The sequence below is a fragment of the Triticum urartu genome, chromosome 3, assembly GCF_003073215.2.
Source record: "Triticum urartu cultivar G1812 chromosome 3, Tu2.1, whole genome shotgun sequence".
Taxonomy (NCBI): Eukaryota; Viridiplantae; Streptophyta; class Magnoliopsida; order Poales; family Poaceae; genus Triticum; species Triticum urartu.
Window position 1 is genome coordinate 11,621,715 of NC_053024.1, and position 72,089 is coordinate 11,693,803.

General features: G+C 45.1%; 1 pseudogene; it reads left to right on the forward strand.

Annotated features, from left to right (window-relative positions):
• Positions 1-15,849: 15,849 nt before the first annotated feature.
• LOC125547634 lies at positions 15,850-20,187 on the forward strand (annotated as a pseudogene).
• Positions 20,188-72,089: the final 51,902 nt, after the last annotated feature.

Below are 72,089 nucleotides of genomic sequence, written 5' to 3' on the forward strand. Positions count from 1 at the left end.
CCAAAACAGTAGATAATATAGCATGGAGCAATCAAAAACTATAGATACGTTGGAGACGTATCAAGCATCCCCAAGCTTAATTCCTGCTCATCCTCGAGTAGGTTAATGATAAAACAAAATTTTTGATGCGGAGTGCTACTTGGCATAATTTCAATGTAAATCTTCTTAATTGTGGTATGAATATTCAGATTCAAAAGATTCAAGACAGAAGTTCATTTTGACATAAAAATAATAATACTTCAAGCATACTAACAAAGCAATTATGTCTTCTCAAAATAACATGGCCAAAGAAAGCTATCCCTACAAAAGCATATAGTCTGGCTATGCTCTATCTTCGCAACACAAAGTATTTAAATCATGCACAACCCCGATGACAAGCCAAGCAATTGTTTCATACTTTTGAAATTTTCAAAACTTTTTCGATCTTCACGCAATACATCAGCGTGAGCCATGGATATAGCACTATATGTGGAATAAAATGGTGATTGTGGAGAAGACAAAAAGAGGGGAAGATAGTCTCACATCAACTAGGCGTATCAACGAGCTATGGAGATGCCCATCAATAGATATCAATGTGGGTGAGTAGGGATTGCCATGCAATGGATGCACTAGAGCTATAAGTATATGAAAGCTCAACAAAAGAAACTAAGTGGGTGTGCATCCAACTCGCTTGCTCACGAAGACCTAGGGCATTTTAAGGAAGCCCATCATTGGAATATACAAGCTAAGTTCTATAATGAAAAATTCCCACTAGTATATGAAAGTGACAGAATGAGAGACTCTCTATCATGAAGATCATGGTGCTACTTTGAAGCACAAGTGTGGTAAAAGGATAGTAACATTGTCCCTTCTCTCTTTTTCTCTCATTTTTTGGGCCTTTTTTTATGGCCTCTTTTTTTCGTCCGGAGTCTCATCCCGGCTTTTGGGGGAATCATAGTCTACATCACCCTCTCCTCACTTGGGACAATGCTCTAAAATGATGATCATCACACTTTTTATTTTTCTTACAACTCAACAATTACAACTCAATACTTAGAACAAAATATGACTCTATATGAATGCCTCCGGCGGTGTACCGGGATATGCAATGAATCAAGAGTGACATGTATGAAAGAATTATGAATGGTGGCTTTGCCACAAATACGATGTCAACTACATGATCACGCTAGCAATATGGCAATGATGGAGCGTGTCATAATGAATGGAACGGTGGAAAGTTGCATGGCAATATATCTCGGAATGGCTATGGAAAATGCCATGATAGGTAGGTATGGTGGCTGTTTTGAGGAAGATATTTGGTGGGTGTATGATACCGGCGAAAAGTGCACGGTATTAGAGAGGCTAGAAATGGTGGTAGGAAGGAAAGTGTGTATAATTCATGGAATCAACATTAGTCATAAAGAACTCATATACTTACTGCAAAAATCTAGAAGTTATCGAAGCAAAGTATTATGCGCATGCTCCTAGGGGGATAGATTGGTAGGAAAAGACCATCGCTCGTCCCCGACCGCCACTCATAAGGAAGACAATCAATAAATAAATCATGCTCCGACTTCATCACATAACGGTTCACCATACGTGCATGCTACGGGAATCACAAACTTTAACACAAGCATTTCTCAAATTCACAACTACTCAACTAGCATGACTCTAATATCACCATCCTCATATCTCAAAAGAATTATCAAGCATCAATTTTTTCTTAGTATTCAACGCACTCAAAAGAAAGTTTTACAAATCTTGAATACCCAGAATATTATTGTTAAGAAAATTACCATGCTATTATAACTCTCAAAATAATCTAAGCGAAGCATGAGAGATCAATAGTTTCTATAAAACAAATCCACCACCGTGCTCTAAAATATATAAGTGAAGCACTAGAGCAAAATTATATCACTCAAAAGATATAAGTGAAGCATATAGAGTATTCTATCAAATTCCAAATTATGTATGGCTCTCTCAAAAGGTGTGTACAACAAGGATGATTGTGGTAGACTAACAAGAAAAGACTCAAATCATAAAAGACGCTCCAAGAAAAACACATATCATGTGGTGAATAAAAATATAGCTCCAAGTAAAGTTACCGATAGTAGTAGACGAAAGAGGGGATGCCTTCCAGGGCATCCCTAAGCTTTGTCTTTTAGGTGTCCTTAGATTATCTTGGGGGTGCCATGGGCATCCCCAAGATTAGGCTCTTGCCACTCCTTGTTCCATAATCCATCAAATCTTTACCCAAAACTTGAAAACTTCACAGCACAAAACTTAAAGTAGAAAACTCGTGAGCTCCGTTAGCGAAAAAAAACAAAAGACCACTTCAAGGTACTGTAACAAACTAATTCTTTATTTATATTGGTGTTATACCTACTGTATTCTAACTTCTCTATGGTTTATAAACTATTTTACTAGCCATAGATTCATCAAAATAAGCAAACAACACACGAAAAATAGAATCTGTCAAAAACAGAACAGTCTGTAGTAATTTGTAGCTAGCGCAAGATCTGAAACCCAAAAAATTCTAAAATAAATTGCTGGACGTGAGGAATTTATCTAATCATCTGCAAAAAGAATTAACTAAATATCACTCTCCAAATAAAAATGACAGCAGTTCTCGTGAGCGCTAAAGTTTCTGTTTTTTACAGCAAGTTCAACAAGACTTTCCCCAAGTCTTCCCAACGGTTGTACTTGGCACAAACACTAATTAAACACAAAAAACACAACCAAAACAGAGGCTAAATAATTTATTTATTACTAAACAGGAGCAAAAAGCAAGGAATAAAAATAAAATTGGGTTGCCTCCCAACAAGCGCTATCGTTTAACGCCCCTAGCTAGGCATAACAAACAAGAATAGATCTAGGTATTGCCATCTTTGGTAGGCAATTCTTCAATGAGGCATCTATCTCCCTTAGGAATTTCTTTCTTTCTAGTGATTATCAAACTCTTAGGCACAAGATCGAAAAATTCATTTGTAGCAATTGGTTCCTTAATGATAGCAAAAAGATTGGGATGAATACTTATAGATTTAAGATCCGCAGTTTCCTTACTAGATGATTCACCCTTATTTTTAGGAACATACATAAGCTTCGAAATTTTAGTAGGAGGACTTGGAGTATTCTTTACGGAAGAAAAAGCGGTTCCGAAGTTTGTAATGATACCCTCAAGTTTATCAATTCTAGCAGAATCTAGATTTATTTTCTCATTAACTATGGGTTCCTTTTCCTTAATATTTTTCAAAGTCATTCCTACCTTAGATCCATATTGAGTAATTTGATTGTGGATCTTTTTATCTAGATTTTCAATTAATTAAATTGTAGCAACTTTATTTTCAATAATTTTAAGTCTTTGCATAACATGCTCCAAAGTTAACATAGTTGCATTAGCCAAAAGAGGTGGTGAGGCAAATAAATCTAACATAGCATTATAAGAATCAAAAGTATGGCTACCCAAGAAATTCCCTCCGGTAATGGTATAAAGGATATATCTATACCAAGGACTAGCACCTACATAAAAATTGCGGAGAAGAACTGAAGTAGATTGCTTCCTGGTAGATCTATTTTGAGCATTGCAAATTCTATACCAAGCATCTTTTAGATTTTCTCCCTCCCATTGTTTAAAATTTAGAACTTCATTCTCGGGAGACAACGGAGAAGATATGAGACAAGCCATGACGACAAGCGAGCAAACTAACAAACAAGCAGACAAAAAGGCAAACGGGCAAAAAGAGGCAAATAGAGAAAGAGAGGGAGGATAGAGAGAGAGGGCGAATAAAACGGCAAGGATGAATTGGGGGGAGAGGAAAACGAGAGCCAAATGGCAAATAATATAATGCGGGAGATAGGGATTGTGATGGGTACTTGGTATGTTGACTTTTGCGCAGACTCCCCGGCAACGGTGCCAGAAATTCTTCTTGCTACCTCTTGAGCACTGCGTTGGATTTCCCCGAAGAAGAGAGGATGATGCAGCAAAGTAGCGTAAGTATTTCCCTCGGTTTTTGAGAACCAAGGTATCAATCCAATATGAGGCTACGCACGAGTCCCTCGTACCTACACAAAAACAATAGCTCAACGCAACCAACGCGCTTAGGGGTTGTCAATCCCTTCACGGTCACTTACGAAAGTGAGATCTGATAGAGATGATAAATAATATATTTGGCATAGAGATGCAAAGTGAAAGTAAAAGGCAAAGTAAAAAAGCAAAGCAATAATAAAGGGATGGAGATTGATATGATGAGAAAGAGACCCGTGGGCCATAGGTTTCACTAGTGGCTTCTCTTAAGAGCATATGTATTCTACGGTGGGTGAACAAATTACTATTGAGCAATTGATAGAATTGAGCATAGTTATCAGAATATCTAGGTATGATCATGTATATAGGCATCAAGTCCGAGACAAGTAAACCGACTCCTGCCTGCATCTACTACTATTACTCCACTCATCGACCGCTATCCAGCATGCGTCTAGAGTATTAAGTTAAAAACAGAGTAATGCCTTAAGCAAGATGACATGATGTAGAGGGATAGTTTCATGAAATATGATAAAAACCCCATCTTGTTATCCTCGATGGCAACGATACAATACGTGCCTTGCTGCCCCTTCTGTTACTGGAAAAGGACACCGCAAGATCGAACCCAAAGCTAAGCACTTCTCCCATGGCAAGAACAACCAATCTAGTAGGCCAAACCAAACTGATAATTCAAAGAGACTTGCAAACATAACCAATCATACATAAAAGAATTCAGAGAAGGTTCAAATATTATTCATAGATAGACTGGATCATAAACCCACAATTCATCGGTCTCAACAAACACACCGCAAAAAGAAGATTACATCGAATAGATCTCCACGAGAGAGGGGGAGAACATTGTATTGAGATCCAAAAAGAGAGAAGAAGCCATCTAGCTAATAACTATGGACCCGTAGGTCTGAAGTAAACTACTCACACTTCATAGGAGGGGCTTGGATGATGATGTAGAAGCCCTCCGTGATCGATGCCCCCTCAAGCGGAGCTCCGGAACAGGACCCAAGATGGGATCTCGTGGATACAGAAAGTTGCGGCGGTGGAATTAGGTTTTTGGCACCGTATCTGATCGTTTGGGGGTACGTGGATATATATAGGAGGAAGAAGTACGTCGGTGGAGCAACAGGGGGCCCACGAGGGGGAGGGCGAGCCTGGGGGGGCAGGCTCGCCCCTACCTCGTGGCCTCCTGTTAATTGGCTTGACGTAGGGTCCAAGTCTCTTGAGTTGTATTCGGTGAGAAAATCACGTTCCCGAAGGTTTCATTCCGTTTGGACTCCGTTTGATATTCCTTTTCTTTGAAACCCTAAGGCGCGCCCTCCCCCCTCGTGGCCTCCTGTTAATTGGCTTGACGTAGGGTCCAAGTCTCCTGAGTTGTATTCGGTGAGAAAATCACGTTCCCGAAGGTTTCAGTCCGTTTGGACTCCGTTTGATATTCCTTTTCTTTGAAACCCTAAAACAGACAGAAAATAACAATTCTGGGCTAGGCCTCCGGTTAATAGGTTAGTCCCAAAAATAATATAAAAGTGGATAATAAAGCCCAATAATGTCCAAAACAGTACATAATATAGCATGGAGCAATCAAAAATTATAGATATGTCGGAGACGTATCAGTAGCGCATCAGATTAAAGTCTCCCCCAATAAGTAGCGGCAGCTCACAAGAGTCTATTTTATTTCGAAGTTCATCCAGAAAAATATAGGACATAGAATGGTTAGCCGAACCGTATACCACCATGATTTCTAGTAAAGAATTAAGGGTATGACGAGACACCACCGTGCTAGCCCAAAAAATACCATGGTCAAAAGCGACAAAATCAAACAAGTCTCTCTTTGTGCCAAGGAGGATACCACCCGAATGACCAACAGGAGCCACAAAATTCCAATCGAATTTGTAGGTCCCAGAAATGGCTGAGAGCTCATTTGGGGAGAAGGAAGGTTTGAGAGTCTCGACAAGACGAATGATATCAATATTTTCAGAACGAACCAAGTCTTTTAGTTGGTCCCTGCGCCCCTAGCGCTGAAACCCCTAATATTCCAGAATAGTGCCTTCATCTAAAAGAGAGGTTTTTAATGCGAAAGCTCGACCTGCTAGGAGCCATGTAGGATTTGCACGTTTACCAGCTCCACATTTAGATACAGCCGGGGGAGCCTGACTCCTATCAGATCCCCCTCACCCCCCCCTGCCACAACCAGTGGGGCAGTAGACCCCAGCCCAACATCCTTGGCTTTAGCGATGTCAGCCTGAGCTGTTTTGTTTGCCCAAATAATGCCAAGCAAGGAAGAAGGCGAATCCAAACTAGCATCATAAGAAATACCAACATCTTCTAAAATACGAAGCAAATGATCATCAGAGTGAGACGGAAGCACTAAATGAACTGGAGAATGAACAGCGGGGATAGGAGAGGGGGTGCATGGACGCAAACCTGAAGGAGGCAGATCCCTAGCCACAGCGCGTCGAGCGGCCCGATCTGCAACCCGCTCGCCACTGTTGGAGATGCGACCGCTCTTGCAGGCCGTGGACGCCAGTGAGCGCAACAACGCAGGGCGAGCATGGCAGGGGGACGCCGCAGCTGAAGACGGGCCTGAGGCCGTACCCATATCAGCATCCAGCCTATGCCAGAGCCCAGCCGTAGACTGCCTTGAATCACCAGATGCCCTACTTTTAGTGGAGTACTTCTTGACCGATGACTTCTTCTTCTTTTTGGAGGCCAAGGGGGCGGCCGGGGGCAAGTCTTCAATGTCCGAGAGGGAAGGAGAGGCAGGGCGAGTTGGAAGGTTAGAGCACACCGCCAAGAATGGTGTTCCCTTCGCCCCACCAGAAGCCGCAGCCCCTCCAACCGAGTCCGACAGCGAATCATTGCCCCCCCACCAGCCGGAGCATTCTCCTTCAGCAGGTCTTGGTCTTCTAGAGAGAGCCCATCCCACTCCAACTGGGTGAAGCGCTGATCATTGCCATGCATAGAATCCTTCGGAAAGCCGTCACCATCCTTGCTCTTGTCATCGTTGCCGGAAGCAGGAGGCGGGGGAGGGGGCGGAGGCTGAAGGAAATATGCCCTAGAGGCAATAATAAAGTTATTATTTATTTCCTTATTTCATGATAAATGTTTATTATTCATGCTAGAATTGTATTAACTGGAAACATAATACATGTGTGAATACATAGACAAACAGAGTGTCACTAGTATGCCTCTACTTGACTAGCTCGTTAATCAAAGATGGTTATGTTTCCTAACCATGGACAAAGAGTTGTTATTTGATTAACAGGATCACATCATTAGATGAATGATCTGATTGACATGACCCATTCCATTAGCTTAGCACCCGATCGTTTAGTATGTTGCTATTGCTTTCTTCATGACTTATACATGTTCCTATGACTATGAGATTATGCAACTCCCGTTTGCCGGAGAAACACTTTGTGTGCTACCAAACGTCACAACGTAACTGGGTGATTATAAAGGAGCTCTACAGGTGTCTCCAAACGTACATGTTGGGTTGGCGTATTTCGAGATTAGGATTTGTCACTCCGATTATTGGAGAGGTATCTCTGGGCCCTCTCGGTAATGCACATCACTTAAAGCCTTGCAAGCATTGCAACTAATGAGTTAGTTGTGGGATGATGTATTACGGAACGAGTAAAGAGACTTGCCGGTAACGAGATTGAACTAGGTATTGGGTACCGACGATCGAATCTCAAGCAAGTAACATACCAATGACAAAGGGAACAACGTATGTTGTTATGCGGTCTGACCGATAAAGATCTTCGTAGAATATGTAGGAGCCAATATGGGCATCCAGGTCCCGCTATTGGTTATTAACCGGAGACGTGTCTCGATCATGTCTACATTGTTCTCGAACCGTAGGGTCCGCACGCTTAACGTTACGATGACAGTTATATTATGAGTTTATGAGTTTTGATGTACCTAAGGAGTTCGGAGTCCCGGATGAGATCGGGGACATGACGAGGAGTCTCGAAATGGTCGAGACGTAAAGATCGATATATTGGACGACTATATTCGGACATCGGAAAGGTTCTGAGTGGTTCGGGTATTTTTTGGAGTACCGGGGAGTTACGGGAATACGGGGGAAAAGTATTGGGCCTTATTGGGCCATACGGGAAAGAGAGAGGGGCTGCCTAGGGCAGGCCGCGCGCCCCCCAAGGCCTAGTCCGAATTGGACTAGGGGGAGGGGCTGCGCCCCCTCCTTCCTTCTCTTCTCCTTTCCCCTTCCTTGTTTCCTACTCCTACTACATGGAAGGAATCCTAGTTGGACTAGGAAAAGGGGAATCCTACTCCCGGTGGGAGTAGGACTCCCTAGGGCGCGCCATAGAGAGGGTCGGCCCTCCCCTCCTCCACTCCTTTATATACGGGGGCAGGGGGCACCCCATAGACACAAGTTGATCTTCGTGATCGTTTCTTAGCTGTGTGCGGTGCCCCCTTCCACCATATTCCACCTCGGTCATATTGTAGCGGTGCTTAGGCGAAGCCCTGCGACGGTTGAACATCAAGATCGTCACCACGCCGTCGTGCTGACGGAACTCCTCCCCGATGCTTTGCTGGATCGGAGCCCGGGGTGCGTCATCGAGCTGAACGTGTGCCAAGAACTCGGAGGTGCCGGAGTAACGGTGCTTGGATCGGTTGGACCGGGAAGACGTACGACTACTTCCTCTACGTTGCGTCAACGCTTCCGCTTCGGACTACGAGGGTACGTAGACAACACTCTCCCCTCTTGTTGCTATGCATCACCATGATCTTGCGTGTGCGTAGGAAATTTTTTGAAATTACTACGTTCCCCAACAGAGGCAACACCGAGCCCGAGTCACCCTCCACCTGGACCCTGAGCCGGAAGCCTCCAGTCGAGGGGAAGACGTCGATGGAGCCACGGATACAAAGGGGATCAACACACCACACCCGCAGACGGACCGGCCCGACATTAGCCAACGACTCAAGATCAACCTCAATAGGTTTGCCGATAAGCACCCTGAAAGCCATCAGGAAAGTCGAGGAACGCAAAACGGGAGGAACATCATCAACTAGAACCCATACATCAGACAGGGGACAGATAGCATTGGAGCCATTAGACGCAGCCTTGACCGAGACTACCAGTTGATTAAGAGGCAGCGTAAAGCTAGTACAGGAGGATATCATCCGAAGGCTTTCCTTGGAGGGGAAAGTCGCAGTAAACTCAAAATCCGAAAGCTGACGGATTTGCCAATCCCACCCCCCCACCCCTCATCCCACAGCCGGAGCTCATCGAGAAGGACCTGCGGTGTGATGCGTTTGGACAATAATGATGCCGGAGTTGGAGAACACTGGTATAGGAGCAACAGCAGGGACCTCCCTATCTAAGGCAAAGAAGGAGCACCCAGGGAGGCCAAGACCATAATGGACAAAGATAGGTGCCTTGATACGGTTCTGACAGTCCACAGTGAGGTGACCATCTTCCCTACAAATGAGGCAGCAGGGGGGGTTTTGCCATCGGGACTGGAAATAACCAGGACGGTGACACACGAAGCAGGTGAGAGTAGGGTTGGCGACATGAGACTGAGGAGGAATGCGACCAGATCCACGAGGGGGAGGGGGAGAATGCCATCACCAGCTGCGTCGGATCCAGAACCGACGCCCCGCCCAGCAGCAGCCCCAACGGGACAGCGGACCGGCGCTCCAGACGCACCCCGCGGGACGAAGCGCGACGGACCCAACCAGCCACCGCCAGGGCCCGCAGTGGACCACCTCCCTGGGTCGCAGCACCACGCTGAGGAGGCGGCGGAGCCGGGCCAGACGAACCATCCCGACTACCCGCAGCCGCCAACTCCCATGGATCAGCAGAGATCAGAGTAGATCCAGGCAAAGGCAGCAAAGGATCCACCGGCCCAGAACTCGAGGCAAGCGGGGGCGAGCCGGACGTCGCCGCCGCTGACCCCGCTACCAGAGCGCGCGACGCCTAGAGCTTAGTGCCCAGCGCAGCCTCATACTCCAGATCTGCCGCCGCCTCGCCAGATCCATCACGCCCCCGCTTCTGGCTGGAGACGGCCTCGCTAGAGGACCGGCGCGAACGATCCATCGCGACCACCGCAGCAAACGAACGAGAGAGGGGAGGGGGAGGAGCAGATCTGGAGAAGAAGCGAATGGGGAAGCGGCGACGACGCAGGTCAGAAGAGGAGGCAGGGAAGCCTAGAAATGGGGGAGCCGATCCCTTCTGGATCCATATATATCCGGACCGAGCCAGGCCTAAGCCGACAGGGAGGGCCGAGGGGGGAGGGGGAGTGGGCCTGGGCCATCCACGACCCAGAAACCAGGAGAGAGAGGGGAGGGAAAACAGACACGCAATTCATGGCAGGCACCGACCCAGGCCCACCAGGCCCATCAAGCGGCACAAGGGCCCGCAGCCCAGACACGGAACTATCCACAGACCCCAGCGCCAGATCTAGGTCAGACGCCGCCGCCGCCGCCGTCGGCGGGGCCGGAGCCGACCCCCCCAGAGGACACACAGGTGGGGAAGGGCACCGCAAGGGAGGAAGGAGAGGACGCCGCTGACACCGCCCCCCGTCCCTACCAGGGCCCATGATCCCCTGATCCGGAGACCAGGCCGCAGCATGGCGATGCCCACGGGAAACACGGCGCCAGCCATCCCCCTCCACCACGACGTCGGGGAGCCGCCTGCGCCCTCCAGGCGCAAACTTTCGACGGCGGCCCAGGGCCGAAATGACGAAGAGGCCGCCCACAGGCACCGGACGAGGAGGGGAAGGGGAGGCATCGGAGTCCGACCCCGAATCCTCCGAATCGAGGGCCCAGAACCTGTTGGCCCGAGAAGGGGCGGGAAGGGCGGCGCGAGGCGGGTGCGCCGGGGCAGAAGAGGGGGAGGAGAGCGCCGCCAGGGAGGAGCGAGAAGGAGTCGACAGGGAATAGGGGGGAGGCCGCATGTGGCGACGGTGCCGCCTGAGGAGAGGAGAGGGAGGGGGCGCCTCCAAGGGAAGGCGAGGAGAGGAGAGAGCCATCCGCCTCTGGTAGTTTCCTTTTGCTCTGATGGGCACTTTGCCCGCACAGATGCAAGGCTGCAACAGTAGTTGTGCTTTCTTTCCCGTATGCCCAGCAGCCATGGCAGGAGTTGCCGTTTCGTTTCTTGCCATGGCTACGACAACTTTCATCTACTTTTGGATATACGATCAACTATCTGTCCTAGTACGTGCAGGAAAGCCCAATCCTTTTCCTTCTCGCACCCCCTTGTAAGGCTGAAAGTAGTTGTGCTTTCCTGTTTGCCCAGCAGCCAGTACCGTTCGTGGTAGGAGCTGCCGTTTCGTTTCTTGGATCTGCCCTCTCCCATGGCTACGACTACTTTCATCTACTTTGGGTCTTCGTTGAATATGGTCAACTATCTTCTTGGTTCCCTCTTTTCTTTCTTTTTTTCGCTGGGTTCTTCATCTATTCGCTTTTTTATTTCATTTTTCTTTTGACGTGCCAATGACTCTGTTCGAAAGGAGTACTAAATATTCCTACGCAAATAATCATACTCATACTACTCCTAAGACCATCTACGGCCGGACTTGGCAAATCCGACTCCTCAAATGCCCGCGGACGCGTCCGGGCACATCCGCGGACAGTGACCGGTCATGCCTTAAAAAATGCATTCCATATGCGGATACCTCAAATCCATATTATTACATGCAACTTGAAACCTAATATAAGCGGAGTTTGCCCGGCTCCGCCGTGGCCATGTCCGGCGGCTGGCTGCGCTACTCAGAATGTTGGTTCGGTCGCCGACAAGGTAGAGTAGGGCATGGGACACGAGCCGGCTCACGGGACTCAAGGCGTTGTCGTCTCCCATGCCCTACTCTTCCTCGTCGGAGCCCAAAACCCGAACGGTGCCAGTGGACATCAGATCGATGATAGATCCGTCTTGAGACGAGCCGCAGATGTCCACCAATACGCGGTTGCGGCGCTCGGACTGATGCGCCGTACAGGGCACCGGAGAATGCGACTCCACCTCGCCGACGTCCATCGCCGCGAGGGCTGACGCCGTCTCCCGCTCCCGGTGCCTTGCACGGCGCGCACGTCATGCCATGGCCTCGTCAGACGAGGCCCATGGTGCGTCCCCATGCTCCGCGTGCCACCAGAGGGGTTGCACGTCCGCCAGGGCGTTCGGACTCCAGACGGACCGCAGGGCCTCCGGCGAGGCAGATACGGTTGGCCTAGCGCTAGATCCATGCGCCATTTGGGTGGGCTCAATGGATTCCCGACGGATGGAGTCCGAGTGCTGCCTCGCACGGGCCTCCTCTCGGGAGCGGCGGAGCGCAAGCCGGACAACAATCTCCTCCTCGGGGCTGCGTGGGATGAGCTCGAGGTCGACGGATCTGAAGGTGAAAGACTCGGATCCGCTGCCCGCCATGCCGGAGACGGCCGGCAGGAGTCGGAGATGAGCTTGGGTGGCGGAGGGGAGGGGAGTCAAGTGACTAGGATTTAGTCCGGCTAGCGGATGGTGGGGGGATTTATCTGGGGTCGGGTGGGCTAGCGTGTGCCGGGGCCGACGTGGCGGGCGTGCCCATATCCGCCCCATTTTTAGGCTGGATATGGGTGGGTGCCGGTCAGCCCGGGCGTTTAAGGGGGGCGTCTGGATAAAAAAAAAGTGACCGGACAACTTGTTCAGATGTATGAGGCGGGTTTGAGATGTCCGGCTGCAGATGCCCTAAGGGCTGCTTTGATTCATAGGAAGCTTTATAGAAATGTGATCCACGATTTTCTTTTCCTATGGGTGTTGTTTCATTTGTAGAATGCAATCCTTAGGAATGGTTCCATCCGACCGGCAAGGAGCCTGCCCAATGGGAGGAGTGGCGAAGTTTAGAGCCGTTGGTTCGACGTGGTCCGCGGTGACGGTCGGGTACTTGTCCTGCATGGTGTGCCGGCGAAGCAGGGTGACGGATTTGAGCACCATAGTGGGCGTATGTAGTTTATATTGAAATCTTTAAAAATACTTGTGTTTAGGAACGGAGGAAGTACTTATTTCACTTTCATGCTGCTTGGTAGAGGCATGCGTATAACGTGTGAGGAATAAAGGTGATTAAAATCGACTAACATCAGTATCACTAGTTGATGGGTATTTATACAAGTTTCAATTGCTGTTGAGAGTGATAGTGGTTGCTACAGTACCAAAGAAAACCTAAACTCCTAGTGGCATTTGCAAATGTTAATGTCGGTTTGCTAATTACAGTGAACCTTCATCTTCTAAAACTATCCCCAACAACACCAAACACCACCAACTTTCAAATTATTCCCGTGCCTAACAAGGATTCAGGTTCAAAAAAGAATACGGTGTAACCCATATCACTGCATGAAGGTGGTAAATTACTTGGAATGTACATACAAGTAAACCCAGAAATAAAACCGTTGACAGCAAATCCACTCGATATTAGTGTGTTCGACTAAAATTCCCTGCGGCCATATTGTTTTCCGAATCCACCTAACACAGAAGGAGGGCAGACAATAATGTGTTACACGACACATTTTCTTACATTAACTATAACATATCCCTTACATTGAAGAAAGATGTGTTCTGCTAGGACTCTCAAGAAGGGAAGATGTCACTTTTTTTTTACTCAGCAACAATCCTAGAACAGAAACATATTCCACGTACAATATTCATGACCTCTCATAGAAAAATTATAACACAACTCAATACAAGGGAAGACACTGTATACATGGCTAGCCTTTTCACAGACGGTCTCTGCACGATGGTGTCAAAGATGCTTGATTTCTTTGAATTGTTGAAAGCATTCAGTAGCTGTTTCCTCCTTTTGTTTTCTTGTCGACGTTTCCTTAATGCTTCCCTGAGAGGCATTTTGTACAAGTGTGTATGGTTAGCCAGCCCGTTTCCGCCTACTTTATTTGCCAAGTAAAATAGCCCACCCTGCAAGCGGCGCTCTTTGTATCTTTGGATACTATGTCTGATAGTTTGCATTGAGCTATCGATGGCAAGCCGATGCTCTTCGTAAGCTTCCCAAGTAAGCATGCCGTCCCTCACGTGTTCATTGTAGTCCTGGAGCGCTGATCTAAAAAGGATGCGTTTGTATGATTCACGATACAACGATGTGGTCCTGAGCATAAGGCGCCGATCGACAAATGGGAAGGTACCATACTCGTCGTTGCGGCAAAGTCTAAAACTTTTTCTTGGTATCTTGAATTTTTTCTTTCCATGGCTTTTGCTGCACAATATAAAAAGAGTCTCCTAATACTTTAAAATATAACGAAGGATTCGGAGTACTAAGATCGATTCCTGAAATTTAATTTAATAACCAATGTAAAAGGTTGAAATTCATACCGGGCGTCTCGGTTCCCCAGTAGGCCGCTGCTAGTCTCCTTCAATCCACCCATACGAGCAGATCCTCGACAACGATCGATCTGTTTGCCGCCTGCCGATATACGTACTCAGCTGGGTCCTTGGCGAGCTTTTTATACAACAAAAGCAAGGCTGATTGTGGTTATATATTGAAATGAATGGGCTTGAGCCATTAAAAATTTCTGAAATCTCAAAGTGGCTCATGTATAAAATAGCAAGTAGTGATTCTAAAGTTTAGTACCACCCTGAACGTTGAGGAAGTGAGAGACCTCTTTATATAGTTAGTTCTCTACACCACACTTATTGAGGTGTGAAGGAGACCGCATGCGTGCACGCTCGCCTCTCCATTTTATTTTTTGATGTCTTGGCAGAAAAGTTAATTATTTCGTGTTCGGTAAGTATACGACTAAGAATCCAAGTCGGTTTGAGATCATGATCGCGACACGATACCGCCTCCGGTCCTCTTATATGTACTTCTACCGGGCCTCAGCCAAAGATACATCGAAAACACCTAGGGTTTTGCCTCATCTTGCACCTGGCGTCGTCACCATAGTCTACTCTATCCCGAACACCGGCGTGCGGGAGAGCAGGTGTTCGAAACCGTTCGTTCTTGCAATCCTGCATCAGGTGAGCATGAATTAGGTTTTTTAGGAAGCGTTCTGCGCGACTACTTAAGTTCATCATCATGGGTCATCTTCCGTCCAAGTCGGGTGGTGTTTCTTATCATCGTCGTCGGCAATAGATTTTCACCAACAACGTCGGTCCCGCAGCAACTAATGAACCATACGTCCATCGTGATATGTTCATGTGTCTACCTATAGTTGTCGTTACATGTGCAATGTTGTTGTGCATGTTTTTCTATTCATCTAGTATGCTAGATTATTGCATGCTATTTTCTATTAGAGTCATAAAGTACTTACAGGAATTAATCATGAATTTGTTCATCTAATCAACAAGGACTAAACAACCCTAATCTATAAATTACTAATCGGAAAACAGGCATCGGGATTCTCCTCCTCGCCACCGCTCACCGGAGCGGAAGGCAGAGGGAAGGCGAATCCATGGGGTCGCCGGTAAAGTCTGGAGTGAGAGTTTGCTATGACCGCCTAAGGTCTGGGGACGAAACTATTGAGATGGGTTCTGCATCTCCCGAAAGAGTGTACTTCCTTCTCTCCATCTACATTGCCATGGGACGGCGCTGCACGTCGCATGAGGCGGTGGGAATTTTTGATCGGGGGACGAGGAGACGAACGCTTGCGAGACGCCTATGATCTGTTGGAATTAACATTAATTAAGCAGGCCGTGGTACTTTTGTCCGAGTAGTATTATAGGAATTCTAATCCAATCCGTACGTGGTATAGCATATATACCTAGCACCACCGTGCGTATCCAGCCGGACGAGATCTTCCGGCAAGATCAGTCCACACCACGTTCTGGCCAGAAAGCAATCGGCATAAAGCCGCAAGCTTCTGCTACGTACGAGCTCTCGCCGGAAAAGTCGGTTACGATGGTCGTCCCCGCGGCGGCATCTCCCAATCTTTACTTGCTCGACCTCGTGAAATCCGGCCGCATGCTCATCGACCGTGGCCTCGTTCTCGCGGACGGCGAGGTGGACAACATCTATCTCCCAGTCAACACGTTCAAGCTCTTGCGCATCGATGACAGTGTTGTGTACAAGAATGTCGGTGACATCAAGGTGGTCGACAGGAGCCACCTGTATCCTGGACAGGTGGTCGGGTCGGCATCCGACATGGGCGGCCAGATCGGCGTCGTCACCGGTGTCAACACCGTGCTCAACCTGGCCAAGCTCGATAACAACGGTGTGCCGACCAAGGTCATCAGGGGGGTGTCCCCGTCTAGCCTGCGGCGCGTCAGGAGTCTCAACCTTGGCGACTTTGTCATGTCCGGGCCGTGGCTCGGCCGTGTCGTCGAGGTGTCGATCGACGTTGATGTGTTGTTCGATGACGGAGCCATCTGCAGGATCACCGACGCGGAGTCCACGAACCTGGCCAGAGTGCGTGAAATCGGCACCATGGCGACCTTGCATCGCCACCAGATGAATAGTCAATTCCACCAGGGGCAGCATGCCACCTTGCCAAGCGCTTGTTCACTCTTCAAGGATGCTCGCTGGCTTAATGGCTACTGGCATCCTTACCGACAAGTAGGCACCATTATGAAGGTGGAGACGTCCGGCATCCTCGTCTACTGGGTTGCATCCAGACATTGTGGCACCGACAAGGGGCTAGTGGAGGCATCCGCTCCTCCAGCCTACCAGAACCCAGATGATCTTACGTTCTTCTGCGCCTCGTACAATTGCTGCTGGGGGCTTGCTGACCGTTGTTTTTTTCTAGAAACTAGTTCCACCAAAGAGGATGCAGCTTGTGCTCCTGATCAACACGGTGATGATGATGATGATGAGGGGGTGGAGGAGGACGAGGACGAGGACGAGGAAGAGGAATACAATGCGTGCTCACAAGACAACCAAGAGGTGTGTGAAGCATCAACCTCTGAGGTGGTACCACCAACCAAGCAGAAGGATGAGAGGTTTTATCGGAAGCAGCTAAGGAAGGTCGTATTTGAGGGCCATAGACGGGCGCAACGACCACAAGTCATGATACATGTGGAGGTGGAGTTTCCTATGGTCGTCGCCGACACCTGCACCACCGTCGATGTGTTGTGGTAGGACGGCACACAGCAACATGGCAGACGTTCAGCGACTGTCGTCCCCTTTGGGATCTGGAATGAGCAAGAGTTCTTCCCGGGACAACATGTTGTCGCCACCATTCTCCCTATTAGTGCTGCCGTTGACAGTACTCGTGACCATGATGATGTGATAACTACTAGTGTCAACAATGACATTGCTGCGTCTGGAACTGGACCAACAGAGCGTGTGGGCATCATCAAGAACCTGCAATACAAGGATCAGACGGTTTGTGTATCATGGTTCAAGACGTCAGGGCACCCAGATGAGGCTAGGGAGGTCGAATGCGACCAAACCGTCAGTGCTTACGACTTAAAATTGGACTCTAACCACTCTACTTACTATGGTGATATTGTCATTCGTATCCTACCATCGGGATCAACAGAAGACGGTGAAAGTGCACCCTTGTTATCGGGAAACAAGAAAAATGCCGTTCCTGCCGATCTTTCATGGGTGGGGCGGGTAGTTGAACTTCCTAATGGGCATATCCAAGTCAAGTGGGGTGATGGTAGCATGTCAACGGTACGTGGATAGTTTCTAGTACCTTTCTTAGATCTACATATATGTTACGATCTCGACTCAACTTTGTTGATTTGTTTGGGCGTGCTGCAGGTATCGCCCCATGAGATCGTTGTCGTCAAGGACAAGCACTACATGGAGCTATGGCTTGAAATGGGCGACTGGGTAGAGGACGATGGCATCGATGACGCACCCGAAGAACCGGTTGCTGCCAACACGGTACATATCTATCTTTCTAAACATTGAGTCAAATACACCACGGGTACCTCAACTTGTCCGGTGCGGTCACTTTGGTGCCTAAACTTGTAAAATACACAAAACTGGTGCCGTAACTTGTCCGAGCATTCAAATATGGTGCCTCCGTCCATATCCGGGCATATGCATGCACTGCCCACATGGCGTGCCCACGTGGCATCGGCCCACATGTCAGTGGGTGTGAGAGGAGTGTCATGGTTGTTTAACAGAAAACTCCTTGTACTTTATATAATTTTCACAAAAGCTCTTACTCCCTCCTTTCCGGTTTATAGGGCTTATCTCAAAATTTTAGTTTTTTCCATTTTATAAGGCTCAATTTGGTTGTTCCCCATGACATGTTCAGACTTCAAGGTGCATTAAATCATTACATGCAAGTATTAAGAAAAAACTGACCAATGCATGCACTTTATGCATGCATGCATTGCAATTAATGCATTCGTAAACATAATTTTTTGAGGAAAACAAAAGCATTAATTGGGTGCTTTTACAAAATACAAAAAATATTCCACCACTCATCATCTATTTTGGTTGGTGAGATTTTTGAATTGAGCCTTATAAATCAGAAAATAGGGAGTAACATTTTATTTAAATACGTCAAACTGCATCGATCCCACCTATCACATCTAGGCCTCGCATGTCAGCACATGGGATAAAATAGTAATAAAAAAAGTTCCCGGCAGGATTCGAACTCAGTACAAGGGCGCACAGCCTACACACATGTGCTAATCACTACGCCTATAATAATTGACTGTGCAATATCCTAATACGCTTCTATTTTACCAAGAAACTGTTGTGGGGACTATTTTGGTTTCTCCTGGTAGGCAGCAAAGTACTATTTATTCTATGATAAATGATTATATGGATGGATACACCTCAATTGATGTGGTTATATGTGGTACATCTTATTTTAGGACATTGATCTTCAGAATCTAGATAACGATGTCGAAAGCGTCAGCCCGGCAATGTCAAGGACAAGCCTTTTAGGCTTTTCATTCCGGTCTTTGCTCCAATTCACCAGTGACGTGGTAGCTCGAGGTAAAGGATACCTGATGAACTGGCGGCCCTGGTCGTCGTCACCAAGCTCAGAGTTACCCGCGCCCGCAAACGATGATAGTATTGGTGGTGCTGCAATGGGTACCAACGGTGCGGCTGTAGATTTGACCAGTCACGGTTTTGCCAGGGGGGCGAAGGGTGCAGATGCTACCTGTTGCTGCAATGAATCGTCCTGCTTTCCACATTTCGATGTACTGCAGATGAGCCCTCTGGATCACCACTACCTTGACAGTACGGACCAGGTAATTATATATGTTAGAAAATGATGAAGAACGGAGGTAATTAAGGTTAGAGTAAGGGATGTTTACATGCACAATATGGTTTGTCTAACGGTGGAATCCATCTTATGGCATCCGTTTTTTAATGCAAAACTAAACTCCCTAACTTAAAATAAGTAAACGACCACACAACATGTTACAAGTCATTATTAAACAAATTTTACTAAATGTAGAACTTTAATCTATACTCTTTTCTTTCAAAGGAAATGCAGGGCGCTAGTCGTGGGAAGAGTTGGGCCAAAACAGTGCAAAACGAATGGAAAATTCTGAAGAACGACTTACCAGGTATGTGAATGCACCTGAAAATACACGGTCCATATGCATGGTTATAAATGAATAGCCAACCATTTAATGTGCAGAAACCATCTACGTGCGAGTGTTTGAGGACCGCATGGATCTGCTTCGGGTGGTGATGGTGGGCGCAAACGGGACGCCATATCATCACGGCCTCTTCTTCTTTGATATGCAGCTACCTCCGTCGTACCCGGATGCCCCACCGCAAGTGTACTACCACTCCTTTGGCCTACGCCTCAATCCCAACCTCTACGAGTCTGGTACAGTGTGCCTCAGCCTGCTGAACACATTCGGTGGCGAGGGCACCGAGGTTTGGTCGTCAACAACATCAAGCCTCCTCCAAGTTGTTGTCTCCATCCAAGGCCTCGTCCTTAATGACCAACCATACTACAACGAGGCCGACTATGAGACACTGGTCGGCAAACTGGAGGGCCACCGCAATGCGCTGCCCTACAATGAGAATGCTTACCTACTAACCCTTCGGACCATGCAACACCTTTTACGTCGGCCACCTCGGGGATTTGAGGAATTCGTCAAGGAACACTTCCGCCGTCGGGGAAAATTTGTGCTTAGGACATGCAATGTGTGGCTTCAGGGAAATGTTGTCGACGATGCCCATGCCACTGAAGCGACTAGGAAGCGATCGTGCTCGGCTGGGTTAAGGCTTGCACTCACAAACATGATGCCAAGCCTCATGGCAGCCTTCACCGAGATCGGCGCCGAGGGGTGTGAAGAGTTCCAGTAGCTGCAAATCAAGTTGCCATGTGTTCTCAGCACAACTCACTAGATAGAGGAGTGTTTGATGGTGGGAACTTTGCTGCACATGGGGGGCAGGTTAGTTCAAAAGAGGGGTCCGTGGATATAGGATTTTTGGTGATGGTGGTGGTCTTGTAATCAGTCACATTTTTGTTCTACAACAATTACATACTCCTTTTTTCTTTATTTTCTCAATTAAAAAGGAGTTCAGCAAGAGAGGTATCATTGTGGACTACGTCATTTATCTATCAACATATATAAAGGCTGGGTGTATATTTATCATTGTGATGCATTAATACAATATTTATCTATCAACATATTTTGTGTATATTTATCATCTATATATCGCCAAGCATGGTCATGCTTTAAGAACGTGTGAGATCTGCTTTTGGATCCAGCTCAATCCCGCTAGCAACAATAGACGGAGATGGCCTAGAGGTTAGAGAGCAGGTTAAGCATGCACTTCCAGATGACCTGTTTATATACCCCATATATAGTAGTTACTGCAAAAAGAAATGAGGTTTAACTGAATCATTAGATAGAAAACATTCTTTGGTCTAAAGCTACAAATTAAGATGGTTATCATCACCATTTGTTTAGGCGTTTCAGAATTCAATCTGCTACTTGCATCTTAATTGCACAGTGTAAAGTTGATCTTGCTACTACTATTGTTTTCTTGAGATGAAGTAATCTGGCTAAACCAAATCTGTAGACAAGATAGGAGGCAATGTTTATTCTTTGTTTACCCCAAATCTTGTAGAGGGCTGCTGAGTCCTGCAAGCTTCTCGGCCATGATACCCTCGTCTACAGTCATGGTAAGCAACATTAGAAAGAATCACCATCACACTAAATTAAAGAACAGGAAAAGCAGCCAACTGACAGCAAACTAGTTCATAGACAGAGCGGGAGGGGGTAAACCTTTTGAAATACAAAGGAAATCAAAGGCAAACGTTTGGGCATGTACATCATCAACCAATGTATTACATAATATAGTAAGTAGGCAGTTGTCTGTTCAAATGCAAAGTATCTTAACTAAAATCACAACACTTATTTTGGAACGGAGGGACTACCTACGTATATATATATATATATATATATACATGTATATATATATATACATATATATATATACATATATATATATATATATAGTCTTTCGCTGGAGACATAGCTTAAAACTGGTTCTCCATGCAAGTAGACACAACCAGTGGTGTGAAACACATCGTCTTACTACCAGACACACATAAGGTAAAAAGGGAAAACCCTAAAAAGCTGACATCAAAAAATAAAATAGAAAGAAACAAGGGGAAATCAAACAAACGTTAAACACAGGAGTTGTAAGACATAACAAAAAAAAACAGATCAAAATACCATCAGGTCCATAGATTACAGATACTTGATTCTATCCCAGAGTAAGAGAGTTGCAGATGGAACTGCATCAGTGCATAACCTACTGATACTAGCATGGAACATAAGGTATGTAAAAATTGCTAGCAGCATGGAAGTGGCGAATGCATGATCAACAAAAGAATCACACGCGTGATACAGTCTTGATGAGGAGGTAACGTAATTTACAGGACAATAGCTAAGGTCATATGGATAACACATGTCGATAGAACCAGAAGAGCAGGGGGCATAGGCCACATTATCTTGCGAAGAGCAGTTGCAGCTCATGGCACAACAACGTGGATCACACAGAGATATCACATAGCAAACAAAAACACCAGGTTGCTACACAAATATGAGCTCAATTAGGTTGGTCTTCAGATTTGGTGCGGCACAACCAGAGTGAGGGTGTGAAGGAAGAAAGTGCATCTAGTCATAACTCATAAGCATGGGGAGTCAGTAGATCCGGGTTTTCTTTTCTTGGATTCTGCACCACTCAGAGCTTTCTGTGATGGTGTTCGGCGTCTAGAGAAGACTGTACAAAGTCTATTCATAAACTGGCAGAGAAACACACTGTGGTCTACTGCATCGACGTACGGCATGTTCAACTAAGAGAGAAACCAAAACTCTACATCCTATCCGTTGTGGTCTTGCCAGGTGGTTCAAGCATTTGTCAAGCATCCTCAAGCGAAGATGTGGTAGGCAGATTGTACAATACCTGAGTAGAATCAGGCAGAGGAAGGTCTTCCTGGAACAGATTCTTTTTGACAGAACGATCCTGAAGCTCTTTGCTTTTACTGTGGAAAAGCACAGACATATTAACTGCAGGGACACAAGTGGTGGAGCCAAGGCAGAGCATAAAGAAGCTACTGGGTCGACTATGTGTACTAGGGATATACCTAGGTTCGGGAGGTTTCACCACAGATGGTGGCGTTGGAGGGATAGACATAGAAGGTGAGACCTAGTTTAAACAAAAATGTAAGAATCAACAATACTAAGATTGCATAATGAATCAATGAGAAAAGGAAAGAAGGATGGCAACACAAGCAAAGGTGCTGACCTCCAGGGCCGCCAGAGAGCTGAGACTGAGAATCTTTAGTAGAGGCAAGTAAAGCTACATTGGTTAATGCCTCACGGGCAGGGCTGAGGGCACTTCCAGCAGATTGGCTCGAAGAAGCTAGCGCTAACCCTGTCTTCAGATGGAGTATCGATGAATGGTAATTGTTGGCCAAACACAGCATCAATCCTATGGACCTGGTAAAGACGGCTTCTCGGCATCTGACTCAAAACTTTTGGTGCACAAGAGACAATAAATCGATAGTATCTGACACATCAGCCTCTGCGGATCGTTAACTGGAGCCGGAGCATAAGTACAGAGGGGAAAGTCCAGTTCAATATTAGATCTTTCTTCTAGAGTGGTGTATCGACCAACCTGATCATGAACAGGCCCACAACTGTCCGGTACATAAACTTCTTTGGCGCTACTAGAAACTGTCATTTCACAAACCATCCCATCTCCAATCAACTCCATGAAGTCCTTAACAAGATCCTGTGTGATTTCCCCATACTAGACCCGTTGCACCCCTGGCGCAAGGACCCAAATAGAGCAGGAATTTATTAGCTTACTAACATCGTGTTAGGTAGCCAGCTCCACTGCCACACCAATAAAAGTACAAATTGGTTGTGGCATAAAAAGGCTGATGAAAAAGAAGATAGAACGAGCAAGGACATACTATAATGAAAGGTTCCTATGTAATAAGGATGACTTGGAGATAATTTTTTACTTCACAAGTGAGATAAAACTATGGTTAAAAAAGGCGCGCCTAAGCACGCATCTAGGCGACAGTTAAATGCCTAGCGCTTAATGTGCGCATACCTGTGGGTTTTTTTAAAAGGAAAGAAAAAAGGTGCAAGTCGCTGCACTCTAGCCAGAAAAGTGCAAGTCAGTGCAAAACACGCAATCAAAGCCTAGCGCTTTTTTTTACTTTGGATAATTCTTTGAAGAATTCATGATTATGCCCGATAGTTGCATACCAGTATGTAGATCATTAATTTTATAAGGTACCAACATTTATATATCTCTAGAAGAACCAGAAGATGCATCATATGGTACTCAAGAATTCAGATCTACCATGGTTTACCATGAAAGAGCACCTATCCAAGCGCCAGTTACTAATTAGGGCATCAATATAAGATGCTTACCTCATCTATGAAAGGCTAAAGGTACCACCACCAACAGTAGCAGGACACTTTTGGTTAAGTACCCTACAAATCTACAAATGGTGAGAAAAACAGAGAAGAACTAAAAAGAAGGCAATCACATGAAAAGTTTATGAGGCAATAGCTACATGAACTTTGCTTGAGGAATTTCTATAGTGAAGGGATTCATCGCCCGAATATAACATAAATGAGGCTGGCATTCAGTTTTAAATTTCTTCCAACAAGACTAAGGGGTGTCGATGAAGCTGAATGAGAAAAGGGGGCTGCAACTCATAATAAATTATCTTCTATAGGTTTATATTCTTGATAGGCACAAACATAAATCCAACCTGGTAAAATAAATAACTGCAGGCTGAAATAATCCATCCAGGCAAATCCACAATTCACACCTTTAGTCCTTTAGTCCTCAAAGGCCCATGTGTTATCCTTCCTGACTGCAATTTCCTGCTCTGGTGTGTAGTCGTTCTATAAAATCAGCTATTGCTGGGCTCTAACTAATAAAGCATCTAAAAGAAGCAAGTACTTAACATTACCTTCGTCCATAGAGTTCTAGAACTGGGTCACAAGATCCAGACGGAAAAACACAAAAAGTACCACATGAAGTGTAGTATGATAGCTGAATAAAAGATGCAGTTGCATTACTTAAATTAAACCACTGACAAATAATACTCAGAACTGCTATAAGCTATTTAGAGTCCATGTCGTCGATGACATGAAACAAAGCTGATATCTGGTTGCACTTAAGAATTACACATGCTAATATAATACCTTAAGTTGATGCGTTACAAACTAAGCCGAGGCACCATGATGTTTTAAAACCTAGTTCAAATTTAGCAATCTAAACATCCATTATCCAACATATACACATGATAATATAATACCTTAAGTGGATACATTACAAACTAAACCGAGGCCCCACAATTTTTTAAACCTTTGTTTAAATTCAGCAATCTAAACATCCATTATCTAACTTATAGATATATCTTAAGATGCGAAGAGTATCTAAACTCTGGCTCTGCTTTTAGCTAAAAACCTTCTAGATATAGCAATATGTAGAAGAACAATAAACATTTCATGTAGAATGGTGTTCTTTTGAAATTATAAAGGCATGGGATTGGTGCAAGAATCTGATTTGGCCTCGCATTTAATTTCTTAGCATGCCTATGTTGGAAACATTTTATTGTGGTGACAATGCTTGGATAAGGCCTCAACGGTTGGTTGTTAGGAGGAAGCTTTCTAGGCCCTCAAAAGATTTACAACATTGGTTCTTTTTTGTTAGCTCTATCTCGGAAGGGGATCTGGAGGACCAAACATCCAGGGGTTGTAATTGAATCAATCAGAGGCAACGGCAACGATTGCCTAGCGTTGTTCTTGTCGACATCAAACAGCTATCTGGGGTGAGCATCACCCAACCATTCTACTTGGCAGCAAGTATGTGGCCTGTATAGAATTCCTGGTTGAAGACAAAGAGTGTGATGACCATGTAAAATACACAATATGAAAAGCAATGGACAAACAATTACCACTTGTTGTCTTGGGCAGTGTTCCCTTAAAGATGCTCCAGGGCAAAAGCTCCGTGGAGTCGGACCAAGGGACTGAACCGGGGACATAGGAAATGAAGGGTGTATGCAGAACGGATGGGGTGGAGGAAGCTCTAAAGGCACCAGACCACTGCAAAGTTATATGATACCTATCAAGTGAGTTGCGGACTTGCAAGAATCAATATTCATTCACATATCAGAATAAAAACCATCATTCACTTTTCGTGACATGAAGCGTGATAGGTTTTCAAATAAATGAAAAATACATAGAATTGCTGCAATAACTGGTTCAAAGGAAATTCTTAACAAAAACTTCTGAAGAACTATCATTATGGCAAACATGCTTATTTCGGCTAAGCTTACCTAGCAGGACCATATGTCTGCAAGAAATCATAATATACTCCCTCCATTCCTAAATATATGACTACCAAAACATCATATATTGAGGAACGGAGGGAGTAGTTGACAAACCAGAAATATGATCGAAATAGTACCACACTAACTTCACAAAACATAAATACACCTAAGCTTAACCTAATGATGTTAGTCGATCAAACATATCATCAGAACAACAACAAAAATGGTAGCTTCATTAACTATCTAGGCATTTGGGAACTTAAAACACAAAAACAGAGAAATATCAAGATAGTAGAAAACTGTGACAGAGTGATCTCAACATAGCATCAATGCATTATTGAAAACCTAAATGAATCCGGTGAAGACCATATAATATGAAAAAAACAATGGACAGAACAATTACAACTTATTGTGTTGGGCAGTGTTCCCTTAAAGATGCAGATTACAGGGAAAAGCTCCGTGGAATCGGACCAAGGGACTGAACTGGGGACATAGAAGATGAAGGGCATTTGCAGAACGGATGGGGTGGAGGAAGCTCCAAACGCACCAGACCACTGCAAAGCTATATGACGCCTATCAGTGAGTTGCGGACTTGCAAGAATCAATAATCATTCACATATCGGAATAAAAACCATCATTCACTTTCGGTGACATGAGGCTTGATAGGTTTTACTATAAATAAAAATACATAGAATTGCTGCAATAACTCATTCAAAGAAAGCTCTTAACAAAATCTTCTGAAGAACAATCATTATCACAAACATGCTTGTTTCGGCTAAAGCTTGCCTAGCAGGACCATGTGTCTGCAAGAAATCATAATATAGTTGATAAACCAGAAATATGATCGAAATAGTACCACACAATCTTCACAAAACATAAATGCACCTAAGCTTAACCTAATGATGCTTGTGGATCAAACACATCATCAGAAAAACAAAATAAATGGTAGCTGCATTAACTATCTAGGCATTTGGGAACTTAAAACACAAAAATAGAGAAATATCAAGGTAGTAGAAAGCTGTGACAGAGTAATCTCAACATAGCATCAATGCATTATTGAAAACCTAAATGAATCCGGTGAAGACCATATAATATGCGCACACACGTCTGCATTGAAGTTTGAACATACAAAATTTCCAAACAAATCGACAAGACAGGGCAAAATCCCTTGGTCGGAAAACCTCTCGCCTGATGCAATGCGCAATAAATCGGCATGACTACGCATATGCGCAACAAAGAGATGGGATTTCAAACAGTGATTAGATTACTTAGAATATGATGCCACTGAAATTTTGCAATGACTTCTCCAAAAAAATACTTGCGAGGATATGAATAACCCAAAAATGGGCTACGAGCTTTGTTCCTTGGGGTAGCATCCAGATTCACCCTATACTAAGATAATTAGTTGATCACTGAATTATGAAGAGAAAAATGTGCCTGGGCTTACACAACACCATTTGTCTTAGTAAACTTAATTATCATAGCACACACTTGGTAGATAACACAGAAAATTATAAACTGTAAACCAGACACACTACCACGATAAATTTTGAAATAAGATCAGCTCAAACATATGGAGAGACAAAGCATCAAGGGGGTGGGGAAGAACTCATGAGAGCAGAGGCAAAGGAACAACGAGTAGATCAGCTAACAGGGATAGAACCCCATACCAAACCTCTAATGCACAGACTGGTTTGCACCCTCGCCAGCAACATCAGATGTGGATCTGTAAGAGAAATGGCAATATGACACGAAGAGAAGTTATATATTGCAAGATCAACATATGTGTCTCAATATGCTCATAATTTAATCTGTATGAGAATCGAATGATGGACATGCGCCTGGGTCTTATTGTTACAGATTTGTAAGCATCTGTAGATTTTATCACCACATCTCACTCCCAAAGGAGCTATGGTCAGTGTAACCATCTAGGCATCTACTTGCAATTTCCAAGCCATTCTCTATAAATGTTCACACGCCGATGTAGCTGCATCCCAAAAAAATTAATAGTCATGTCTTGCCATAACGAAAGATGTTCATATGTGCAAAGGATTTTCACAAACATGACCGTGTAGTTTAGTAATACTGGAAAAAACAATGAAAACGAGGGGAGGAAGATTTCAATTGGGGTAGCACATAAAAATTGCAAGGACGGCCCCTGATGCATGTCACACACAACATTTAATTCTGCTGCATATTTCATTTCACGTGGGGAAAACTGCTCTGAACAATCAACTACCGTTCTCAAGTACTGATCATCATCCTAAAATCCCTGCACTAAAAACCTCGGTAATCGATATGACCTTGTCCTCGGGCCTCGGCGACCGGGGGAAGATGGACAAGACACTCTCGAGGGGCCTGGCGAAATGGCCAGGAGAGTGCTGTGGAAAGACTGGTGAGCTCGGATATCCTGGCCTCGTCAGGATCGATGTCGTATTTCATCGTAGCACTCGTGCACCTGCAGAGGAACAGAGAAGCAAATAATCCGTATGGGCATGTCGTCGAACAGATGGTGCGCGGGTTTGGGAAGTAGACGGGATGGGGAGGGCTGGGCATACAAATTCGCGGAGGTGAAGTATGTCGAAGAAGCGTTCGACGAGGAGAGCGTCGTACACGAAGATGTGGTCGCGGCCGCCGGCGGCATCGGAGCTCCATCTCCGCGGCGAAGAAGGGCGCGCACGAACGAAGGAAGACGGCATCAGCCTCGCTCCAGTCCGTGATGAGCTTGCCACGGCGGACGCGGGGGGCGGCGGGGTGGAGAAGGGAAGCCAGCACTTGGCGTTCTGCTGCCTGCTGAGGAAGGTGGTTGTCGAGGGTATGGCAGGCGGTCCGGGTCGAAGTAGGCCGGGATGCGGGAGTCGGCGGCGCCGGCGGGGAGCGGCAAGTTGAGGTCGAGGAGGCCGCGGTGAGCTTGGGGTGGGGTGGGGGTGCGGCAGTTGTCGGAGGTCTGCGCCGAGAGGAGGGCACTAGGAGGGGAAGGTCGTGGGAGAGGAGGCTCCACGGCGGCCATGGAGCTCAGGTCCACACCGGCGACATCGATTTCGGCGGCTGGGTCGAAGATTTTTCCCCCTTTATTTTCTTTTCTTTTTTTATTGGAGTAGGTCGAAGAACTGGGGTAGATGACACACGGCTTACCATTATTGTTACTACTCAACAGCCTTTTTTTAGGGATATATACTCATTTTCGCACAATGTGGCAAATCGAAGTGGCATGTTCTGATGGCCTCATTCAGCACAATGTGTGATGTGTGATGTGTGATCAGGATCCTAAAACGGCTGGGCAAAAACAAAGTCTCCGTCTCGGTTTGAGCTCATACGATGTCAGCATGAATAGTAAAATACAAAAAAATTCAAAAGAATTTGAATTTTTTTTGTTGGCAAAAAATTGACAAATGTTTTGAATGATTGCAAAGTTTCATCAGGGAATGGCATTCGTTTAAATCATGTCAAAAAACATAATTTATGCTCCAATACAAAAGTATTTTGCAGTGCTGATTTTTTTTACCACGACTTCCACGAATGTCATTCCCTCTTGAAACTTTATAAGAGCTCATACCATTCGTTAATGTTTGCCACAAAAATAATTCAGAATTTTTTGAAATTTAATCGCTTTTATGTATTTTACTGTTCATATTGAGATCATATGAGCCCAAATTGAGATGTAGACTTTCTAACACTTTTGTCACGAATGCAAAGGACATGCACATATATGTGTTGTTTTTCTGAACATTTTGATATCTTATTTTCATTCTCCGGAGTTAGTATCAATTCGTTATGAAGTTTTCAAAGTTACGGTCAAAGCGCAAAAGGATAGGAGGAGCAGACGAGCTTGGACAAAAATGAGGTTTTTTTTTATTTAGGGGCAAACAAATGGGTGTGACACAACTAGTGGCTCAAATGTAACTATCCATATATAAATCAGCTGGACGAACCAAAAAAAATCCAAAGAAACGCATTGTCCTTTATTAGTAGATATAAATCGTTTAGATGTGATGCAAGCAAGAACGATGTGATGTGCCTGCTCACGCTCTTGTACATATAGCTCCAGGATGTCAATGTGATCATCCGAGGATCCTTGTTGCTTACAATATTTGATTTATGATCATATAATTGATTTGGTCCTTTTATTTGTTTGTTAGGTTATGTAACTGGTCCTCCTCTCCTTCGAGCAATGTGCATCCTCTTTGTCTTCTACGCCAAGCAGAGAAACACGGACCATGTCGTCTCCCTGGTAGTGCCTCGTCTATGTCCTCACCCCCAAGCAATGTAGCCTCAGCTCCACTTCCTCGCCTGATCAAAGTCGCCTACGTCGTATGCTTTATTGCACGAGCAACACTGCCTCCTCTACTTCTCAACCAACTATGAGATATCTTTGTTGTTTCTACCATTCAGCCCTCAATAATCTAGTAATGGGTACTATTATGGTATTGAATTTTGCAGTTACACTCAATTGTACAAATGTAGACATTATGTGCTGTAGTTTTGAAATTGTGTGATTAGTATGTTCTATGGCTTGAAGTGGATTCTAAGTCCATGGTCAGGGTAACAAAGCTGACCACAAGCAAGCTGGGGAGGTAATAAGTTTTGATCACCTCCTTTACCACTAGTCTACATATGACTACATTGGATGCTTCAAGCTCAATAGTCAAAAATTGTTATCGTCACAAGTGCACTGATAGATAAGCAACCAGAACTTTTAGGCAGCATTATGTAGCTACGTTCTTCAAACTTTACCTCTCATCCTCTTGTTATGGAAGTGTGAGATGCAATGGGCAAGATATGTAGACACGGATCCTCTTTACACTTGATCCCAAGTCAACATGATATAAAGGGAGAGGCATCTGGCTTCATTCCACATGGTTTAGTAGATCATATTTTTTTATTGTATTACCAGAAGTGTTGTAATCATGTTTTTTAGGTATGGATTAGTTCTCAAATCATGAACTCTAGATTTGTGCCCCGACATGGTTATTGTGTTGACACGTGTGTTCTGAGCCCCGACAAGGTCCATTGATAATATGAACAAGATCGCAGATAATCCTGCATGTGCAACTTTTCTTTAGTTAATTGATATGATAATATATCACACAAATTAATAGCATTATTTGACAACTAGAAGGTAGCCAATGTGATAGATGTGCAATCAGGGATACATAGCTTACCTTGTGTTGTAGAGAGGTGGTGTCACTTTAGTATGGCAGTAGCTCTCAAATCTTGTACTTGGAGCAACCACCCTGAGTTGTAGTTTAGTTATTGTTTTCACCTTATCCCTTTAACTTCCAAATTAATATGACATGCAAAGATTGTAATTGTACATGAATTTATTTCATCAGCTTAATGGTAGAAACTAAAAAGATGTGACAAAACAATGAGAAGTTGGCTTTGTCATAAATGAGCAACATTATTCCTGATTGGATATCACAAGCGAACGAGATTAGTTCCTCTCGAAGTCCAAAATTTTGCAAGCTTGGCAGTTGCTTTTTATGCGGGTGTGCTGGACTTGTCGGACTAGCTTCTACCATATTCGGAACAAAAAAAATGTCCATTTTTAATACATGTGATGGTCCTAATTATTTGCATGCTACTAGGATAAGTGCAAACAATTGGGTAAATAAATATTGAGGCAGGCTATCCGCCAGGAATGGTTGTAACTGTCGGCAATTGCATTTACTAGCACATAATTCTACCTTCTCGGAAAATACCTAACTGCCGAGAAATACGGGGCTCCCTGGCATTTCAATTGCTGGGAGATATGTAACTATTGGGAAATATATTCACCGTCGTACATTCGTGGGGCATATCTTACAGTTGGGAAAAATTATTTCCCGACAGTTTACTTGCCATTTTGAGTGTTTTTTCCTGAGAGTTTACTTTCCCTTTGAAGTGTATTTTCCCGGCATTTTTCGTGACCCTATATTAATGTTTTGGTGTAGTGCGCTGCATGAATAAGACCACCACAACCTCCCTAAATAGTAGCTCCTCAGCGGCTCGACACAAACGATGCCGGGAAGGCCACCGCCGCACATGCCAAGCCGCCGCTGCCTGCACGGGTTGTATCTTGCACCTGCACCCTGTGCAACTGCATGTTGCCACCACCGCAACCCCAATACACCGCCCTCATGCACTCTAAGCCACTAGAGCCCCACCACCGCCCGAGTGCCGCCAGCCTCCGAGTCCATCGCGCGACCCACTACCACCTTTGGAGGAAAAGTGTGCGGATGTTGCACTCGAGCCACGAGTGGTTCGTGGGCATATATATTTTTTAGATTAGGTTATATCTTATAAAACCAAAGCAACAAGGGTGGAAAAAGTTTACACCCAATATTTGCATAGTTATACTGCACACATCCCAAACAAGATAAACACGAGTAAAGACAATAGCATACGTAGATCGCAGGAAAGAAGACTTGTTAGTGCATTATTTACATCCCTATCAATATGGTAGAACTAAAAATCAAATGAACTAGAAATCCCAAAAAACCTCTGTCCTAGAATTGTTAGCGCATTTATTTGAACTAGCTAGGGTCAGAGGGCACTCTAACACCCATCAATTTGCATCCCTATCAATATGGTAGAAGTACATTATTAATGTTTTATTACTCTGCAGTTCGGATGATTTGTAGTGTACCCATGAGTAATTATAAGATGCATCATTTAGTTGTACTACTACTTTGTACTACTACTGAGATAACCTCCTTTTCAAAGAAAAAAAGTTGTACTACTAGTATTATTGAGATGCATATCATTCTAGTAGTAATCTAGAAGTAAAATAATAATTGGTCCAGCACAAACGAATTCCATGATAAATCCACATGGTTGGTGATTAAATTGTTGTAAACAGTACTGTCGTGCCCGTGTTGTGTGTTGACTCGCAGAGACCATGCAAAGACCAGCCCACGAACAATGCTACTAGGACCGTGCAAGTGCAATTGACACCAAGCCAGAAAAGGCAATGCTAGTAGTACAGTAGTATATTTTATTTTAATTAAAACAGTATATGTGGTTGCCTTCCAAAAAGCAATGCTAGTTCACCGATTTTAGCTCTTTTAGCTTCAGAAGAGTTCAGAGACGGAGCAGTATCTGTCTGTCAGGGGCAAAGGCAAACAACAGTGAGAAATCAATCCAGGAGTAGTATCTGTCTGTCAGCTCACTGCACCATTTTATACCCAACCAAAATGGATTGAGCGCGGCGACGAGGGAGGGGAGGGGGACGCCCTCCACGGCGGCTGCCCTCGTCGTCCATGGCATCACGGCTGCATGCGCGTGGTGCCTGCTGTGGATGTACCTCAAACAGGAAATCAGATCGGAGACACCAAAATGTATCGCTGATTTCGACTATATATCATCTTGTCTCGGTTTGGATTACAACCAACCAGCCCAACTTGTTCAACATTCCGATCGATCTGATGAGCCAAATTACTCGACGGACTACTAGTACTACTAGACGACGGCAGAAGAAAATTCAGATCTGATCAAACTCGATCAACTACTAGTACTACTACTTGTCGACGGCACAAGGCGGAAGGGAACAGATAAGGCCTCCAAGTTGGCGGTGGAGAGCAGCGGCCTCGCCGTCGCCGGGCGTCATCTCGAGCCTACTTGGTCGCGGTGGAGTCGCCGGCGTCGTCGTCGGGCAGGACGCCGAAGCTGTTGACGGGTGGGGAGATGCCGCGCGCGGGCAGCTCGACCGGCTCCTGGTCGCTGCCGCGGCCCTCGCGCAGCACGACCTGGACCTTGCGCGGCGCCGGGCGCTCCTTGACGGCGTCGATGGAGTCGAACCCGGGGGTCCCGCGCCTGGCCGGCGCGTCGGGGCGGGTGGAGCGGGCGTCGGGGATCGCGCGGGGAGGGCTCGGGGGCGCCATGGGCTTCGCTTCTCTCTCTCCTCGATCTCCTCTCTCTCTATATATCGGGGGCCGGGGCGGGGGAGGAAGGAAGGGGAGAAGCTCTGGGGCTTGACGGTGGGGATGGGATGGGAGGGATGCGGTTGCCAAGGCCCTGCTTATATAGATGGCGGGCGGCGCCGGAGGGGAAGCGAGAGGAGCTTCCAGAGGATTCCTTGGGCCTTGCCGTCGCTCTTTTCCGTTCCGTTTAGTGCCTGACGGAGTACTGTGATTAATGGTCCGGGCAGCTGAGACCCGCGCCGTCCGGCTTGCGCGGAAAGAAAGAGGCGGCGGTGGCATTTGCGTAGAGCGAGACGCCGTTTGCGAGTGAGGGGCGCCCAACCCTGACGGAGGAGGGTTACACTGGTCATTAATGCAACCAACGATCGTGCCCGCGCCTTGGGCGCAAAGAAAGCGCTCCGACGCCCCAAGGAGACATCTGGCCGTCCATCCCCGATAAGGGCGTGCCCCGTCCGTCCATCCTCCTGCCCCCCCGCCTCTATCTATTGGAATGGGCCCACCACCTTCCCATTCCTCTCTCTATTTTATACCCGTATTTATATTTAGGGGCTGTTCGGAATCGCTCCGCTTCACAACTCCCGGAGCAAAGTTAGTGAAGCTGTAGTTTAAAACTATGGAGTTGCCATTTAGCCGCTCCGTAGATTTCGGAAGCGAACCTTTACCGAACAGAGTCTTAGTATAGCAACTACGCTTTGGTTTTGTGACTTCTTGATGGGGTCTCCTGTTTTTCAACTGCAGATGCGTTTCGCGTGTCCTAAACTAGACCAACAAACCCATTGCTTGCTTTTAGTTGAATGATGATGAAGTGTATCAGTGTCATGAATCTCACGCACTTTTCTACTGCCTGCTACTACTTGTGTCGCTCATGTATTACAACATATATAGACCCCTCAAACCCTCTCTAAATGTTTTTAGGCACACAATCTGGTCACCGTCTGATCGCCCAATAAGACCCCTCACATATCTAGGCTTCCCAAACCTAACCCATATGTTGGGTGGATATAAGCGGACTCAATGTGTCTGCCATGTCGGAACAGTCTAGATCAGCTAAGTCCAGTGGCGGAGACAAAAGGGGCCAGGAACATCAAAGATGTAGTGCCAATTTGCCCGTTTACAGTGTAAAAATAAGTGATTATTTGCTCTTAAAAGCCTGTTTTCCAATGGCTTGGCCCTCCCCCATCAGTTTTATTAGCATTCGGCCCTACTGATAAAAAAATTTCTGGCTCCGTCATTGGCTCAGTCCAACCTCACATACACCCCACTTCATCACCACGACCAAATCCTAGACCACTGTTGACCGCTACGCTCACACCCCAATTCGTCTGCTCCCCTTCCTGCGCCACCATAGCCGACTCTAGCAACAAGTTCAACCCCTTCGACTCCCCATGGAGGAATTCAACTCCACCTCACATAACAAGGAGATCGCCATTTGCATTGCCCTCCGCCAACCGCAGATGGATAGCAGCTCGAGCTCGAGCTCCACACCCGCCCATGTGGCCTGGCAGGCAAGATCAAGCTCCGCGTGTGACCACATCAGCCTGTCGTGCTCCGCGGATGTCACCTCCGACCCCTCATCTGGCACATCAGCGTTGGGTGCTTGTGCTCGCACCGCTGAGCCTGTGGCTCCCGAATCGGAGGCACGGGGCAGCTGGCCGCGTGAGGCAAAGCTGCCCTAAACCCTAAAGCCTGTCATGTTGCCCTCCTCCTCAAAGGATGACCTCCTTCGCGACATCATCCGCCGGTCCTTCACCTTGGTGGAGATAGATGTTCGCCACAACTGCAAAAATGTCAAGGCATTGCGGCTCGGCATCGAGGAGTCTAAGAGGCTTTCCCGGTAGAGGGTGTCGAACACGGAGAATGTTGCACGCCGCGCCAAGGAGTAGTCTTGCGACACCCGACATATGGCTGGACTCCTCTTGCATCCACATCCTCGTTCGATGACGACACCACCACGGACAACGACGACACACCTCCGGTCATGGACAGCAACGCCGACGAGTACTACCGCTGCTCCAGACGCGCCAAGGGAACGACCCGACGAGGAAGTGGTGATTTCTACATGTATCTACTAGTATCTAGTTCTAGATCATATTTTGCTATTGAACAATCTATGTCTGTTTCTATGTTGAACTCACTATCGGGGCCGTGCCCCCCCCCCCCCCCCCCCCCCCCGAGATTCATTTTTTACCTGGTAATAGTCTACGTGATTTCCACATGCCGGTCTACTCCGTGGCCACCCCCTGCAGCTTTGGGAAATGCTCATCGGCATGCATGCAGCACGCACAAGCCCATCTTTGCTTTCATCACACACGCACACATTTCAGGTTCAGCTGCTTGCCCTCTATTTCCCAGCCATGCTCGCGCACGTCTACTCGCCTCTGTCCACGAACCAGGCAACCAGCCACCCTGCCGGCTGCCCGCACTCCCTTGACGCTGACGCCAGCTAGAAACTCGCCCTGATCCATGCACGGCTGGCGAACACTACTGGGCCGAGGATGGGGAACAAGGGCACGCCTATGACCGTCGTCTTCGGCTCTTCACCACTGGTCTGGCCCCCCCATAGATTCTTGTCAAGCTCCGCCACTGGTGTCCAATCCAATCAATGTTATGTATATGTTAATCTACGTTGTGCTATTTTCACGTCACATGAATTGCATGGATTTGGGGGTTTCCATATGAGGGAGAAATATGCGGACGCAGGTATTTGAGAGGTGGCCAAGCGCCGTGCAGGGACGACCAATTTTGGTGTTTTGACCCTTTCTTGAAAGTTAAGCTAGACCTGACCCTGGTTCATTTTTTTAGGATTTGACCCTTTTTCTACCGTCAAGTCGATGGTGGTAGGGTATACCAGCCTACCGCCAAGGCCCCCAGCGGTACGCAACTTATCCACATCAACGCATTGCAGCCCTACCGCCAAACAGGCCGGCGCTAGTCTGTGCAACCCTACCGCCGAGGTGCCCGACGGTAGGAGGGTACAAGCACTCACTAGTAGAAAAAAGGCCATTTGTCCCGGTTCGTAAGGGCCATTTGTCCCGGTTCCCGAACCGGGACTAAAGGGTCGGTACTAAAGCCCTCGGCCTTTAGTCCCGATTCTTACACGAACCCAGACAAATGGGTCTCCACGTGGCCGATGCGGCAAGCCCAGGCAGGAGGCCCTTTGGTCCCGGTTGGTGGCACTAACCAGGACCAATAGGCATCCACGTGTCAACTGTTCAGGGGCTAGGGTTTTTGTTTTTTTTCTGAAGGGGAGGGATTTGGGGGTTTTGTATGGTTAATTAAGGTGTTTCATATATTGTGTTAGGTAGCTAATTAATTAATAGAGAGAAGTGTCCTCTCGTATCTCCATACTTGGTCGACGCTACGTACTATACGTATAGAGAGCACTCGACACGCTAGCTAGTAAGGAAAATGAAGGAAACAGAAGATCGTCATGAACATATGCATACAGAGAGATGTGATATCGACCTCTCCTTCTCCGAGAGATTGGTCGAACAACATGTTTTCGCATATCTATCCGACGCTACTGGCTACATATATACAATATAAGATCTCTTACAATATAATCCTCTAATTATATATGAACACGGGGTCCACATAGTATTCTCCGTCTTTATCGATCACGTGATCAAGAAAGAATGCCGCCAATTCCTCTTGAATTCCTCGCATGCGATCTGGTGCTAGGAGTTCATCCCGCATCCGAAACATCTAATTTGAAGAAGGTGGTCAATACATATATATGAATGAATGAAACTCAACACAAAAGATGGTAATAAAGTAAAATTCTGAATATTATTGCTTACGCACTTCATATTGTTTTTTAGTGTAGCCCCGCTCACAGGTCGTGTGGCGGATGGACTCGCAAACGTAGTATCCACAGTAATTATTTCCGGCTTCCTGCCACAACCACTTTACAAGAAATAGAGGCCAATCAAACTGATAAGCAAGCATGCTAAATAGTATTGATGAAACTAGCACTTGAATCACTAGGAGATGCGCGGAACATGCTAGTAGTACTTACTTTCGGGTGTTTATATTCGAGCTTCTTCGGCAGTCCCGGAGCTTTTCAGGTAAAAAAATTTCAAACCCTGCCAGACAAAGAAAACAATTACTTGATATCAGGAAGTGAACAAAGTTGCCGATATGGTGCGATAATGATCGATTTAACTTCTCGAGAATTTGAGTCATGTCCGCATAGTCCTTGGGATCTTTTCGTCTCGAGTCTAAGACGGTTACTAGTCCCTGCTCGAGCTTAATCTCTAGGAGAATATATTGGAACCTGCGCACGCATGCATAACTCATCAATTACATTACTATAACCTCGAGTAATAAGGGAAACCGAATATGCACAAGAAAGTAACACTGACTTGAATTTGTAAGGAAGAGTATTATAGCTTTGTTTTGATTTAATACCAACGATCGTAGCAAGTTGGCCTTGGTATCTTTTTTCTGAAATTCAACCGAATATGCATCTATGATATTTGTGTTAATGAACCCAATATCACCGATTTGTCTTTTCTTAATTCGGCGATCTTCAATCTGCATAATATAGTGAGGATAATTATAAATACATGCAATGAAAGAGCTGACCTATATATAGAGACTTAATGACAAAAGTAGTACTTACAGACAGTAGCAAGTGACTGTTAATTTATCGAGGGCCTTCTGATTGAAAAACTGGCAGAACTCCTCAAATGGAACATTCAACGGATCAGTTCCAACAAGGTCATGCTCCTCTTTAACTCTCAGCGTCAAAGTATTCGTCCCCCCAGACTCTCTGCAGGTTTTCATGTACCAATCATGGAATCTTCGCATCGTCGTTGTTAGAGACCTTTCATATTTGACGAGAGGCTTCCCGTACTCGTATATGTGTTCGTCCACCTCCAAGAATTCATAATGTACATCGGCGAGCAGGTAATCTTCAAGATTGTTATAACTGGGCACCATCCTCGAATCATTAGCGACGATATCGTTGGACACCTTGAGCGGGTGGCCTCGACAACGCTTCAACGATATGGGGTGGCCTCGACGACAACACTCATTTAACTTGGTAAATTTGGGTGGCCTCGAGAGAGTTTGTCGGGTAGGGGCACGGCGGGAGGGGGTAGGAGACCAACATCGTTTTTTCTAGGGTTTGGGTGTCCTTGAGAGTTTCGGTCGAGCGAGAGGGCCGGGGGGGGGTGGGAGGTGCTCCCGTGGTATTAGTTATCACGGTCGAGAGGGGGTATATCGACAACGACGACATACGACGACCCCTCGACCCTCGAACCCTCGGCGACCCTCCACCCCTGGGTGACCCTCGACCATCTACCCTAGCTAGTTCCCGACCCTCGCCCCTCGAACCCTCGGCGACCCCTCCCCCCTCCCCCTCCCCCCCTCATGTCGAAGTTATTGGGGAGGGGGTATATCGATAACGACATACCCGATAGAAAATAAGAAAAGGAAGAAGAAGAAAAATAAGAAGAAAAAAAGAGGAGAAGAAGAAAGGAATAGAGGAGAAGAAGAAAAAAAATAGAAGAGTTCTATTTTTTTCTTCTTCTCCTCTTTTTTTTTCCTTTTTTCCTATTCTTATTTATTTCTCCTCTTCTTCTCTTTTTTCTTTTCCCTATTCCTAAACTAAACATAAACTAAAATAATCCTAAAACTAAACAAAACTTCTCCTCCTCCCTTTTTATTTCTTCTTATTCTTCTTCTTTTTCATCCTAAAACTTTATGAACAAAATTACAACAGAAAAAACAATAAAAATTCTATGAACAAAATAAAAATTCTATGAACAAAATTACAACAGAAAAAAATCATATTTTTTTTTATAAAAAATGACATATTCTTTGCATGTGAATATACAAACATTTGCATATTCTACAATAATATCATCAAAAAATCTATGAACAGAAAAAATCCTAACTTTTGCATATGAACATACATACAACATCATCATCATCATCTACTACTACTACAATATGAACAAAAAAAATAAATATATATGTGAACAGGGAGCCTGCTTCGTCGTCGGCGTTGGGGCGAGCGGCGGCGTTGGGGCGGGCGCGCGGCGGCGTTGGGGCGCAGGGGAGAAGGGGGAGAGGAGGGGGAACGGCATGGTGAGGCGCTCACAGTGCAGGCGAGCGGCGGCGAGGTCGGGGCAGGGCGCTCGGCGTGCGCGACGGCGAGGTCGGGCCATGCTGCGCGCGGCAAGGTCGGGGCAGGGCTCGGCGACGACGAGGTCGGGGCAAGGTGCATCAAGGTCGGGGCAGGGTGCGGCGAGGCCGGGGTAACGGCGGCGGCGACGACAGAGACGGCGGACGGGGGTGCGCGGCAGCATGGCGGTGTTGATGTCGTCGGCGTCTTCAGGGCGGAACTGCGAGATGAGAAGTGAAAATTTTCACAAGGCATGCTTATATACCCAGAGCATTGGTTCTGGTTCATAGCACAAACCGGGACTAATGCACCCTTTAGTGCCGGTTGGTGGTTGGTACCACCAACCATGACCAAAGGTCAGTTTTCGGCAGCCCAAAGGGCGGGAAGCGGCGGCCTTTGGTTCCGGTTGGTGGCACCAACCGGTACCATAGGCCTCGTGCTTCCCATGGCCATAACTTTAGTCCCACCTTGCTAGTTGAGAGGGGTGCGTAGTGGTTTTTAAGCCCCACTGCCGCACCCCTCTCGAGCTCCTCTCGATTGCAGGCTTACAGGCTTAATTGTCACTGAGATGGCTGATAGGCCTACTGGGCCTTCTGCGGTCCTGAATCCTGGCCCATGGTAGGATTTCTAGTCCTATTCAGGCATGGTGGCCCAGTAGTTGGCACTTTTTTTATTTTTTTGTTGCTTTATTTATTTTATTTTATTTCTACTTACAACAAAAAACTTATTGTTGCTATTTTTATTTATTTTAGTTTTATAAAGTTTATTTTGTTTCTACTTCTTTATTTTATAAAAGTTCATTTTATTTTATTTTATTTTATTTCTACTTATTTATTGTATTAAATTTTAATTTGTTTTATTTTGTTTCTACTTATTTATTTTATTAGAGTTTATTTTATTTTGTTTTGTTTCTACTTATTTATTAAAGTTTATTTTGTTTCTTTCTGCTTTCCATGTTTTGAACAGAAAATACTTTGATAATTTCAGTGGCATGCATTTTATATAATTTTAGTTTAAAAATAGTAGAGGTTTATAAAATCATTTTAGTTCATTCCTTTTGCTATTAGAGTTTCATAAAAAATAGTTAATTTTCTGTTTGCATGGTATCATCATTTCATCCACATAGTATGTGCAAGAAAGTAAAGAGGGTTACGGCAAAAACTGGATGCACTTCGTGTACAAAACGGACAATCTCTTTCGAAGTATGAGGGTTTCATACGGAAACTCGTGTGTTACAAAGGGATTTCATTTTTTTGAACTTATTTGAACACCAGACTTTTTCTATGTTCAAAATGCACCATTCAAAGCCACATCATCAATTTTCAACCCTTTCTGACTTCCTTTGTTATTTTTCATGCATTTACTGATTATTTTGAGTTATAAGACTCTGAAATTAAAAACCATGTCAAATGAACTCTGAAAAGGTTGAGAGTTGGCATGGTATCATCATTTCACCCGCATAGCATGTGCAATAAAGTAGAGAGGATTACGGCAAAAACTTGATGCACTTCGTGTACAAAACGGACAATCCCTTTCGAAGTATGAGGGTTTCATACGGAAACTCGTCTGTTACAAAGGGATTTCATGTTTTTGACTTGTTTGAACTCCATAGTTTTTCTGTGTTCAAAATGCACCATTCAAAGCCACATCATCAATTTTCAACTCTTCTGACTTCATTTGTTATTTTTCATGCATTTACTAATTATTTTGAGCTATAAGACCCTGAAATTAAAAGCATTTCAAATGAACTCTCAAAAGGTTGAAAGTTGGCATGGTATCATCATTTCACCCACATAGCATGTGCAAGAAAGTAGAGAGGGTTATGGCAAAAACTGGATGCACTTCTTGTACAAAACGGACAATCTCTTTCGAAGCCACATCATCAATTTAGTACATTCAAAATGGACCATTCAAAGCCACATCATTAATTTAGTACATATAGCTCTCATGAATAGATAAGTGACCAAATTAATACAAGTTCATCATCACATTAAAAACAAAGTACATACATAGTTCTCATTGAACAACATATATAGCCCTCCAGAGCATCTAGTTAGACCATACATTGAAACTATGTAAAACCTTTCAATGCAACAACAAATGCGATCATAATCACAACCAAGGTAAAAATTGATCCAACGGCATAATCATACCAAGCGTCGGTATGAATGGCATATTTTCTAGTCTTTCTAATCTTCAACCGCATTGCATCCATCTTGATCTTGTGATCATCGACGACATCCGCAACATGCAACTCCAATATCATCTTCTCCTCCTTAAATTTTTTTATTTTTTCCTTCAACTAAATTGTTTTCTTCATCAACTAAATTTAACCTCTCGATGATACGTCTCCAACGTATCTATAATTTTTGATTGTTCCATGCTATTATATTATCAACCTTGGATGTTTTATATGCATTTATATGCTATTTTATATGATTTGGACTAACCTATTAACCCAGAGCCCAGTGCCAGTTTCAGTTTTTCCCTTGTGTCAGTGTTTCGCAGAAAAGGAATATCAAACAGAGTCCAAACGGAATGAAACCTTCGGAAAAGATATTTTTGGAAAGAAAGCAATACAGGAGACTTGGAGTGCACGTCAGGGGATTAATGAGGAGAGCACGAGGCAGGGGGTGCGCCCACCCCCCTGGGCGCGCCCTCCACTCTCATGGGCCCCTGCTACCTCTTGAGCACTGCGTTGGTTTTCCTCGAAGAGGAAGAGATGATGCAGCAAAGTAGCGTAAGTATTTTCCTCAGTTTTTTAGAACCAAGGTATTAATCCAGTAGGAGGCTACGCACGAGTCCCTCGTACCTGCACAAAACAAATAAATCCTCGCAACCAACGCAAATAGGGGTTGTCAATCCCTACTTGGCCACTTACGAGAGTGAGATCTGATAGATATGATAAGATAATATTTTTGGTATTTTTATGATAAAGATGCAAAGTAAAATAAAAGCAAAGTAAAAGCAAAAGGAAATAACTAGGTATTGGTAGATTAATATGATGAAGATAGACTCGGGGGCCATAGGTTTCACTAGTGGCTTCTCTCGAGAGCATAAGTATTCTACGGTGGGTGAACAAATTACTGTTGAGCAATTGACAGAATTGAGCATAGTTATGAGAATATCTAGGTATGATCATGTATATAGGCATCACGTCCAAGACAAGTAGACCGACTCCTGCCTGCATCTACTACTATTACTCCACTCATCGACCGCTATCCAACATGCATCTAGAGTATTAAGTTAATGAAAACAGAGTAACACCTTAAGCAAGATGACATGATGTAGAGGGATAAACTCATGCAATATGATGAAAACCCCATCTTGTTATCCTCGATGGAAACAATACAATACGTGCCTTGCTGCCCCTACTGTCACTGGGAAAGGACACCGCAAGATTGAACCCAAAGCTAAGCACTTCTCCCATTGCAAGAAAGATCAATCTAGTAGGCCAAACCAAACTGATAATTCGAAGAGACTTGCAAAGATAACCAATCATACATTAAAGATTCAGAGAAGGTTCAAATATTATTCATAGATAGACTTGATCATAAACCCACAATTCATCGGTCTCAACAAACACACCGCAAAAAGAAGATTACACAGAATAGATCTCCACAAGAGAGGGGGAGAGATTTGTATTGAGATCCAAAAAGAGAGAAGCAGCCATCTAGCTACTAACCATGTACCCGTAGGTCTGAAGTAAACTACTCACACTTCATCGGAGGGCTATGGTGTTGATGTAGAAGCCCTCCGTGATCGATGCCCCCTCCGACGGAGCTCCGGAATAGGCCCCAAGATGGGATCTCGTGGATACAGAAAGTTGCGGTGGTGGAATTAGGTATTTGGCTCCGTATCTGATCGTTTGGGGGTACGTACGTATATATAGGAGGAAGGAGTACGTCGGTGGAGCAACAGGGGGCCCACGAGGGTGGAGGGCGCGCCTAGGGGAGGCAGGCGCCCCCCCTACCTCGTGGCCTCCTCTTTTGTGTCTTGATGCAGGGTCCAAGTCTCCTGGGTCATGTTCGTTGAGAAAATCACGTTCCCGAAGGTTTCATTCCGTTTGGACTCCGTTTGATATTCCTTTTCTTCGAAACCCTAAAATAGGCAAAAAACAGCAATTCTGGGCTGGGCCTCCGGTTAATAGGTTAGTCCCAAAAATAATATAAAAGTGGATAATAAAGCCCAATAATGTCCAAAACAGTAGATAATATAGCATGGAGCAATAAAAAATTATAGATACGTTGGAGACGTATCAGCCCCTCGTGGCCCCCTGATGTATTTCTTCCGCCTATATATATATATATATATCCATATACCCTAAAACTATCGGGGAGCAGAATAGATCGGGAGTTCCGCCGCCAGAAGCCTCCGTAGCCACCGAAAACCAATCTAGACCTGTTCCGGCACTCTGCCGGAGGGGGAATCCCTCTCCGGTGGCTATCTTCATCATCCTGGTGCTCTCCATGATGAGGAGGGAGTAGTTCTCCCTCGGGGATGAGGGTATGTACCAGTAGCTACATGTTTGATCTCTCTCTCTCGTGTTCTTGAGGTGGCACAATCTTGATGTATCGCGAGCTTTGCTATTATAGTTGGATCTTATGATGTTTCTCCCCCCTCTACTCTCTTGTAATCGATTGAGTTTTCCCTTTGAAGTTATCTTATTGGATTGAGTCTTTAATGATTTGAGAACACTTGATGTATGTCTTGCGTGGGATACCCTTGGTGACAATGGGGTATTCTATTGATCCACTTGATGTATGTTGTGGTGATCAACTTGCGGGTTCCGTGACCTTGGGAATCTATGCATAGGGGTTGGCACACGTTTTCGTCTTGACTCTCCGGTAGAAAATTTTGGGCACGCTTTGAAGTTCTATGTGTTGGTTGAATAGATGAATCTGAGATTGTGTGATGCATATCGTATAATCATACCCACGGATACTTGAGGTGACAGTGGAGTATCTAGGTGACATTAGGGTTTTGGTTGATTTGTGTCTTAAGGTGTTATTCTAGTACGAACTCTAGGGCTGTTTGTGACACTTATAGGAATAGTGTTGGGTAACGTAGTAATTTCAAAATTTTCCTACGCACACGCAAGATCATGGTGATGCATAGCAACGAGAGGGGAGAGTGTGATCTACGTACCCTAGTAGATCGCAGCGGAAGCGTTGACGCAACGTAGAGGAAGTAGTCGTACGTCTTCCCGATCCGACCGATCCAAGCACCATTACTCCGGCACCTCCGAGTTCTTAGCACACGTACAGCTCGATGATGCTCCCCGGGCTCCGATCCAGCAAAGCTTCGGGGATGAGTTCCGTCAGCACAACGACGTGGTGATGATGATGATGTTCCACCGACGCAGGGCTTCGCCTAAGCACTACAACGATATAACCGAGGTGGAATATGGTGGAAGGGGGCACCGCACACGGCTAAGGAACGATCACGAGGATCAACTTGTGTGTCCTAGGGTGCCCCCTTGCCTCCGTATATAAAGGATCCAAGGGGGGGGGGTGCGGCCGGCCCTATGGAGGCGCGCAGGAGGAGTCCTACTCCTACCGGGAGTAGGACTCCCCTCCCCTTTTCCTTGTCCAAGTAGGAGAGGTGGAAGGAGAGGCGGAAAGGGGGGGCGCCGCCCCTCCCTCCTTGACCAATTCGGACTAGGGGGAGAGGGGGCGCGCGGCCTGCCCTGGCAGCCCCTTCCTCTTCTCCACTTTAGGCCCATGAGGCCCATTAACCCCCCGGGGGGTTCCGGTAACCCCCCGGTACTCCGGGGTTATCCGAAACTTCTCCGGAACGCTTCCGGTGTCCGAATATAGTCATCCAATATATCAATCTTTATGTCTCGACCATTTCGAGACTCCTCGTCATGTCCGTGATCACATCCGGGACTCTGAACTAACTTCTGTACATCAAAATGCATAAACTCATAATAACTGTCATCGTAACGTTAAGCGTGCAGACCCTACGGTTCGAGAACAATGTAGACATGACCGAGACACGTCTCTGGTCAATAACCAATAGCGGGACCTGGATGCCCATATTGGCTCCTACATATTCTACGAAGATCTTTATCGGTCAGACCGCATAACAACATACGTTGTTCCTTTTGTCATCGGTATGTTACATGCCCGAGATTCGATCGTCGGTATCCAATACCTAGTTCAATATCGTTAGCAGCAAGTCTCTTTACTCGTTCCGTAATACATCATCTCGCAACTAACTCATTAGTTGCAATGCTTGCAAGGCTTATGTGATTTGCATTACCGAGAGGGCCCAGAGATACCTCTCCGACAATCGGAGTGACAAATCCTATTCTCGAAATACGCCAACCCAACATCTACCTTTGGAGAAACCTGTAGAGCTCCTTTATAATCACCCAGTTACGTTGTGACGTTTGGTAGCACACAAAGTGTTCCTCCGGCAAACGGGAGTTGCATAATCTCATAGTCATAGGAACATGTATAAGTCATGAAGAAAGCAATAGCAACATACTAAACGATCGGGTGCTAAGCTAATGGAATGGGTCATGTCAATCAGATCATTCACCTAATGATGTGATCTCGTTAATCAAATAACAACTCTTTGTTCATGGTTAGGAAACATAACCATCTTTGATTAACGAGCTAGTCAAGTAGAGGCATACTAGTGACACTCAGTTTGTCTATGTATTCACACATGTATTATGTTTCCGGTTAATACAATTCTAGCATGAATAATAAACATTTATCATGATATAAGGAAATAAATAATAACTTGATTATTGCCTCTAGGGCATATTTCCTTCAGTCTCCCACTTGCACTAGAGTCAATAATCTAGATTACACAGTAATGATTCTAACACCCATGGAGTCTTGGTGCTGATCATGTTTTGCTCGTGGAAGAGGCTTAGTCAACGGGTCTGCCACATTCAGATCCGTATGTATCTTGCAAATCTCTATGTCTCCCACCTGGACTAGATCCCGGATGGAATTGAAGCGTCTCTTGATGTGCTTGGTTCTCTTGTGAAATCTGGATTCCTTTGCCAAGGCAATTGCACCAGTATTGTCACAAAAGATTTTCATTGGATCCGATGCATTAGGTATGACACCTAGATCGGATATGAACTCCTTCATCCAGACTCCTTCATTTGCTGCTTCCGAAGCAGCTATGTACTCCGCTTCACATGCAGATCCCGCTACGACGCTTTGTTTAGAACTGCACCAACTGACAGCTCCACCGTTTAATGTAAACACGTATCCGGTTTGCGATTTAGAATCGTCCGAATCAGTGTCAAAGCTTGCATCAACGTAACCTTTTACGATGAGCTCTTTGTCACCTCCATATACGAGAAACATATCCTTAGTCCTTTTCAGGTATTTCAGGATGTTCTTGACCGCTGTCCAGTGATCCACTCCTGGATTACTTTGGTACCTCCCTGCTAAGCTTATAGCAAGGCACACATCAGGTCTGGTACACAACATTGCATACATGATAGAGCCTATGGCTGAAGCATAGGGAACATCTTTCATTTTCTCTCTATCTTCTGCAGTGGTCGGGCATTGAGTCTGACTCAACTTCACACCTTGCAACACAGGCAAGAACCCTTTCTTTGCTTGATCCATTTTGAACTTTTTCAAAATCTTGTCAAGGTATGTGCTTTGTGAAAGTCCAATTAAGCGTCTTGATCTATCTCTATAGATCTTTATGCCTAATATGTAAGCAGCTTCACCGAGGTCTTTCATTGAAAAACTCTTATTCAAGTATCCCTTTATGCTATCCAAAAATTCTATATCATTTCCAATCAGTAATATGTCATCCACATATAATATCAGAAATGCTACAGAGCTCCCACTCACTTTCTTGTAAATACAGGCTTCTCCGAAAGTCTGTATAAAACCAAATGCTTTGATCACACTATCAAAGCGTTTATTCCAACTCCGAGAGGCTTGCACCAGTCCATAAATAGATCGCTGGAGCTTGCACACTTTGTTAGCTCCCTTTGGATCAACAAAACCTTCCGGTTGCATCATATACAACTCTTCTTCCAGAAATCCATTCAGGAATGCAGTTTTGACATCCATCTGCCAAATTTCATAATCATAAAATGCGGCAATTGCTAACATGATTCGGACAGACTTAAGCATCGCTACGGGTGAGAAGGTCTCATCGTAGTCAACCCCTTGAACTTGTCGAAAACCTTTTGGGACAAGTCGAGCTTTGTAGACAGTAATATTACCGTCAGCGTCAGTCTTCTTCTTGAAGATCCATTTATTCTCAATTGCTTGCCGATCATTGGGCAAGTCAACCAAAGTCCATACTTTGTTCTCATACATGGATCCCATCTCAGATTTCATGGCTTCAAGCCATTTTGCGGAATCTAGGCTCACCATCGCTTCTTCATAGTTCGTAGGTTCATCATGATCAAGTAGCATGACTTCCAGAATAGGATTACCGTACCACTCTGGCGCGGATCTCACTCTGGTTGATCTACAAGTTTCAGTAGTATCTTGTCCTGAAGTTTCATGATCATTATCATTATCTTCCTCACTAACTGGTGTAGGTGTCACTGAAACAGTTTTCTGTGATGCACTACTTTCCAATAAGGGAGTAGGTACAGTTACCTCGTCAAGTTCTACTTTCCTCCCACTCACTTCTTCCGAGAGAAACTCCTTCTCCAGAAAGTTTCCGAATTTAGCAACAAAAGTCTTGCCTTCGGATCTGTGATAGAAGGTGTATGCAATAGTTTTCTTTGGATATCCTATGAAGACACATTTCTCCGATTTGGGTTCGAGCTTATCAGGTTGAAGCTTTTTCACATAAGCATCACAGCCCCAAACTTTCAGAAACGACAATTTTGGTTTCTTGCCAAACCACAGTTCATAAGGCGTCGTCTCAACGGATTTTGATGGTGCCCTATTTAACGTGAATGCGGCCGTCTCTAGAGCGTATCCCCAAAACGATAGCGGTAAATCAGTAAGAGACATCATAGATCGTACCATATCTAGTAAAGTACGATTATGACGTTCGGATAGACCATTACGCTGTGGTGTTCCGGGTGGCGTGAGTTGCGAAACTATTCCACAATTTTTCAAATGTACACCAAACTCGTAACTCAAATATTCTCCTCCACGATCAGATCGTAGAAACTTTATCTTCTTGTTACGATGATTTTCAACTTCACTCTGAAATTCTTTGAACTTTTCAAATGTTTCAGACTTATGTTTCATTAAGTAGATATACCCATATCTGCTTAAGTCATCTATGAAGGTGAGAAAATAACGATATCCGCCACGAGCCTCAATATTCATCGGACCACATACATCTGTATGTATGATTTCCAACAAATCTATTGCTCTCTCCATAGTACCGGAGAACGGTGTTTTAGTCATCTTGCCCATGAGGCACGGTTCGCAAGTACCAAGTGATTCATAATCAAGTGGTTCCAAAAGTCCATCAGTATGGAGTTTCTTCATGCGCTTTACACCGATATGACCTAAATGGCAGTGCCACAAATAAGTTGCACTATCATTATCAACTATGCATGTTTTGGCTTCAACATTATGAATATGTGTATCACTACTATCAAGATTCAATAAGAATGGACCACTCTTCAAGGGTGCATGACCATAAAAGATATTACTCATATAAATAGAACAACCATTATTCTCTGATTTAAATGAATAACCGTCTCGCATTAAACAAGATCCAGATATAATGTTCATGCCCAACGCTGGCACCAAATAACAATTATTTAGGTCTAATACTAATCCTGAAGGTAGATGTAGAGGTAGCGTGCCGACCGCGATCACATCGACTTTGGAACCGTTTCCCACGCGCATCGTCACCTCGTCCTTTGCCAGTGTTCGCTTAATCCGTAGTCCCTGTTTCGAGTTGCAAATATTAGCAACAGAACCAGTATCAAATACCCAGGTGCTACTGCGAGCTCTAGTAAGGTACACATCAATAACATGTATATCACATATACCTTTGTTCACCTTGCCATCCTCTTATCCGCCAAATACTTGGGGCAGTTCCGCTTCCAGTGACCAGTCTGCTTGCAGTAGAAGCACTCAGTTGCAGGCTTAGGTCCAGACTTGGGTTTCTTCTCCTGAGCAGCAACTTGCTTGCCGTTCTTCTTGAAGTTCCCCTTCTTCTTCCCTTTGCCCTTTTTCTTGAAACTAGTGGTCTTGTTGACCATCAACACTTGATGCTCCTTCTTGATTTCTACCTCCGCAGCTTTCAGCATTGCGAAGAGCTCGGGAATAGTCTTATTCATCCCTTGCATATTATAGTTCACCACGAAGCTCTTGTAGCTTGGTGGTAGTGATTGGAGAATTCTGTCAATGATGCAATCGTCCGGAAGATTAACTCCCAATTGAATCAAGTGATTATTATACCCAGACATTTTGAGTATATGCTCACTGACAGAATTGTTCTCCTCCATATTGCAGCTATAGAACTTATTGGAGACTTCATATCTCTCAATTCGGGCATTTGCTTGAAATATTAACTTCAACTCCTGGAACATCTCATATGCTCCATGACATTCAAAACGTCGTTGAAGTCCCGATTCTAAGCCGTAAAGCATGGCACACTGAACTATCGAGTAGTCATCAGCTTTGCTCTGCCAGACGTTCATAACATCTGGTGTTGCTCCAGCAGCAGGCCTGGCACCCAGCGGTGCTTCCAGGACGTAATTCTTCTGTGCAGCAATGAGGATAATCCTCAAGTTACCGACCCAGTCCGTGTAATTGCTACCATCATCTTTCAACTTTGCTTTCTCAAGGAACACATTAATATTCAACGGAACAACAGCACGAGCCATCTATCTACAATCAAACATAAACAAGCAAGATACTATCAGGTACTAAGTTCATGATAAATTTAAGTTCAATTAATCAAATTATTTAAGAACACCCACTTAGATAGACATCCCTCTAATCCTCTAAGTGATCACGTGATCCAAATCAACTAAACCATGTCCGATCATCACGTGAGATGGAGTAGTTTCATTGGTGAACATCACTATGTTGATCATATCTACTATATGATTCACGGTCGACCTTTCGGTCTCCGTGTTCCGAGGCCATATCTGTATATGCTTGGCTCGTCAAGTATAACCTGAGTATTCCACGTGTGCAACTGTTTTGCACCCGTTGTATTTGAACGTAGAGCCTATCACACCCGATCATCACGTGGTGTCTCAGCACGAAGAACTTTCGCAACGGGGCATACTCAGGGAGAACACTTCTTGATAATTTTAGTGAGAGATCATCTTATAATGCTACCGTCAATCAAAGCAAGATAAGATGCATAAAAGATAAACATCACATGCAATCAATATAAGTGATATGATATGGCCATCATCATCTTGTGCCTATGATCTCCATCTCCGAAGCACCGTCATGATCACCATCGTCACCGGCGCGACACCTTGATCTCCATCGTACCATCGTTGTCATCTCGCCAATCTTATGGTTCCACGACTATCGCTACCGCTTAGTGATAAAGTAAAGCATTACATCGCGATTGCATTGCATACAATAAAGCGACAACCATATGGCTCCTGCCAGTTGCCGATAACTTGGTTACAAAACATGATCATCTCATACAATAAACTTTAGCATCATGTCTTGACCATATCACATCACAACATGCCCTGCAAAAACAAGTTAGACGTCCTCTACTTTGTTGTTGCAAGTTTTACGTGGCTCCTATGGGCTTAAGCAAGAACCAATCTCACCTACGCATCAAAACCACAACGATAGTTTGTCAAGTTGATGCCGTTTTAACCTTTGCAAGGACCGGGCGTAGACACACTCGGTTCAACTAAAGTTGGAGAAACAGTCACCCGCAAGCCACCTTTGTGCAAAGCACGTCGGGAGAACCGGTCTCGCGTAAGCGTACGCGTAATGTCGGTCTGTGCCGCTTCATCCAACAATATCGCTGAACCAAGGTATGACATGCTATTAGGCAGTATGACTTATATCGCCCACAACTCACTTGTGTTCTACTCGTGCATATAACATCAAACCATAAAACCTAGGCTCGGATGCCACTGTTGGGTAACATAGTAATTTCAAAATTTTCCTACGCACATGCAAGATCATGGTGATGCATAGCAACGGGAGGGGAGAGTGTGATCTACGTACCCTAGTAGATCGCAGCGGAAGCGTTGACGCAACATAGATGAAGTAGTCGTACGTCTTCCCGATCCGACCGATCCAAGCACCGTTACTCCGGCACCTCCGAGTTCTTAGCACACGTACAGCTCGATGACGCTCCCTGGGCTCCGATCCAGCAAAGCTTCGGGGATGAGTTCCGTCAGCACAACGGCGTGGTGACGATGATGATGTTCCACCGACGCAGGGCTTCGTCTAAGCACTACAACGATATAACCGAGGTGGAATATGGTGGAAGGGGGCACCGCACACGGCTAAGGAACGATCACGAGGATCAACTTGTGTGTCCTAGGGTGCCCCCTTGCCTCTGTATATAAAGGATCCAAGGGGGGGGTGCAGCCGGCCCTATGGAGGCGCGCAGGAGGAGTCCTACTCCTACCGGGAGTAGGACTCCCCTCCCCTTTTCCTTGTCCAAGTAGGAGAGGTGGAAGGAGAGGAGGAAAGGGGGGGGGCGCCGCCCCTCCCTCCTTGTCCAATTCGGACTAGGGGGAGAGGGGGCGCGCGGCCTGCCCTGGCAGCCCCTTCCTCTTCTCCACTTTAGGCCCATGAGGCCCATTAACCCCCCGGGGGGTTCCGGTAACCCCCCGGTACTCCAGGGTTACCGGAAACTTCTCCGGAACGCTTCCGATGTCCGAATATAGTCATCCAATATATCAATCTTTATGTCTCGACCATTTCGAGACTCCTCGTCATGTCCGTGATCACATCCGGTACTCCGAACTAACTTCGGTACATCAAAATGCATAAACTCATAATAACTGTCATCGTAACGTTAAGCGTGCGGACCCTACGGTTCGAGAACAATGTAGACATGACCGAGACACGTCTCTGGTCAATAACCAATAGCGGGACCTGGATGCCCATATTGGCTCCTACATATTCTACGAAGATCTTTATCGGTTAGACCGCATAACAACATACGTTGTTCCCTTTGTCATCGGTATGTTACTTGCCCGAGGTTCGATCGTCGGTATCCAATATCTAGTTCAATCTCGTTACCGGCAAGTCTCTTTACTCGTTCCGTAATACATCATCTCGCAACTAACTCATTAGTTGCAGTGCTTGCAAGGCTTATGTGATGTGCATTACCGAGAGGGCCCAGAGATACCTCTCCGACAATCGGAGTGACAAATCCTATTCTCGAAATACGCCAACCCAACATCTACCTTTGGAGACACCTGTAGAACTCCTTTATAATCACCCAGTTACGTTGTGACGTTTGGTAGCACACAAAGTGTTCCTCCGGCAAACGGGAGTTGCATAATCTCATAGTCATAGGAACATGTATAAGTCATGAAGAAAGCAATAGCAACATACTAAACGATCGGGTGCTAAGCTAATGGAATGGGTCATGTCAATCAGATCATTCACCTAATGATGTGATCCCGTTAATCAAATAACAACTCTTTGTTCATGGTTAGGAAACATAACCATCTTTGATTAACGAGCTAGTCAAGTAGAGGCATACTAGTGACACTCAGTTTGTCTATGTATTCACACATGTATTATGTTTCCGGTTAATACAATTCTAGCATGAATAATAAACATTTATCATGATATAAGGAAATAAATAATAACTTTATTATTGCCTCTAGGGCATATTTCCTTCAAATAGCCCAACAGATTGATTGGAAAGAATAACTTTGAGGTGGTTTCGTACCCTACCATAATCTCTTCGTTTGTTCTCCGCTATTAGTGACTTTGGAGTGACTCTTTGTTGCATGTTGAGGGATAGTTATATGTTCCAATTATATATATTATTATTGTTGAGAGGACTTGCATTAGTGAAAGTATGAACCCTAGGCCTTGTTTCCTAGCATTGCAATACCGTTTGTGCTCACTTTTATCATTAGTTACCTTGCTGTTTTTATATTTTCAGATTACAAAAACCTATATCTACTATCCATATACCACTTGTATCACCATCTCTTCGCCGAACTAGTGCACCTATACAATTTATCATTGTATTGGGTGTGTTGGGGACACAAGAGACTCTTTGTTATTTGGTTGCAGGGTTGCTTGAGAGAGACCATCTTCATCCTACGCCTCCTACGGATTGATAAACCTTAGGTCATCCACTTGAGGGAAATTTGCTACTGTCCTACAAACCTCTGCACTTGGAGGCCCAACAACGTCTACAAGAAGAAGGTTGTGTAGCAGACATCACGCGACAATAGGGTCGGTTGGAATTTCCGGTTCAACTACCTCCTACATAAATAAAATCTATGTCACATTGGTCGGCATAATTGTCAAAAACAATAAATGAAGAAAATAGTTATAAAAAGATAATATATACCACATCTGAATCATTGACAGGACGAGGGCCGATGGGGGCAGATACCAAAACCATCGCACTATATAATAATAAGCAATAATAAAAGTTAGAAAATTAGACAAGTATCTATCTAAAGTAAGAATTATTTTCTTTCAGAAAGAAGATAAGAACAAGAGGCTGACCACGGTGGTGCCGGCGACGACAGTGGCGGCGCCAGGAAATGAAGCCTGGGTATTCATCCAAATTTTTTTTGCTCTAAATGTAGTATATGAACCAAACAACACAACACTAGCAATATATGAACAAAACAACACTAGCATAACGGCAATGGCAATACTTCAATGTATCAGACCATAACGACATGAATACATAAGTACCTTTTGATTGATAAAGTGATGATATCCTTCTTACAATATAACTTTGCGGTCGCCTTTTTGGAAGAGATTGATGACATCTTCATCCTTCACTTGATTGAAAAATTCTCTCTCAACAAATGTAACCAAACAATTGTTCAAATATTCATCACCCATTTTGTTCCTTAGCTTATTCTTCAGATGGCTCATTGAAGAGAACACCCTTTCAACACTAGCAGTAGCTACTGGCAGAATCAATACCAACTTAAGAAGCTTGTAAACAATATGATATTGTTCATGCTTGTTTGTCTCAACAAGCATAACTGAAAGCTGACACAGATTTTTCAGGTTTTGAAACCTTTCATCTCTACGCACATTAACAACATACATGTTTAGTTGCCATGGAAGTCTTGCCAGTTCATCACTTGTAAAATCAGAAGCATAAAACTTTGTAGCAAGCCTAACCAACTTATCTTGGTCATAAGCAGCAAATAGATGAAGTGGACAGAATGCTGCCATGCAAGAAAGTAGCTCCGTGTTTACCTCATCAAATCTGCCATTCAGCTCACTGATTTGCCTATCAATGACAGCCACAAACATATCAACCTTGAAGCGGTGGTAATTGATCACACCATTACATAAACCCCTTCTAGGCCGGCCAACGGGAAAGTAAGGACCCTCCATATCAACAACTTTGATCTTATGCTTTGTACAAAAAGATGTGACCTTTGTGAGAAAATCATCCCATCCAGCATCGGGCCTCAAAGCCTCCATGTAATACTTTGTGTCACCAACAAGCTCAATAGCATGAACAATATCTTCGTCTTGCTTTTGCAAAGCTCTACACAACTCATCTGTGTATCCAAATATTTCTTGCATCAAGTGTGCCATGAAAACAAACTCAAATGATCGAAATATTGTCTCTATGGATAGAGCCGCTTGTGCCTCCGCACCATGGTACTCGTCTCCAATCTTGCGAAGGACTCGTCGTAGTGCACCATACATAGAGATGACATGGTTCACAGTTTTGAAGTGAGAGCCCCAACGTGTATCACATGGCCTTCCCAAACCCATTTCCTGATTCAGCCCACTCCCTGTTTCTACTTCTTCCAATTCCAATGCATTAATGAGTTCTTCAGCCTAAGCTATCCGAAGCATTCTCATCTTTTTACAAGACATGCCAAGAGCATTTAACAAGTGTGCAAGCTGCTGAAAGAACCAAGTACAATCACCACTCTCCTTAGCAACAGCAACAAGAGTTAACTGTAGTTGATGGGCAAAACAATGAACATAGTAGGCAGAAGGGGACTCATCCATAATCAGTTTTTTCAGGCCATTAGCATTACCTCTCTTGTTACTAGCTCCATCATATCCTTGCCCACGAACCATTGCAAAGGTTAAATTGTAGTCCATAAGCATTTTCTGAATTGCAGCTTTTAGTGTCTGAGAGGTAGTATCTTCAACATGAGCAAGACCAAGAAAACTTACAACCGCCCTTCCTTTCTTATCAACATAACGCAAGAAAACAGCCAACTGTTCATTCTGATACACATCACTAGACTCATCTGCAAGTATTGAAAAATGACCACCATCAAGTTCTTCAATGACTAGTTTAGTAGTCTCTTGTGCACAACATTTTATCACCTCTTGTTGTATATCATGGTGAGTCATCTTGCAGTTCCGTGGAGCATTCTTGAGAACAACCCTGTCAACCTCTTCAAAATTTCCTGCTAGCCAATTTAGAAGCTCAAGGAAATTTCCTTTATTTAGTGAGTCTTCACTTTCATCATGTCCTCTAAATGCCAAGCCTTGGTGCAACAGAAATCTCACACACTTGAGTGTCCATGTCAAACGTTGTTTATACAAAGCCTTGTATTGTGAGGTGTTGGAAGCAACAGACTCCCGAATTGATGTTTGTGGTGTAGTGAGCATATCATACTTCTCTTGAGCTTTAGCGTGAGCACTACTTACATCACCAACATGCCTTGTCAATCTTGCTTTCATGTTCTAGTTTCTAAACCCACCCTTAACAAATGAATCTCCACCGGGGCTTTTTGTTTTATCCTTGAACAAATAGCAAACAAAGCAGAAAGCAGCCTCTTTGTTCACACTATACTCAAGCCGCTTGTAATCCTTAAACCAAGAAGGACAAAAGCGACGTTGTAATCCACTTATGTCTCTGTACTCAAAATTATGTTTCTTTGGTTGACATGCCCCCAACTTGATGTATCTCCTTCTAACTTTATCCTGGTCATTGACATTGTACCTAGAGATGGGGATCCATTTCCCGGGATCTGACTCAAGTGCGTCCAAATCTACTTCAAATTGAACTTCATCATTTGCTTCATCATCTTCTATAATTGGGGCTGGGGAGCCACTCTCAGGTTCTGTGTGACTATCATCCGGTTCATGTGCTTGCACTAGTGCCAGTTGCAGATTGCTGTAAACATCAGGAGGAATGCTACTGCTCTCAACTTCAACATCAGGAGGATTTGGTGTAGATGTGGAAGTTCTTTTATTTGCCTTTGAAGCTCTTTCCCACAATGCAACAATGCTAACACCCTTCTTCTTCATCTATGATACAAGATCAGAAAAAGATAGATTAGCAATCTACCAAAATATACACTCTGAAAATTGTAGGTTAAAAATTAAAATATCAAAATTTCAATCTAGCAACCTGGTCGTTCCACCAAACTAGATGTACTAGCAGTAATATGTACTAGGAAGAAGCAAGCAACCTGCTCTGCTGGTCGCTCCAGCAAACTACATTAAAATAGCAAAAGTGCAGTCTAGCAAACTAGTGACCAGATACTAAATTAGGAACTGGCTGGCCTTAAGAACGATTGCAGATTTGCTATTTGTCCGGATACTAAACGCCAGCAAACTAGTACTAGTAATCATTTTAATCTGGCTGGGGGCTGGCCTTCTTACTTTCTTAGGGGAAGAGATCAAGAGAACTAGAGAGAGAAGACATGGACAAGGAGAATAGAACCTGGACGCTCGTCGGACGCCGGCCGCCGGCGGCTCCGCTTGCCGCTGCTCGCATCGCCGCTGTAGGAGGCGCTAGGTTAAGTTGGGGAACGAACGACCGAGTGGGGACTGGGGAATGGATTCGGGTCGAGGTCAAACGAATCAGCGAAGCGAGGTGCCGAGGTGGTCAGCGTGTTGGACTCGCTGTGTGGGCTGCAATACTGGTGGGCTCTGGGCTGTAGGCTTGTGGGTCGCCGAATAATACATATAATAAATTTTTTGGGCCAAACCTTTGGTATTCACATGAATACACGTGAATACCCCTGCCGCCGCCACTGGGCGACGAGATCGGCCCGGGCGATCGACGGCCGTGAAGACGGGGACGGGACAAGACGGACCGCTAAACCGATGCAAATCTCGGGGAAAATGGAGCTTGGAGGTCAAGTTTCGAGAGGAGAAAGCTTAACTAGCGTGGCTCGGGCATTTCATCGAACACCTCATGTGCATAGGAGGTGAGCTAGAGCACCCAAATGTCCTCTCCTCGCCGGCCAGAAAAACAGAGCACTGTGGAGTGCTCTGCTGCAATGATGCATGGGGTATATATAGGCAACTCATTTTTCCTGGTTCATGTCTGGAACCGGGACTAAAGCCCAGCCTTCTGTCCTGGTTCGAGCCGAGAACCGGGACGAATGTTTGTGGGCCAGGAGCGAGGCCCATTGGTCCCGGTTGGTGCCTAGAAGCGGGACAAATGGGTCCATACGAACCGGGACCAATGCCCACGAGGCCCCGGCCGGCCCCCTGGGCTAAAGAACCGGGACGAATGCCCCCATGGGTCCCAGCCCGTGACTGAACGGGACTAATGGGCTTGCCCTGCCCAAACCAAAGCCCTATTTTCTACTAGTGACTGTATTTAATACTTAGAATTTTATTACGGTAGGGCGTGCGACCCTACCGCCAAGGGCTTCGGCGGTAGGCGATTATACCCTACCGCCATCAACCCTGGTGGTAGGAAAAGAGGATCTCGAAAAAAATCGAACTGGGGTCAGATCTGGTTAAACTTCCGTAAAAGAGTCAAAACACCTAATTTGCCCCTGGGACACATCTGGTTATAGATACTATTAATTGCTAGCTCCGAGCCATATGTTCATCAGATATTACCGTTTTGACAAAGAATCTTTGTCTTTTTGTACTGAAGCGATGGACCGCATGTGCTTCTTCCAGTTCAGTTAGGGCATGAACAATGGAAGCAAAAAAAGACAGGTGCTCCATCAAACATGTAGGTGTGGGAGAATTGAGGCTATCGTTGGGACACATTGCCTGGAAAACAAAAAAAATCCTATGCACAGGCAAGATCTAACCATGGAGATGCATAGCTATGAAAGGGGGAGATCATCTACATACCCTTGTAGATCACTGAGCGGAAGCGTTTATCAACGCGGTTGACGTAGTCGTACACTTTCATGATTCGTTTCGATCAAGCATCGAACATACGACACCTCTGCGTTCAGCACACGTTCAGCTCGATGACGTCCTCGCCTTCTTGATCCAGCAAGAGGGGCAAAAATAGTAGATGAGTTCCGGTAGCACGACGATGTGGTGACGGTGGTGGTGAAGCTGTTTCCGCAGGGCTTCGCCAAAGCACAATGAATTTAGAGCAGAGGATGAACTGTTGGGGAACGCAGCATGCAATTTCAAAAAAAATCCTACACTCACGCAAGATCTATTTAGGAGATGCATAGCAACAAGATGGGGAGAGTGTGTCCATGTACCCTCGTAGACTAAAAGCGGAAGCGTTAGCTTAACGTGGTTGATGTAGTCGAACGTCTTCTCGATCCAACCGATCAAGCACCGAACGTGCGACACCTCCGAGTTAAGCACACGTTCAGCTCAATGACGTCCCTCGAACTCTTGATCCAACAAAGTGTCGAGGGAGAGTTCTGAAGGAAATATGCCCTAGAGGCAATAATAAAGTTATTATTTATTTCCTTATATCATGATAAATGTTTATTATTCATGCTAGAATTGTATTAATCGGAAACATAATACATGTGTGAATCCATAGACAAACAGATTGTCACTAGTATGCCTCTACTTGACTAGCTCATTGATCAAAGACGGTTGTGTTTCCTAACCATAGACATGAGTTGTCATTTGATTAATGGGATCACATCATTAGGAGAATGATGTGATTGACATGACCCATTCCGTTAGCTTAGCACATCATCGTTTAGTATGTTGCTATTGCTTTCTTCATGACTTATACATGTTCCTATGACTATGAGATTATGCAACTCCCGTTTACCGGAGGAACACTTTGTGTGCTACCAAATGTCACAACGTAACTAGGTGATTATAAAGGTGCTCTACAGGTGTCTCCGAAGGTACTTGTTGGGTTGGCGTATTTCGAGATTAGGATTTGTCACTCCGGTTGTCGGAGAGGTATCTCTGGGCCCTCTCGGTAATGCACATCACTTAAGCCTTGCAAGCATTGCAACTAATGAGTTAGTTGCGGGATGATGTATTACGGAATGAGTAAATAGACTTGCCGGTAACGAGATTGAACTAGGTATTGAGATACCGACGATCGAATCTCGGGCAAGTAACATACCGATGACAAAGGGAACAACGTATGTTGTTATGCGGTCTCACCGATAAAGATCTTCGTAGAATATGTAGGAGCCAACATGAGCATCCAGGTTCCGCTATTGGTTATTGACCGGAGACGTATCTCGGTCATGTCTACATAGTTCTCGAACCCGTAGGGTCCGCACGCTTAACGTTACACTGGTAGAAAAAGGGCCTGTTGTCCCGGTTCGTAAGGGCCTTTTTTCCCGGTTCCTGAACCGGGACTAAAGGGTCTGTACTAATGCCTTGTCCGTTTAGTCCTGGTTCAATCCAGAACCGGGACTGATGGGCCTCCACGTGGCCTGTGCGCGGAGCCCAAGCAGGAGACCCTTTGGTCCCGGTTGGTGACACCAACCGGGGCCAATATGCATCGACGCGTCAGCATTTCTGTGGCTGGTTTTTTTTGAAAGGGTGGGGGGGTTTGGGGGTTTTTTGGGGTTCATTTAGGTGTTTCATATATTGTGTTAGCTAGCAATAATTAATAGAGAGAAGTGTCCTCTCTTATGTCCGTGCTTGGTCGACGCTACGTACTATACATACGTATAGAGAGGACTAGACACGCTAGCTAGCTAGTAAGCAAACGAAGGAAACAGAAGATCGTCATGAACATATATGCATACAGAGAGAAGTGATATCGACCACCTCTCCTTCTCCGAGAGATTGGTCGAACAACAAGTTCTCGTATATCTATCCAACACTACCGACTACATATATACAATAATTATCTCTTACAAATATAATCATACGGACTCATGGTCCACATAGTATTCTCTGTCTTCAGCGATCACGTGGTCAAGAAAGAATGCCGCCAATTCCTCTTGAATTGCTCGCATGCGAGCTGGTGCTAGGAGTTCATCCCGCTTCCGAAACATCTAATTTGAAGAAGGGGGTCAATACATATATATATGAATGAATGAAACTCAACACAAATGATGGTAATAAAATAAAATTGTGAATGTTGTTATTTACGTACTTCATATTGTTCGTCAGTGTAGCCCCGCTCACAGGTCATGTGGCGGATGGACTCGCAAATGTAGTATCCACAGAAATCATTCCCTTGTTCCTATCACAACCACTTTATAAGAAATAGAGGTCAATCAAACTGATAAGCAAGAATGCCAAATCAATAGGAGATGCGCAGAACATGCTACTATAGTACTTACTTTTGGGCGTCTAAATTGCAGCTTCTTCGGGAGTCCTGGAGCTTTTTTGGAGAATTTTTTCCAAACCCTGCTAGACAAAGAATACAATTACTTGATATATCAGGAAATGAACAAAGTTGCTGATATGGTGGATAATGATCGATTTAACTTACTTCTCGAGCATTTGAGTCATGTCCGCATAGTCCTGGGGATCTTTTCGTCTTGAGTCTAAGACAGTTACTAGTTCCTGCTCAAGCTTAATCTCTAGGAGAATATAGTGGTAACTGCACACGCATGCATAACTCATCAATTACATTACTATAACCTTGACTAATATATAAGGGAAACCGAATACGCACAAGACAGTAACACTCACTTGAAGTTGTAAGGAAAGAGTATTATATCTTTGTTTTCATTTATTACCAACGATCGTAGCAAGTTGGCCTCAATAGCTGCGGCATGAAATTTAACCTGAGTTGCATCTATGAGATATGTGTTAATGAACCCAATATCACCAACTTGTCTTTTCTTCACTTCGGCGATCTTCAATCTGCATAATATAGTGAGGATGATTATAAATACATGCAATGAAAGAGCTGAGCTATATAGAGAGACTTAATGACAGAAGTAGTACTACTTATAGACAGTAGCAGGTGATCGTTGTTTTATCGAGGGCCAATTGATTGAAAAACTGAAAGAACTCCTCAAATGGAACAGGCAACAGTTCAATTCCAACGAGGTCATGCTCCTTTTTAATTTTCACATACAAAGTACTCCTCCCCCCAGAGTCTTTGTAGATTTTCAAGTACCAATCATGCAATCTTCGCATCATCGTTGATAGAGATCTTTCATCTTTGACGAGAGGCTTCCCGTACTCGTATCTTTGTATCTGCACCTCCATGAAATCATAATGTACATCGTCGGGCAGGTAATCGCCAAGATTGCTATAACCGGGCACCATCCTCGGATCATTAGCGACGTTGTCGCTTGGCACCTTGAGCGGGGGGCACGATTGCTTCGCTTGTTCGCCGAACTGGGCAATTTGTTTCCCAGCTCGTCGTTCTTTCAGCCTTTGATCACTGACAGTACTTCCCGACCGCTCCGCTTCGGCAGATTCCTTTCCAATAATGCGCTCATAGTTTCCTTTCGGCGGAGACTTGGGTGGTTTTGTCAGGGCAGCCAGAGTGCGCTTCTCTTTCACCGGATCTACCTTCTCCTCCGGAGGTGGCTGTTTCTTTGCTTTCACCCCTTCAAAGTAGTTCTTCACTTCTTCTCGTGCGATCTCGGCGTTCTCCTCCAGGGTCGTCTCGTATGGTAACTTCTCTGGAGTCTTCAGAGAAGGACCGAATCTGTATTTCCTCCTGCCTCTGGCTGTACTGCTAGACACCGGCAGAGCAGACGGAGCGGTTGTCTTCTTTACTTGCTTACGAGGCGGAGGAGAAGGACTACGACGCGCCGGAGCAGCCGGAGCGGCGGCAGGTCTCTTCTGCCCTTGCTAACGAGGCGGAGAAGGAGGAGGCTGGCTGCTCGGGCGCGTCGGCGCAGGCGGAGAAGGAGGCGGATTGCCGCCACGCGCCGGAGAAGGAACCGGTCGAGTGCCCTGATCGTCACTCGCTGGAGGAGGAGGCGGTGGAGGAGGCGGGGTGCCCTGACTCGCCGGAGGAGGAGGCGGTGGAGGAGGCGGAGTGCCCTGACTTGCCGGAGGAGGAGGAGGAGGCGGAGGCATCCAGTTCGGAAGGTTGATGAGCTCCTTCCGCCATAGGCATGGAGTCTTCAGAGCAGACCCCAGCCTAGTCTCCCCTTCACCAATAGGATGGTCAAGCTGGAGGTCCTCAAATCCATCCGTTATTTCATCCACCATCACCCTAGCATATCCTTCTGGAATCGGCCGGCAGTGAAATGTTGCACCGGGTTCAGTAGGATAAACAGAGCCAACAGCCGCCTTGACCTTCAAATTCATCCATTGCGTCATAAGGTGGCAATTTTGAGACTCCGTGATAGCATCCACGGGATAGCTGGCAGGAGCCGTCAAGGCATGCTCCGACTGAAGCAGCTCGGTGGAAGCCACGCTGCTTCTCCACTGAGATGGCGGGGTAGCTTTGGGGGAAGCTTCAGCAATACGTTTGCTGCGATTTGCTTCTCGTTCCTCTACCGCTTGTACCCTTGCTTGCAGCACCTGCATTTGGGTCTGCTGCAATTTTTCCTCCTCTCCTAGGATTTGTAACCGCCTGCGTCCGGAAACCCAACCTTCCACGGAATGGAGCCTAGCGTGCCTCGTGTCCGTCCAGGGTGCTCAGGATTCCCGAGGGCCATTGTGAGCTCGTCGTTCTCTCTATCTGGAAAGAACGTCCCTTGCTCCGCTACTTCGATATACTGCTAAAGCTTCCTGACTGGTATGCCCATTTGATCGTTCGTCCAAATGCACTTCCCTGTTACAGGGTCCAAGGTTCCGCCAGCCCCGAAGAACCAAGTCCGGCAACGGTCTGGCCAGTTAATTGTCTCTGGTTCGATCCCTTTATCAACCAGATCATTCTCAGTCTTGGCCCACTTAGGCCGGGCTATGAGGTAGCCACCTGACCCCGTGCGATGGTGATGCTTCTTCTTCGCAGCATTTTGCTTGTTTGTCGCCGACATCTTCTTACTCTTTTCCGATGTCTTGTGGGCCACAAATGCGGGCTAGTGATCTCTGATCTTCTCATATCTGCCCTTGAATTCTGGTGTCTCTTTATTTTCGACAAACTTATTCAGCTATTTCTTCCACCGCCTGAATAGTTCTGCCATCCTCTTAAGAGCAAAAGACTTGATTAATTGCTCTTTAACTGGCTTCTCTGGATCATCCTCTGGCGGTAGGGTGAAATTTGACTTCAACTCAGTCCAAAGAACATTTTTCTGCATATCATTGACATAAGACACCTCAGGGTCTTCTGTAGCCGGCTTTAACCCTTGCTGGATGCTGATCGGGATCTTGTCCCTAACCAAAACCCCGCACTGAGCAACAAATGTGCTCTTTGTCCGAAGGGGTTCAATCGGTTGGCCGTCGGGTGCGAGTGCTATGATCTCAAACTTTTCATCCGAGCTCAACTTTTTCTTCGGGCCTCGTCTCTTTACCGAAGTTGTGCTCGATCCGGAGGGCTAGAAAAAAGAACAAAGACTTAATTAATATGTGTACATACCAAAGCAATGAATGCATTAATTAGCTAGTCAGCAGAAGCTTAACTAATATATATACCTGGCCGGACTCGGTTCGGTCACCGGAGACGACATCACGGTCTCCTTCTTGCACCGGCATTGGGTCATCGGAGCCGTCCTCACGGTCTCCTTCTTGCACCGGCATTAGTTCACCGGAGCCATCATAATCATAGCCAGCTGCTTCCAGACCATCGGTGTCGTTGAGAAACAACGAGACGACGGCGTCACTTCCTCGTGCGATTATGTCCCCCAACAACTCTTCTTCTACTTTGTCTCGGGCGGTATCCATAGTTTCTACAAATATTGACAACATGGCAATTATTATTCAAACATGACAGATGGATATATTAGTGGCAAACGTAGAACTAATATTAATTAGTGGCCTCGACGCTGCTTCTCTAGGGTTTGGGGTGGCCTCGACGCTGCTTCTCTAGGGTTTGGGGTGGCCTCGGCAACGCTTCAAGGAAAAAAAAGAAGAGGAAGAAGAAAAAAAAGAGGAGAAGAAAGAATAGAGGAGTTCTTACTCCTCTATTCTTTCTTCTCCTCTTTTTTTTCTTCTTCCTCTTCTTTTTTATCGGGAACGAGGGTCGTCGAGGGTCACCGAACGGTAGAGGAAACCCTAAATAGCAAGTATCGTGGGTGTGAGATACATGTGGCCGTCGGTGTCGGACACTACATCCACGTCCCACATGTGACGTGGGCGTCGAAGCCCGTGCCACTTGTGGGACGTGGATGTAGTGTCCGACACCGACGGTACATGTATCTCACACCAATGATACTTTCTATTTAGGGTTTCCTCTACCGCTCGGCGACCCTCGACGACCCTCGTTCCCGATAAAATAAAGAGGAAGAAGAAGAAAAAAAAGAGGAGAAGAAAGAATAGAGGAGAAGAACTCCTCTATTCTTTCTTCTCCTCTTTTTTTTCTTCTTCCTCTTCTTTTTTTATCCTCTTCTTCCTCTCATGTTCGACGACCCTCGACCCCTCGGCGACCCTAGACCCCCTCTCGACCCCCTCATGTCGAAGTTATCGGGTAGGGGGTATATCGACAACGACATACCCGATACATACATACATACATATCACATGCATCCATACATATATGAACAAAATTAATATCTACTAATTAACAACCTAAATAAAAAAACTAATACATATAGGAAGAAGAAGAAAAAAGAAGAGAAGAAAGAATAGAGGAGAAAACTAATACATATCATGAGCGTGATATTGATAATTCGCTTTCTTCTTCTCCTCTTCTTTTTCTTCTTTTTTCTTCTTATTTATTTCTCCTCGTCTTCCTCTCCCCTCTTCTTCTCCTTTCTTCCTCTTCTTATTTCCTTTTTCCTCTCATTCTTTTTCTTCTTCTTCCTTCTTAAAAATACATGAAGTAGTATTGCTTGTTTTTTTAAAATAATGTTCAAATAGAAATTTTAGAAAAAAAAGTAAAGGTTTTGCCTAATTCATTGTTCATATGAATATGCAAATATTTGCATATTTAAAATAATCAATATCACCAAAAAAAATCTATGAACAGAAAAAATACTATTTTTTCTGTTAATCTATCTTTGCATACATATACACACATACATATACTATACATATACATATAATCAGGAAAAAACATATATGAATTTGCAAAAAAATTAAAAACAGGGGGAAGAGGGGGGCGGTGCCGGCCCTGACCAAAGCGAGAGGCGACGGCGGCGTGGGGCGGCGACGGCGAGGCAGAGGCGGGGCAGCGATGGCGTCGGGGTGGCGACGCGGGGCGGCGACGGCGTAGGGGCGCAACCCGGGGCGGCGACGGCGTCGGGGCGACGCGAGGAGGTGACCGCGACGGCGCAGGGTGGCGCGCGGCGACGGATTCGGGGCGGTGCGGGGTGGCGACGGCGTTTGGGCGGCGCGGGACGGCGTCGGAGGCAGGGGCCACGACGAGGCGCAGAGGGGCAGCCTGGCGGCGTCGGGCGGGGAAGACGAACTGAATGGAAATTTTCACAAGTTCTAGTTATATAGCAAAGGCATTGGTCACGGTTCGTGGCACAAACCGTGACCAATGCCCCCCTTTAGTCCCGGTTGGTGCCACCAACTGGGACCGAAGACCTATTTTCAGCAGCCCAAAGGGCGGGAAGCGGCGGCCACGAACCGTGACCAATTGGGACTAAAGGGGGGCATTGGTCACGGTTGGTGACACGAACCGTGACCAATGCCCCCCTTTAGTCCCGGTTGGTGCCACCAACCGGGACCAAAGGCCTTGTGCGGCTGCTGCGTCGAAAGTTTACTCCCACCTCACTAGTTGAGAGGGGTGCGCAGTGGTTTATAAGCCCCACTGCCGCACCCCTCTCGAGCTTCTCTCCATTGCAGGCTTACGGGCCTAATTGTCACTGCTATGCCTGTGGGCCTACTCGGCCTCATGCGGGCCTGAATCCTGGCCCTTGGATGGGTTTCTAGTCGTATTCAGGTCGTGGGGCCGAGTAGGTGGCAATTTTTTTGTTTTTTTGTTGCTTTATTTTATTTTCTTTTGTTTTTTGCTTTATTTTTATTCCTTTTGGTTTTAGTTTTAGAAAAATTATGAACTTTCTGTTAGTGCCATTAGTTTTCAAATTTGAAAACACTTTTTTGTTTTTTGTTTTCTTTGTTTCTTTATTTATTTTATTTTGTTTCTAATTACAACAAAATACTTATTTTTGCTATTTTTTCCCATTTTTTTGTTTTGTTTTTGCATTATTTATTTTCTTTTGTTTTTTTCTTTAATTTTTAATTCTGTTTGCTTTTAGGTTAGCAAAATTATAAACTTTCTGTTAGTGCCATTAGTTTTAGAAAAATTATAAACTTTCTGTTAGTGCCATTAGTTTACAAATTTGAATAGTTAAAATTTGAATTCTTTGAAATTTGTGTGAATCACAAGTTTGTCATTAACGTACTAAAAAAATGAGAATAGATGCGCTTATAGAGAAAATTCAACCTAAATTCATGCTAAATTTCTATGAATTTCAGAGAAATTCACTATGAATTTAGGTTAAACTTTTCTCTATTAGGGCATCTATTTTCACTTTGAGAGGAGCTCAACAAGGCAGAGAGGGAAGGACTTATAAACCGGTGTGAGCCCCCTTCGGTTGGCGAGGTGGGACTAAACTCTGCCCGCAACGAGGACCAACCCTTTAGTCCCGGTTTGTGGCACAAACCGGGACTAATGGTCATGGGCCAGCGGCGAGGAGCAAAATTATAAACTTTCTATTAGTGCCATTAGTTTTAGAAAAATTATAAACTTTCTGTTAGTGCCATTAGTTTTCAAATTTGAATAGTTAAAATTTGAATTCTTTGATATTTGTTTGAATCACAAGTTTGTGATTAACTTTACTTTTTCCAGTTTTTTTTTGTTTTTTTGCATTATTTATTTTCTTTTTTTGCATTTTTTAATTCTTTTAGCTTTTAGGTCAGAAAAATTATAAACTTTCTGTTAGTGCCATCAGTTTTAGAAAAAATTATAAACTTTCTGTTAGTGCCATTAGTTTTCAAATTTGAATAGTTAAAATTTGAATAATGGTATTACGAGGGCCGAACCATAAGACATGAAAGCATTTCAAATGAACTCTGAAAAAGTTGAAAGTTGGCATGGTATCATAATTTCACCCACATAGCATGTGCATGTACAAAACGGACAATGGTAGCATGTTCGTGTGTTACAAAGTTGGCATGGTATCATCATAATAGTTGCGGGAGAAAGTCTTCACTTTTTCTTCGCTTGTGTCATTTGCTTATTGCGCCATAACCATGGATAATCTTCATTGTTTATCAGGATGCTTGGGTCAGCCTTGACATTGAAGGGAGGAACTTCATGAAACTTTTCATAATCTTCAGACATGTCTGTCTTGCCGTCCACTCCCAGGATGTCCCTTTTTCCTGAAAGAACTATGTGGCGCTTTGGCTCATCGTATGATGTATTCGCTTCCTTATCTTTTCTTTCTCTCGGTTTGGTAGACATGTCCTTCACATAGATAACCTGTGCCACATCATTGGCTAGGACGAACGGTTCGTCAGTGTACCCAAGATTTTTCAGATCCACTGTTGTCATTCCGTACTGTGGGTCTACCTGTACCCCGCTGCCAGACAGATTGACCCATTTGCACTTAAACAAAGGGACCTTAAAATCAGGTCCGTAGTCAAGTTCCCATATGTCCACTATGTAACCATAATAGGTGTCCTTTCCGCTCTCGGTTGCTGCATCAAAGCGGACACCGCTGTTTTGGTTGGTGCTCTTTTGATCTTGGGCGATCGTGTAAAATGTATTCCCATTTATCTCGTATCCTTTCTAAGTCAATACAGTCAAAGATGGTCCCTTGGACAACAAGTACAACTCATCACAAACAGTGTTGTCACCTCTGAGACGTGTTTCCAACCAACTGCTGAAAGTCCTGATGTGTTCACATGTAATCCAGTCGTCGCACTGCTCCGGGTGTTTGGAGCGCAGACTGTTCTTGTGTTCATCGACATACGGGGTCACCAAGGTAGAGTTCTGTAGAACTGTGTAGCGTGCTTGAGACCAAGAATATCCGTCCCTGCATATTATTGAGTCTCTTCCAAGAGTGCCTTTTCCAGTCAGTCTCCCCTCATACCGCGATTTAGGGAGACCTATCTTCTTAAGGCCAGGAATGAAGTCAACACAAAACCCGATAACATCCTCTGTTTGATGGCCCACGGAGATGCTTCCTTCTGGCCTAGCGCGGTTACAGACATAATTCTTTAGGACTCCCATGAACCTCTCAAAGGGGAACATATTGTGTAGAAATACGGGCCCCAGGATGACAATCTCGTCGACTAGATGAACTAGGACGTGCGTCATGATATTGAAGAAGGATGGTGGGAACACCAGCTCGAAACTGACAAGACATTGCGCCACATCACTCCTTAGCCTTGGTATGATTTCTGGATCGATCACCTTCTGAGAGATTGCATTGAGGAATGCACATAGCTTCACAATGGCTAATCGGACGTTTTCCGGTAGAAGCCCCCTCAATGCAACCGGAAGCAGTTGCGTCATAATCACGTGGCAGTCATGAGACTTTAGGTTCTGAAACTTTTTCTCTCGCATATTTATTATTCCCTTTGAAGGAAATATGCCCTAGAGGCAATAATAAAGTTATTATTTATTTCCTTATATCATGATAAATGTTTATTATTCATGCTAGAATTGTATTAACCGGAAACATAATACATGTGTGAATACATAGACAAACAGAGTGTCACTAGTATGCCTCTACTTGACTAGCTCGTTAATCAAAGATGGTTATGTTTCCTAACCATGAACAAAGAGTTGTTATTTGATTAACGAGGTCACATCATTAGTTGAATGATCTGATTGACATGACCCATTCCATTAGCTTAGCACCCGATCGTTTAGTATGTTGCTATTGCTTTCTTCATGACTTATACATGTTCCTATGACTATGAGATTATGCAACTCCCGTTTACCGGAGGAACACTTTGGGTGCTACCAAACGTCACAACGTAACTGGGTGATTATAAAGGAGCGTTACAGGTGTCTCCAAAGGTACATGTTGGGTTGGCGTATTTCGAGATTAGGATTTGTCACTCCGATTGTCGGAGAGGTATCTCTGGGCCCTCTCGGTAATGCACATCACATAAGCCTTGCAAGCATTACAACTAATATGTTAGTTGTGAGATGATATATTACGGAACGAGTAAAGAGACTTGCCGGTAACGAGATTGAACTAGGTATTGGATACCGACGATCGAATCTCGGGCAAGTAACATACCGATGACAAAGGGAACAACGTATGTTGTTATGCGGTCTGACCGATAAAGATCTTCGTAGACTATGTAGGAGCCAATATGGGCATCCAGGTCCCGCTATTGGTTATTGACCGGAGATCTGTCTCAGTCATGTCTACATTGTTCTCAAACCGTAGGGTCCGCACGCTTAACGTTACGATGACAGTTATTATGAGTTTATGCATTTTGATGTACCGAAGTTAGTTCGGAGTCCCGGATGTGATCACGGACATGACGAGGAGTCTCGAAATGGTCGAGACATAAAGAGTGATATATTGGATGACTGTATTCGGACACCGGAAGGGTTTCGGAGAAGTATCGGATAAAACCGGAGCACCGGGGGGTTACCGGAACCCCCCGGGGGGTTAATGGGCCATTTGGGCCCAAAGTGGAGAAGAGGAAGGGGCTGCCAGGGCAGGCCGCGCGCCCCCTCTCCCCCTAGTCCGAATTGGACAAGGAGGGAGGGGCGGCGCCCCCCCTTTCCCTCTCCCCCCCTCTCTCCTAATTGGACAAGGAAACGGGAGAGGAGTCCTACTCCCGGTAGGAGTAGGACTCCTCCTGCGCCCTCCTCCTGGCCGGCCGCACCCCTCCCCTTGGCTCCTTTATATACGAAGGCAGGGGGCACCCTAGAACACACAAGTTGATCCACGTGATCGTTCCTTAGCCGTGTGCGGTGCCCCCTGCCACCATATTCCACCTCGGTCATACCGTTGTAGTGCTTAGGCGAAGCCCTGCGTCGGTAGAACATCATCATCGTCACCACGCCGTTGTGCTGACGGAACTCATCCATGAAGCTTTGCTGGATCGGAGCCCGGGGAGCGTCATCGAGCTGTACGTGTGCTAAGAACTCGGAGGTGCCGGAGTAACGGTGCTTGGATCGGTCGGATCGGGAAGACGTACGACTACTTCCTCTACGTTGTGTCAACGCTTCCGCAGTCGGTCTGCGTGGGTACGTAGACAACACTCTCCCCTCTCGTTGCTGTGCATCATCATGATCTTGTGTGTGCGTAGGAAATTTTTTGAAATTACTATGTTCCCCAACAGTGGCATCTGAGCCTAGGTTTTATATGTTGATGTTATATGCACAGTAGAACACAAGTGAGTTGTGGGCGATATAAGTCATACTGCCTACCAGCATGTCATACTTTGGTTCGGCGGTATTGTTGGACGAGACGACCCGGACCGACATTACGCGTACGCTTACGCGAGACCGGTTCTCCCGACGTGCTTTGCACATAGGTGGCTTGCGGGCGACTGTCTCTCCAACTTTAGTTGAACCGAGTGTGGCTACGCCCGGTCCTTGCGAAGGTTAAAACGGAGTCAAATTGACAAACTATCGTTGTGGTTTTGATGCGTAGGTGAGATTGGTTCTTGCTTAAGCCCGTAGCAGACACGTAAAACTTGCAACAACAAAGTAGAGGACGTCTAACTTGTTTTTGCAGGGCATGTTGTGATGCGATATGGTCAAGGCATGATGATGAATTTTATTGTATGAGATGATCATGTTTTGTAACCGAGTTATCGGCAACTGGCAGGAGCCATATGGTTGTCGCTTTATTGTATGCAATGCAATCGCGATGTAATGCTTTACTTTATCACTAAGCGGTAGCGATAGTCATGGAAGCATAAGATTGGCGAGACGACAACGATGCTGCGATGGAGATCAAGGTGTCGCACCGGTGACAATGGTGATCATGACGATGTTTCGGAGATGGAGATCACAAGCACAAGATGATGATGGCCATATCATATCACTTATATTGATTGCATGTGATGTTTATCTTTTTATGCATCTTATCTTGCTTTGATTGACGGTAGCATTATAAGATGATCTCTCACTAAATTATCAA